Source organism: Lathyrus oleraceus, chromosome 5, assembly GCF_024323335.1.
Source record: "Lathyrus oleraceus cultivar Zhongwan6 chromosome 5, CAAS_Psat_ZW6_1.0, whole genome shotgun sequence".
NCBI lineage: Eukaryota > Viridiplantae > Streptophyta > Magnoliopsida > Fabales > Fabaceae > Lathyrus > Lathyrus oleraceus.
This window is the reverse complement of record NC_066583.1, coordinates 240,201,428-240,273,516: the sequence shown is the minus strand read 5'-3', so window position 1 is coordinate 240,273,516 and position 72,089 is coordinate 240,201,428. Positions and strand designations below refer to the sequence as shown.

At 35.8% G+C, this 72,089-nt stretch overlaps 3 protein-coding genes across 3 annotated transcripts; 2 read left to right on the top strand and 1 right to left on the bottom strand.

The window, feature by feature from the left end:
• The first annotated feature begins 39,677 nt into the window (after window positions 1–39,677).
• On the top strand, window positions 39,678–41,604 carry LOC127083396 (probable glycosyltransferase At3g07620). Its single transcript, XM_051023708.1, has 4 exons — window positions 39,678–39,907; window positions 40,007–40,236; window positions 40,490–40,838; window positions 40,927–41,604. Exons 1-4 carry the CDS (start codon window positions 39,749–39,751, stop codon window positions 41,581–41,583), a joined length of 1,395 nt encoding a protein of 464 aa, XP_050879665.1. The 5' UTR covers window positions 39,678–39,748; the 3' UTR covers window positions 41,584–41,604.
• On the bottom strand, window positions 41,570–43,708 carry LOC127083394 (membrane-associated progesterone-binding protein 4). Its single transcript, XM_051023707.1, has 8 exons — window positions 43,458–43,708; window positions 43,293–43,369; window positions 43,150–43,221; window positions 43,008–43,045; window positions 42,874–42,917; window positions 42,724–42,770; window positions 42,035–42,209; window positions 41,570–41,947 (listed from the first exon to the last, which is right to left on the bottom strand). The coding sequence occupies exons 1-8, from the start codon at window positions 43,566–43,568 to the stop codon at window positions 41,780–41,782; spliced, it is 732 nt and encodes a 243-aa protein (XP_050879664.1). The 5' UTR covers window positions 43,569–43,708; the 3' UTR covers window positions 41,570–41,779.
• A 13,133-nt stretch (window positions 43,709–56,841) lies between these two features.
• LOC127083393 (pentatricopeptide repeat-containing protein At3g02650, mitochondrial) lies at window positions 56,842–58,896 on the top strand. The gene has a single exon (XM_051023706.1). The coding sequence runs from the start codon at window positions 56,995–56,997 to the stop codon at window positions 58,705–58,707; it is 1,713 nt and encodes a 570-aa protein (XP_050879663.1). The 5' UTR covers window positions 56,842–56,994; the 3' UTR covers window positions 58,708–58,896.
• The last annotated feature ends 13,193 nt before the right edge of the window (window positions 58,897–72,089 follow it).

The following is a 72,089-nucleotide window of genomic DNA, read 5'->3' as shown; positions in this document are numbered from 1 at the left end:
GATTAAGGCACTATTAGTGTTAAATGAATTAAAGAGGAAAGTTGTTATGATTTTAACTCTGTTAATTTCTGTTGTTAGTGTGAATTTTCAGTTAGTGAGTGATGTTAGTTAAATGGTTAGTTATGTTAGTTTCGATGAGGAACAAATAAGTAGGAATAGTTAGGTTAATAAATTGGTAGTTAGTAGTTAGTTTGAACTAGTAGGATATGATGAAGCTAACACCTCAAACAATAAAAAAAATGAGGGTATAAGTACTGAGAGCGCCAGGTTTTATTTTTAAAAAAAAATAAACAACCATTTACCTCGGTTTTTAAGAAAAATGAGGGAATAAAGCTATAAGGGAGTTTTCTTCGACACCCGGTTATTGCGTTTTATGTTTTTTTTTCCAGTTGTTTAGTTAGTATTTCTCACTTTGCGCCTTTCCAAGTTCCATTTTTATTATTATTTATCTCGGCTACATGGTCCAACTGAGAGGTAATATATTTTGCATTAATCAATTTCAAAATACTATTTTCAAAATCTTATTTTAATTTTTTATTTGATATGTTCAAATCCCTCAATTATACAAAAAAAACCGACGTTGTATATATTTTAATTGAATTTCCAAAATATGCCGCTATTGTGTTCTTTATATTTTATTTTTTAATTACTATTGTCACGTCGGATTTTATATAAAACCAACGTGACACATATGTTGCATGAAATACTTTAGACTATAATCTAGCTAGTTTCTAACTTTTCATTTACCTATCAACGCTCAAACGTCATTTTTTCACTCTCATTTCGCAAAAAAAAACCTTAGCGATTTTCAAGTTGATATTCATCAAAAATCTTTCAACAGATATTCATCAAACGTCATTTTCATAACATGTTCGTTCTTCACTAAAATGAGTTATATATCACTTTGTTTTTCACTGATCATTTTGTCTAGGCCACGAAACTGGTGTTCGCTACACAGTTACAGTTGATGCTGCAACCGACATGGCTTATGGTGAAAACACTGACGATTTTATGTGTTACATTGTGTTACAAGGTAGAAGTAAAGTGAGTATTTTGATAGATAGTTGGCATGATGTTGAAGAGGACTTGAAAGACACCATATGGGAAGATGTTTAGGTATTTTATGATTTGTTTGCACGAAGTTGATAGATAGTTGGCACAATGTTGAACGGCTGACATATTCTCTTGTATATATGATTTTTTTTGTTTAATATTAATAACATATCTATGCGTAAATATAAGAAGTGTTCATTGTTAGATCATATGATAATAATGTGAAAAAGAAGATGCTTATATATTGTGGTGAGTGTTGGAAGGGCTTTAAGACATAACACACCTATGATTATATTAAACATGGATAAGATGTAGAAAAGGCTCCATATGATGTGTATTCATATATTTATCAATATGTTTGGGAGAAATTTATAGAGTCTCACAACACTCATGCCTTCTTGGCAAAGATCCAAAAAGGAAAGGAAAATCGAGCTAGAAATATCTATCCACATAGATTGTCTCGTGGAGGATATCGAAAAATTGAAAAGAATATGATGGAAATAAAAATAAAACAAAGGGATTAAGAGTTTGGAGGTTCTATAAGTCTTGACCGCACTTCATCTCCATCATCACGCCACGAGAAATGGAAGCGGGCGCGTAAAAGAAAATACGACAGTTCACATCAAATGTTACGCGCGAAGTGGCTCAAAGGATTGTAAGTAGATACTTTTTTCAACAATGTTTATTTTAGTTAAATCAATTTGTTAGATATGAAATTTCATATGTGTTGTAAGATCATTTGGTTAAACAAACCAAAGTCGGACTCTTCACTTCACAAGATCATCATGACATCTTGGTAGAAGCGATTGAAACTGAAGAGCATCTTGGGTGTGTATGTGGTCTTGGAAAAGGAATTGGCTTCAAGGTATATTTTGGACCATCTAAATCATCTAGAGAGAAAACTCGTAAGAGAGATATTAAAGAGATTGTTGTTGTTGAACTGGAGAAGGAAAGGGAGAAGTAGGATAGGATGTTGGAGGAGGAGCGAGAGAGGTGGAAGGAGGAGCATGATAAGAAGTTTGAGGAGGATAGGAAGAAGTTTGAGGATAAAAAGAAGAGGTGGAGGGAAGAGCGGGAGAGGAAGTTGGAGGAAGAGAGGGAGAGGTTGTTGCAGAAAGTGCGGGAGAGTGTCCAGAAGGAGCGGGAGGAGCGAGAGAGGATGACTGAGGAGAAGGTGTCCAAGAAGTGTACCTGTGATGTGCTTGAGGTATAATTCTATGTTTTAGTTATTATTGTTTGCACATTTTAATTTTGGATTGTATTTTATGTTGTTTTTATGATGCAGAAATTGAATTCGTTGGGTCTATTAAGCTACACAAATTCAAATCAATTGGAAATTTGAGAGAATGAAGTTCAGAAAGTTACGGGTGGTACAAGCGCGAAAGAAAGTTTTTCTTCCAACCAGGGCAGTATTGAACCCACACCGTCAAAAGTAGATAACATTGAGAGACTAAGAATAACCATTGACAGTATTCGAGACTCATGCATGGGTATTACATTAAGTCATGATCCAACTCAATTATTTGTACTTTCTAGGATTTTTGTCCATGATTTTTTGTCGGGAAATGTGTACCTAGACAATTTCGTATTACAAATTTAGCCTCGTAAGTATAGTTTTTATGTTGATCTATATTTATATTCATACGTTCTTCTAATTTAACATAAAGATTTGCTATTGTAGGTACTGAAGGAGAATTGTCATCCAAGGCGCAGCGGAATTTAAAAATTTCTCCATTTAGTGATCCTTACGAATGGGCATGATCAGTGATAGAATCGTTACCTCTTGTGGCGATCACGAATGTTGAACGATGACAACGTCTCTACTCAGTCCACACGAACGGATTCCTTCAATCTCAGTGCTAGCTGGTACGAATGAAGGCTTTGAGTGAGAGAGAGAGAGAGAGAGAGAGAGAGAGAGAGAGAGGGAAACGAAACTCCAAGTCTTCACTTGAGTGTTAGTCTGAGTGACAATGCTTCTACCCAAGGGTTCTATTTATAGAACCACTTGTGTGGGCTTCAAGCTAAAAAGCCCACTTAAGTGCATTTTGGCCCATATCTCATAATATGCCAAAATCACTTAAGTATTTGGTACCTTACCATATTTCGTCTTCCACTTAAGTGCGCCGTACCTTACGGTGTTCCTTAGTTACTCTATTTCTCATCAATCCGTCCTTTGTGTGTGACCCTGTAGGTTTTCGTGACGTTGGCAATTATATTAAATCACGCATTTAACATAATAAACAGTGAGCGGTATCTAGAAACAGAACACTTCTACCCAAGACACGAAAATGTCATGTGATCTGACAAAACCTCCTGTGATAATAATTATGTGTATAATTACCCCATTGCCCTTATGTCTATATTGAACACAAGGTATATACCGTGTCATCCTTGTCCAGTTCAATATTGGGCCCATAGACATTTATCCTGTTACGCAGGATGGGCAAATTCCATCTAGGACACTCATGTCCCTCAGCATGCTTTGTGGAGTACCCATCAACTGTCTTTATGGTTATCCAGTTACGGACAACGTTGGATCAGCAATAAAGCACTCGACTCTACATCTAGGATCCATAGTGGTTTCAGGTCGAAGAGTGGTATACACCATTATCACCATGAGAATAACTTATGACACTTTGCATAACTTTCTATATAGTATTCTCATAGCGGGTCAATCCGGTATAAATATTACTCTTAATATTCATACCTATGTTTAAGACTTGATAACTCTTTATCCATGATCCATGAGATGTGATTATCAGCCTACAAACATAATAGTCTTAATGCTTTAATGTTATCCCACTTCACAATAAATCTCGACTACGGATACTTTAAGAATAGTGTCCTTATGTTTAATATGGTCTCATGATCAAGTCACACTTGATGCATTAAACGGACTAGCTATTCTAGGCACTTTATTAAACAACCGTAATAAAGAAAAAGCCTTTTATTATTAATAAATAATTCGATACAAGTACCAAAAGTATTGGCCTCTAGGGCTTACACCAACAATCTCCCACTAGCACTAGAGCCAATCAGGCATTCCCCTAATGCCCATTGATCTAGTATGGCCATCATGCTTCTGCTGCGCAAGAGGCTTTGTTAGTGGGTCAACAATATTGTCAAGTGTAGGTACTCTACATATTTTCACATCTCCTCTATCTATTATCTCTCGAATGAGATGATAATGCCTGAGTATGTGTTTGGATCGTTGGTGAGATCTAGGCTCCTTAGCTTGTGCGATAACACCATTGTTATCATAATAGAGACCAATGGGATCCACAATGCTAGGGACTATACCAAGTTCACTAATGAACTTATTGATCCAAACAGCTTCCTTTGCTGCACTTAAGGCAGCTATATACTCGACCTCGGTTGTAGAATCAGCAACTGTATCTTGCTTTGAACTTTTCTAGCTCACAGTGCCACCATTTAAGCAAAACACATAACCATTGGAATCATGCATATTAAAACGTCTCAGCATTTTGTCTATGTACTCTGACTTAGGCCAAGCATTTTGTGATCTATCTCTATAGATTCTGATTCCTAATCTATAGGCTGCTTCACCTAGGTCCTTCATAGAAAAGCATTTCCCCAACCAAGTCTTTACTTGTTGCAGGGTAGGGATATCGTTTCCAATGAGTAATATGTCATCTACATATAATACCAGGAACACGATCATGCTCCCACTAACCTTCTTGTAGACACAAGGCTCATCTTTGTATTTGATGAATCCATGAGTAATACATCACCTTGATCATATATCCATATATCTCAGGTAGGTGACGTATCCTGCTTGACCTACGCTGGTCTTGTTCTACTTGAGCAGGTTGCTCTTCCACAACTACTTGTGTTTCCTGCTCTAATTCCTCCATATGTGTATAAATGCTTTGTGACTCTTGAATTTCTTCAAGTTCTACTTTCCTCCCACTGATTCCTTTGGAAATAAAATCCTTTTCTAGGAAAACTCCAGTTCGAGCGACAAACACTTTGCCCTCAGAAGGATTGTAGAAGTGATACCCTCTTGTTTCTATAGGATACCTCACAAATAAGCATTTGTCATATTTGGGCTCAAGCTTAGTTGAAAATTGTCGTTTCACATGAACTTCGCAACCCCAAATCTTCATGTAAGACATATGTGGCCTCTTACCACTCCATATCTCATATGGTGTCTTATCAACCTTTTTGGATGGAACACGGTTAAGTGTGTAAGCTGCTGTCAATAGCGCATGTCCCCAAAAGGAGTTTGGAAGATCGGCGTGACTCATCATGGATCGGACCATGTCCAACAGGGTTCGATTTCTTCTCTCAGATACACCATTCCATTGGGGTGTTCCTGGAGGAGTGAGTTGGGATAGGATCCCACACTCTTTCAGATGGTCATCAAACTCTAGGCTTAAATATTCACCACCTCGATCTGATCGAAGAGTTTTAATATTCTTACCTAGTTGGTTTTTGTACTTCATTCTTGAATTCCTTGAACTTTTCAAAGGACTCTGATTTGTGTTTCATTAAATACACATAACCATATCTACTGAAATCATTAGTGAATGTGATGAAGTACTGAAAACCTCCTTTGGCTGGTATGTTCAGTGGTCCACATACATCAGTATGTATGAGGGCCAAAAGATCATTAGCTCTTTCACCTTTTCCTGTGAATGGAGACTTTGTCATCTTTCCAATTAAACAAGATCTGCATGTCTCATATGATTCATAATCAAAAGAGTCCAAGAGTCCATCTTTATGGAGTTTGGAAATGCGTTTCTCATTTATGTGGCATAATCGACAATGCCAAAGGTAAGTTGGATTTAACTCATTAGGTTTCATCCTTTTAGTATTAATGTTATAAATAGGCATTTCAAGATCAAGGACATATAGTCCATTGTTCATTTGTGCAGTAGCATAGAATATATCATTCAAATAAATTGAGCAACAATTATTCTTTATTATGAATGAAAAAACCGAACTTGTCCAAACAAGAAACGGAAATAATATTCCTGCTAATTGTAGGTACATAATAACAGTTCTCTAACTGAATTATTAAACCACTAGGTAAAGTCAATTCATAAGTTCCTAAGGCAACAACCTTTGCTCCATTTCCAACTCGTAGGTCGACTTCACCTTTTGCCAATTCTCTACTCATTTTTAGTCCCTGCACATTTGTACAAATGTGAGAACCGCATCCAGTATCTAATACCCATGATGCAGAAGTAGATAAATTAATAACAAAAATACCTGAAGTTGAAGTCTCTACTCCATTCTTCTTATCTTCCAGGTACTTTGGGCAGTTCCTCTTCCAGTGTCCGGTCTTACCGGAATGGAAGTAGGTGCCTTCTTTTCCTATGCCTCCACTAGGCTTTAAAGCAGCAATGTTGGGTTTGGGTTTGGCAACTTCCTTGCCTTTCCCTTTATCACCCTGCTTAGTGGGCCTTTTGTTCTGTCTCTTTCCATTTCCGATCATCAGAATGGACTTCCCTTTTGACTTCAGATTCTGCTCGGCAGTTCTTAACATGGCGAGCAGTTCAGGAAGCGATTTGTCCATATCATTCATATTGAAATTTAGGACAAATTGACTGAACCCATCTGGCAACGATTGCAAGATCAAATCAGTCGCAAGTTCCTTTCCGAGGGGAAAACCCAATCTCTCAAGATTTTCCACATACCCAATCATTTTGAGTACATGGGGACCTACAGGGGCTCCCTCAGCTAACTTGCCTTGAAAAAGGGCTTTTGAAACTTCAAACCTCTCATGCCTTGCTTGCTCTTGATAGAGCATCTTCAGGTGTTCTATCATATCGAACGCTGACATGTTCTCATGTTGCTTTTGCAATTCTGAGTTCATGGTAGCTAGCATGAGACAAGCAGTTTCATTGGCATCATCGACATGCTTCTTATAAGCATCTCTTTCTGCCTTAGGTGCAGAACTAGGAGGTTCCTCTTCAAGAACAGGTGTCTCCAAGACATACAGCTTTTTATCATGTTTGAGGACAATCCTCAAGTTTCGGTGCCAATCCAGAAAATTTGTCCCAGACAATTTTTCTTTATCAAGGATTGATCGCAGGATGTTGTTAGAGGTGTTTGTTGTCATGGTAATCTACATAAGGATTAATAAAAATATAAGTATCATTGACATATTTAATTAGGCCTTTAATTAAATATGCTCCCACTATTTTTACTCAAAACAAATGACCCTCATCACTTGATTCGGAAAATCCCGTTGGAAGATTTTCTAGTGGATCGAGATCCATATTTCACTTCGTTATAAGTCCGCGTAGGCGGATTACACAAAACTATGTTATTTAGGTAGGAACTCCTTCCAATTGTATCTCATACAACTCTCGAAAATTTCAGTTGGGTGAATAACTCCTTATTCCAATCCATCATATGGATCATTCCCAACTCTTGCTTCTAAACATATATATAATCTTATTATAATTTGTTTAGTTAAGTTTGACCCATTGTTTTAACAGTTGGATATTACAATTATCCCATCGCACCTTACTAATATATAGATCATGCACCTCGCGTAGGCGATACCTACATTATCCATTACTAGTCTTGATGAGTGTTAAAACTTGGAAAGCATAAACTTAATATTTAATTTGAGGGAATTGCAATTTTTCTGATCTCACCGGCTTGTTTATCATATAAACCGTCTCTCACATGCATCAACATACATTCACATGCATCAACATACATACATACATACATAATGAAACAGTTATGGCCCATAGCGCAATTGTTCTCCCAAGCCAATGAGAGAACCTAAGCTAACCTAATAACGATCTAAGCTTCTCCAAGCAAGATCTTCAAGGTTGTCCTCCTTTGGCACTGACTTCTTTGCTTTCTTCATATCATTACATTACATGAAAGAAATTCTTTTTACATACGAGGGAGTGAGATGAGAAAAGAAATTACATTTGGGAGATTAAGAGAGAGGCACGATACGCAGGTCGTATTTTAAAACCCAAAGCAGAATAAAGGAAAACTAAGGCCATAACCGATCACCACAAGACAATAATAAACACTTTATTATTATTAAATCCTTTAATTAATTAAAATCAAATTAAATCTCGACGACCGATCACCATATTTTAATGAATAATTCATTTAAAATCGATGTCGCTTTTCGTATCAACACTTGATACTTTTAAAGCACTGAGTTAGCCGAACGGGTGAATTTTTCCTTGCGTTAACCGGTTAACCATATGCGTTAACCGGTTAACACTGTTTGAAATCTGTTCAAAAATTGTTTTCTGCCTCGCGTTAATCGGTTAACCAAATGCGTTAACCGGTTAACACTGTTTAAAAATGTCTTGGAAAACTGTTTTCCGTCTTGCGTTAACCGGTTAACCAAAAGCGTTAACCGGTTAACACTGTTTGAAAACCAAAAAAAAAATTATTTTGTGTTGCGTTAACCGGTTAACCATACACGTTAACCGGTTAACACTGTTCCGAAAAGTGTTCAGAAAGCACAACTCTTGTGCAATCATAACCCCAACCGCATAACTCTCTGACAACACAACCCTTGTGTCGTCACTAACCCTGATGCACCAATTTCAGACCGTCAAACATATCTCGATTGTTGATTCAGTATGATTGATCAACACGTCATTGCTTCACCATACTAATGTCGGATCAAGAAGCAAATGACCATTGATCGCTCAAAGGAAAACAATCATTAAGTGTTTGAATGAACGAAATGAGAACACTATATCATATATAATGTATTTTGCATCAGGATTACATATATCACTACGCCAAAAACTGGAATAGACAGCGCACCTTAGATGGCGCTTTATTACAAAAGCGCCCTCTAAAGTGAAGCGAAAAATAAGGAGCAATAGACAGCGCACTTTAGAGGGCGCTTTTGTAACAAAGCGCCCTCTAAGGTGAAGCGAAAAAATAAGGAGGAGATAGAGGGACAACAATACATGGCGCTTTTTAGAAAGCGCCCTCTAAGGTTACCCTTAGAGGGCGCTTTTAATAAAGCGCTGTTATAAGTCCATGTGCATTTCCAACTTATAAAGCGCTTCTGGAAAGCCTTAGAGAGCGCTTTCATAAGCGCCCTCTTAGGCCCCCTTTAGAGGGCGCTTTGTTTCCACAAGCGCCATCTAAGGTGAAACGAAAAAATAAGGAAGAGATAGAGGGACAACAATACATGGCGCTTTTTAGAAAGCACCCTCTAAGGTTACCCTTAGAGGGCGCTTTTAATAAAGCGCTGTTATAAGTCCACGTGCATTTCCAGCTTATAAAGCGCTTCTGGAAAGCCTTAGAGAGCGCTTTCATAAGCGCCCTCTTAGGCCCCCTTTAGAGGGCGCTTTTTTTCCACAAGCGCCCTCTAATGTCCCCTTTAGTAAATATTAAAATTATAACATACTGCGCGTTTTGTTATTTCACTATCTGTTATTAGCGTTCTTTTTCACGTTAGGGTTCTGAGGCGTTTTCCTTCCACCTCTGTTAGATCTACATGCGCGTTTCCTCCTTCTACCAATCAAAGGTACACGCTTTTCCCAATTTCTGTTTTACCTTATTACTGCGCATTTCCTCCTTCTTTTTCATGTTATTGCTTTGTTTTAGCTTTGCCCAATTTCTGTTTTACCTTATTACTGCGCGTTTCCTCCTTCTACGTTTGTTTCGACCATGATAGCGGATGCAATAGGAAATTGACGGTTGGTTTTTAGTGACCATGATAGCGCATGCAATGGGTTATACGACCTAGGTCCGAATGTGTTTGAACTCTTCTGAAATTGTTTTTTGTTTATTCTAATTAGTAATGGATAATACATGGATGTCTTCCAATCGATTGTCGAGAGAGTACGAGAATGGGGTATCAGAATTCGTTAAGTTTGCCGTTGCGTACGCCGAAGACCCCAGTAGAATGATATGTCCTTGCTTGGGTTGTTGTTATGGAAAACGGGTTGACGCAGTTCAGTTGACATCGCATCTAATGAGGCATGGAATTGATCGAAGTTATACATGTTGGAATTTGCATGGTGAGAAAAGTAACGATAATGTTGAACCGGGGGATAGTACGACCTATGCCTCAAACTATAGTGGCGCAGATACATACGATTGTGATCGAGTTGAAGAGATTGCAGAAGCACTTGAAGGAGATCTTAAGGATTGTCCCGAAATGTTTGAGAGGTTGGTAAGTGATGCAGAGAAACCTTTGTATGATGGTTGCACTAAATTCACAAGATTGTCTGCGGTATTAAAGTTGTACAACTTAAAGGCGGGCAATGGGTGGTCGGATAAAAGTTTCACAGAGTTATTAGCCCTTTTGAAAAATATGCTTCCTGAGGATAATGTTCTTCCCAATCGAACATATGAGACCAAAAAGATGTTGTGCTCTATTGGCATGAGCTATGATAAGATACATACATGTCCAAACGATTGCGTTTTGTTTCGAAATGAGTATGCATCGTTAAATGAGTGTCCTAAATGCGGTGTCTCGCGATATAAGAACAAGTTGTCTCCAGCAAAAGTCTTGTGGTATTTTCCTGTTATTCCGAGATTTAGACGCATGTTTCGTAGTGAAACCGATTCAAGACACTTGACCTGGCATGCAAATGAAAGAATTATAGATGGAAAGTATCGACATCCGGCAGATTCACCACAGTGGTTGAAAATTGATAATGATTATCCTGAATTTGGAGAAGAATCAAGAAACCTTCGCTTGGCATTATCTACTGATGGAATGAACCCACACGGTATCCAGAGTATCTCACACAGTACATGGCCTGTGATTATTATGATTTATAACCTACCTCCATGGCTATGTATGAAGCGTAAGTACATGATGTTGTCTATGTTGATTTCTGGACCTAAACAACCAGGGAATGACATAGACGTGTACTTGAAGCCCTTAATCGAAGATTTAAAGATTTTGTGGGAGACCGGTGTGAAGGTTTATGATGGATATAGGAAAGAAAGTTTCAACTTGAGGGCGATGTTGTTTGGCACAATTAATGATTTTCCAGCATACGGAAATCTATCAGGGTATAGCATAAAAGGTCAATGTGCGTGTCCTATTTGTGAAGATAAAACAGATTGGAAGCGCTTGGAGTTTGGTCAGAAGAATGTCTTTCTCGGTCATCGTAGATTCTTAAATTCAAATCATCACTACCGTGGATGGAGAAAGGCGTTCAATGGAGAGACAGAACAAGGCAAAGCTCCACCTATATTGACGGGTGATCAAATTTTTGAAAAGGTGAAAGATTTGGATACTCAGTTTGGCAAGCCTTTTGCCCACACACTTGTCAAAAGTGGGTGGAAGAAGAGGTCAGTTTTTTTTGAATTGCCGTATTGGAAGTCCTTGTATGTGAGACATTTTCTTGATGTTATGCATATTGAAAAAAATGTATTTGAAAGTGTTATTGGCACGTTACTCAATATACAAGGAAAGTCTAAGGATGGCCTTAAGGCAAGAAAGGACTTGATATCAATGGGAATAAGAACTGAATTAGGACCCTTGAAGAAAGGAAAACGAACATATCTACCTCCTGCTGCTTATACTCTATCTAGAAAGGAGAAAAAAACATTGTGTAAGTTTCTAAGTGAAGTTAAAGTTCCAGAAGGGTACTCTTCAGATATTAGAAGACTTGTGTCTATGAAAGACCTCAAGTTAAAGAGTTTAAAGACCCATGATTGCCATGTTATAATGGAACATTTTCTCCCAATAGGTATACGTTCTATTCTTCCAGAAAAAGTAAGAAGCTCTATAACTAAGTTGTGTTCTTTCTTCAAGTCAATTTGCAGTAAGGTGATCAATCCTGCGATCTTACCAATGTTGCAAAAAGAAATCGTTATTACTTTGTGTGAGCTTGAAATGTTTTTTCCTCCATCATTTTTTGACATAATGGTACATCTAGTTGTTCATCTTGTGAAAGAGACACAATTGTGTGGACCAACTTATATGAGATGGATGTACCCTGTTGAACGTTATATGAAAATATTAAAAGGGTACGTGAAGAACCGAAGTCGACCAGAAGGTTGTATGGTTGAAAGATACATTGTTGAAGAAGCGATTGAGTTTTGTACTGAATATTTGTCTAATGTTCAGTCAATCGGACTCCCAAAGTCTCAGCTTGTCGAAAAGAAAGAAGGAAAAAATCTAATTGGAAATAAAATCGTGGCAGTATCAAGGGTCGAACGGGATCAAGTGCATTTGTATGTTCTGCACAATGAGAATGAGGTTGAGCCGTATGTTGAAATTCACAAGGATGTTCTCCGAGGTTTAAATCCCAATAGAAATGAAAATTGGATAGTACGAGAGCACAATCGATGTTTTATACCTTGGTTTAAGGATCATATTTATTCAAAGTATTATTCAGATCCCGCTTCAATAACAGAAAGGTTGAGATGCTTAGCATATGGTCCAAGTTTCCATGTTTTTTCTTATAGCGCATACGCGATTAATGGATACACATTTTATACCAAAGAACAAGATGATAAAAGTACTATGCAGAATAGTGGTGTCACCGTGGTAGCTGAAGCAATGCACATATCAAGTGTGAAGGATTTAAACCCCAAATTTGCAAATCTGTCGTATTTTGGTGTTATCGAGCGCATTTGGGTGTTTGATTATGAGAAGTTTCAGATTCCTATATTTGGTTGCAAGTGGGTTGAAAATAATAACGGCATTCGAATGGATAAGTCAGGATTTTTGCAAGTGGATCTTAATAGGGTGGGATACAAAGATGAGTCTTTTATTCTAGCCTCTCAAGCTAGACAAGTGTTCTATGTCAATGATCCGAAAAGTACGAAATGGTCTATAGTTCTTTTTTCCAACAAAGTAATTGATGAAAACATTGGAGATCAAGGTGATATTGATGTTGAGATTGAATCGTTTACCATAAATGATCAAGATGAGAATATTATATCAAATGATTCATATATTATAAATGATCATAATGAGGGTATTTGGATCAATCCAACCGTCCGTGTTGTTAAGAGACATGTAGAACATATTCCAACCAAGAAAAGAAAGAGAACTTAGTGAAAAAGGTACAGGTCAAATGATTTTAATTGTTTTCTTTATTACAGGTAAAATGACTTTTATGATTTTAATTGTTTTTACATTTGTCATCTGATTTTAATTGTTTTCTTTATTACAGGTAAAATGGCTATTATGAAGTCAATTGATATTTGTTTAGGTGGAGATGTTCTATTGTCGTCAAGCCTCATTCGCGTAGATGATGATGCTGGATATTTGAAAGTATCCCTCTACGACAATGGAACATCTCCATCTAAACAAATATCAATTCTATCTTCAAAAGATAAGGGTGTAAAATTTGAAGTACATTGGAGTGCTGAAGACCAACTAATTGAGCCTAACGGTTCAATGTTGGCGAGTTACATTGGTTTCCTTGTTCGACAACATATTCCGATTACATGTGATAATTGGAGAAGTCCGGACTTGAAGGTTGGCAAAGAAAAAATATGGTCGGAGATACAGGTACTTACCATATATTGTTATATGTTTTTTGTTGCATCAACTTTGCAGCCCTGTATTGTAGGCAGAATTTAGGACTTCTCAAAGTTGATTTCTTGTTGCTTTGTCGTTCATAAAATACACCACTAAATTCTCTGCGTTTAATTTTTAATTTTTTTTCATCAGGCTTGTGTCTCAATAGAGGATGGGTATCTACCTAAAGTTACTTTTGTAGTGGTCCAAAAGAGACATCACACCCGTCTCTATCCTGTCAACCCCAAAGAGACCGATAGAAGTGGAAATATTATGCCAGGTTTTTTCAATATATTTCTCAACGCAGCTGGTATATATTATCATTTGAATTTATCACTTTTTGCTGATTTTGTTGTTCTAAATTCTCAAAGGAACCGTGGTAGACACCAGCATTTGTCACCCTAGGGAATTTGATTTTTACCTTAACAGCCATGCAGGAATTCAGGTAATATTAGCTATGTCATTTAACTTTATGCCATTATTTACTATTTGTTACTCAATCGCCTTTTGACAGTTCTGTGTTATTTGCATTTGGACGTGTTCTTTTTGCAGGGGACTAGTCGACCAACGCATTATCATGTGCTGTATGATGAAAATAAATTCACTGCAGACCAGCTACAGAGTTTGACCAATAACTTGTGCTACACGTAATGGATGTGCGATAGAACTACTAGACAGCTTTTGGATATACAGAACATGTTTGCCACCATGGGTGGATGGGCGTTATTTTGTTTAGTATTGGTTAGAACTACTATACAGCTTTTGGATACAGTGGTCACTGTTGGTTGCTATGTTTTATTCTCTTAAATGTATATTGTTGATCAAAGAATCATATATTAATGTTGTATATATGGAGGATTAATGTTGTATATAAATGGATTCATGTTGTATATATCAATGGATTAATGGTGTATAACATTGGATTAAAGGATGAAATCAATATGAATTTTACACTTTTGCAGCATGCGAACAGGTTACCAATTAAATATATATCCACTGTTTTTCAAACAAATTTTTTTAAAATAACTAACACTTTAGAGGGCGCTTTGTCCAGAAAGCGCCCTCTAAACACTTTACATTGACAACTTTAGAGGGCACTTTTTCCTGAAAGCGCCCTCTAAACACTTTACATTGACAACTTTAGAGGGCGCTTTTTCCTGAAAGCGCCCTCTAAACACTTTACATTGACAACTTTAGAGGGAGCTTTTTCCTGAAAGCGCCCTCTAAACACTTTACATTGACAACTTTAGAGGGCGCTTTTTCCAGAAAGTGCCCTCTAAGGTGTCCCTTTATGGACCACTCCAGAGGGCGTTTTTTTCTAAAAGCGCACTATAATGTGGCCACTTTAGACAGCGCTTTCTCCAGGAAAACAAAGCGCTGTCTTTACCTATGCCAGCGCCAGATTAGAGGGCGCTTAAAAGCGCTGTTATAGGCCAAAATAAGCGCCCTCTTTTCCCTTATTTGGCGTAGTGTATCACGTATATGACTTGATCGATCTCAATTTAATCTTTGATTCATTCTGTCTTTAATCATATTAATACAGAACAAAAATAGTTATCAGATTTATGGTTTCGTAAGTGGCTCTGATACCACTGAAGGAGAATTTCCATCCAAGGCGCAGCGGAATTTAAAATTTTCTCCATTTAGTGATCCTTAGGAATGGGCATGATCAGTGATAGAATCGTTACCTCTTGTGGCGATCACGAACGTTGAACGATGACAACGTCTCTACTCAGTCCACACGAACGGATTCCTTCAATCTCAGTGCTAGCTGGTACGAATGAAGGCTTTGAGTGAGAGAGAGAGGGAAACGAAACTCTAAGTCTTTACTTGAGTGTTAGTCTGAGTGACAATGCTTCTACCCAAGGATTCTATTTATAGAACCACTTGTGAGGGCTTCAAGCTAAAAAGCCCACTTAAGTGCATTTTGGCTCATATCTCATAATATGCCAAAATCACTTAAGTATTTGGTACCTTACCATATTTCGTCTTCCACTTAAGTGCACCGTACCTTACGGTGTTCCTTAGTTACTCTATTTCTCATCAATCCGTCCTTTGTGTGTGACCCTGTAGGTTTTCGTGACGTTGGCAATTATATTAAATCACGCATTTAACATAATAAACAGTGAGTGGTATTTAGCAACACATCACTGCTACCCAAGACACGAAAATGTCATGTGATCTGACAAAACCTCCTGTGATAATAATTATGTGTATAATTACCCCTTTGCCCTTATGTCTATATTGAACACAAGGTATATACCGTGCCATCCTTGTCCAGTTCAATATTGAGCCCATAGACATTTATCCTGTTACGCAGGATGGACAAATTCCATCTAGGATACTCATGTCCCTCAACATGCTTTGTGGAGTACCCATCAACTATCTTTATGGTTATCCAGTTACGGACAATGTTGGATCAACAATAAAGCACTCGACTCTACATCTAGGATCCATAGTGGTTTCAGGTCGAAGAGTGATATACACCATTATCACCATGAGAATAACTTATGACACTTTGCATAACTTTCTATATAGTATTCTCATAGCGGGTCAATCCGGTATAAATATTACTTTTAATATTCATACCTATGTTTAAGACTTGATAACTCTTTATCCATGATCCATGAGATGTGATCATCAGCCTACAAACATAATAGTCTTAATGCTTTAATGTTATCCCACTTCACAATAAAGCTCGATTACGGATACTTTAAGAATAGTGTCCTTATGTTTAATGTGGTCGCATGATCAAGTCACACTTGATGCATTAAACGGACTAGCTATTCTAGGGACTTTATTAAACAACCGTAATAAAGAAAAAGCCTTTTATTATTAATAAATAATTCGATACAAGTACCAAAAGTATTGGCCTCTAGGGCTTACACCAACAGGTACATGGAAACTTCAAAACAAGTACTGCATCTTAGATCCGACGCACATTGGTCTTACTCGCAATTTGACATGAAACAATATCCTTATTTACTTAAAAGATAAGTTGAAAGGGAACACCAAAGATTGTTATTTGACCTTGTTTTATCGCAAGTAAATATATATCAATTTGTATTTTCATTCATAAATCAATTTTATACATATTAATTATTATGAATGTTTATGCAGCCCGCATTGACAACTAATTGTTATATATCCCAAGAAAAATACTAAAGTTGTGTTTTGCTCGTTGTACTCTGAACTACTCGAATAATTGGTTAACGCTTTGAATGGGCAAGTGGTATTATTTTTAACTTCAGAGTTGAATAGTTTTTATTCATGTTTAATTTTAAGCGACATGTGTAGAGCGATGAAGAAGTATAATGCACTCGAATATAACGTACTTGGTAAAAAAACCAATCTATGTTTCCCCAAAAGTAAGTATATTATTTGTGCTTTTTGACATTATATTATTTGTGTGTATTAGTGTGATATAAATATATGAAAATTATTTGTAGTAGCGAAAACAACCCGATAATCATTCATGTGGATGCTATGTTATGAGATATATGATATATATTGTCTCCACGAGCATTACAAATGAATGGATGAAGCATGAGGTATTAACTTAATCCATATCTTCTTAAGTTCATGTTATTGTTGTTAACTTATCATAATTTAATTTTTGTTCTAATTATAGGAGTTTAACAACAAAACACCATACTCAAAAAAAGATATGTATAACATTCGATCACGTTGGGCCAGAGTCTTTTTATCTTGTTATGATTCTCTAAAACAATATTTTTTTCTTGGTTGTAAATGTGTAATTTCCTTAATTTGTTTTGTGCAAATATGTAAATATGTGTATTCTGTCTAGATAGTCAGAACAATGTAAATTTTTAATCTTGATTTAAATGATATGATATATTCCAATTCTATCGCATATTTTGTAGTTTATGTGTAAAAAATGATACATGTAGGTGAAACTAAGATTTAAAACAATGTAAATCTGGTATTCATTGGTTAATAGATTTATAATGATAGATACAAGTAAGTGAAAATGATTACTTAAAACTGAGGTAAATGAATAACTTATGACCTCGATCTTTAAATACAACCGAGAGGTATATATTGCATGCGCAACAAAATTTAGAAAATAAAAAAATATGCAATTTGTTGAGAATCGAACTCATGACCTTTTAATTTCTAACCTCAGTTTTAGAAACACTGAGGTGACAAGTGATTGCTTTTCATATCGTTATTTGTTACCTCGTCTATGTAGTCGAGGTTAAAGTTCTCAAAACTGACGGTGGAGATGAGTATAACTCTACAGATTTCAAAAAAAATTGTGAGGAGAATGGAATTGAGTATGAGGTGACTGCTTCATACACTCCTCAACACAATGGTCTTATTGAAAGAAGAAATCGAACTTTGCTTAATATCATAATTAGCATGCTGAAGGAGAAGAAGTTACCTTATACCTTGTGGGGAGAAGCTGTTTTCACTGCATATGTGCTCAACAGGTGTCCAACCAAGAAGCTGAAGGAAATTGTTCCTTTAGAGAAGTGGACTGGAGATAAGAAAAGTGTGATCCATCTGAAGATTTTTGGTTATGTTTGTTACAAACATGTTCCATATGCTAAGAGAATGAAGTTGGATGACAGAAGTAGAGTTATGTTGCTTGTAGGGTACCACAGTACATGTGCTTATAAGCTCTATTGTTCAGTCACTAACAAGGTTGAATTCAGTAGAGATGTCATTGTAAAGGAATCAAAAGCATGGGATTTGAGTAAATCTCAATCCAACTCTAGTGAGTTAACTTTTGAAGATACTTCAGAATCCGAAGGTTCTGAAGATGAGTCAGAATCAGAAGATGATTCAGAAGGTGAGTCTGATTCTAAAGATGAGTCTGACTCTGAAGGTGAATCTGATTCTGATCCAAATTCTAATGGTGATTGAGACTCTAGTGGAGATTCAAATTCTGAAAATATTCCATACTCTGAAGGTGGTCATGCTTGTAAAGGTGGTACTTATGGGGTTCCATCATCTCATATTGTTCCAGCATTTGAAGAAGATTTTGACCAAGTTTAGAGGCCACAAAGAATCAGAAACATTCCAAGAAGGTTTGCAGAGTTTGACATGATGCAAAATAATGAAATAGACTCTAAAGGAGAAGTCATTCAGTGTACCATGTTAATAGACTCTGAACCAGTTAGTACTGAAGAAGCGCTCAAGAAGAAAGTATGGTTGAAAGACCATGAAAGAAGAACTTGAGGCTATAGAAAGAAACAAGACTTGGGAGTTGAATGAGCTTCCAAAGAACAAGGAAGTCATCAGTGTCAGATGGGTTTTCAAGGTGAAACTGAAGCCAGATGGATCAATTGGAAAACACAAAGCAAGGTTGGTGGCAAGAGGTTTTCTACAGAAAACTGGGTTAGACTACTTTGAAGTTTTTTCTCCTGTAGTGAGACATGAGACAATCAGATTGGTGATTGCGATAGCTGCTAAAAGGAATTTGCATCTAATGCATCTGGATGTGAAATTTGTATTTCTGAACGATCAATTGCAAGAAGAGGTATATGTGTCACAACCTCCTGGATTTGTGAAAAATAATCAGGAAGAGATGGTGTACATGTTACATAAAGCGTTGTATGGACTGAAATAAGCTCATAGAGTTTGGAATCTGAAAATTGATTCATTTTTCAAGCTTCAAGAATTTAAAAAGTTTGAGATGGAGTATGGTGTCTATGTTCAAAAAACTTCAAGAAGGTGCTGATGAATGAGTTTGAGATAAGTGATCTAGAAAATATGATATATTTTATAGGGCTGGAGATTATGTAGTTTGAGAAGGGTATCATTTTGCATCAACTGAAGTATGAACTTGAACTTCTGAAGAGATTTGAGCTGCTAAATTGTAAGACTGCAGTCACACCTTCAAAAACAAATCACAAATTTGATTATGATCCTGAAGGTGATGACGCAAATGCTACAACTTTCAAGCAGTTGATTGGATCTATAAGATATTTGTGTAATACCAGACCTGATATTTGTCATGCAGTTGGAATGGTTAGTAGGTTCATAAGTAAATCGAAGTGGTCTCATTACCAAGCTGCTGTCAGGATTTTGAGGTATATTAAGGGGACTCTGAAGTATGGAGTGTTGTTCCCTTATGGAAAAAAATACTATTTCATAGATGATGTGTTACTCAGACTCTGATTGGTGTGGAGAGTGAGTTGACAAAAGAAGTATTTTTGGATATTTGTTTAAGTATCTGGGAGGTCTTATATCTTGGTGTTCCAAGAAGCAACTAGTTGTTTTGTCAACTTGTGAAGCTGAATATATTGCAGGTATTATGGTTGCATATCAAGTTATTTGACTTCTGAATTTACTACAGGATATGAAGATCAAGGTAAACAAGTCTATGAAGTTGATGATTGATAACAAGTCTGCAATCAATCTTGCCAAGAACCCAATGTTGCATGGGAGAAGCAAGCATATTGAGACTACGTATCATTTTCTGAGAAGTCGGGTTCAGAATGGAGTGCTAGAAGTTATGAACGGTAGCACGCAAAAGCAGCTGACAGATGTTTTGAAGAAAACGATCAAGACTGATCAATTTCTCCACTTGAGGAATGAAATTGATATTGTTAGTTTTGATTAACTGAATATGAATTAAGGGATGATGTTAGAAGTAATTCATATTCAGTAGTAATAGTATTACTTTTTGTTAAACTTAACATAACTAGTGTAGGTTAGAACCTTTGCCTACGTGACATTATTGTTTGTATATATAAATAGTGTAGTTGTCAACAGCTGATAGTGCAGTGTATTAGCAGGTGCGTATAACCATTTGATGTAGTCGTTTTGTAAGAATAATGGAAGTTTGTTATTCTCTCTCTTCTTCCATCTTCATCTTCTTCAACTTCTACACCAACAATGGTTGTGGTTGTGAAAATGGGAAAGTTGTTATGTGGTTACATGAAGGTGATGAACAAGAAAAAGTAAATGGGAGTATATGTTTTCTTCTTTTTGAAAACTCTCATTCTTTTTCTTATTTAATTGGTGAGATATGAAGGGGAAATGTTATGAGGTGATGAATTTATGAGAAGGAATTTGTGTGTTGCCATGTTTTTTGTTTGCTGCAACATGAGTTTGTTAGCTGTGAAAAGTAGGAATTTGTGTGTTGCCATGTTTTTTGTTTGCTGCAACATGAGTTTGTTAGCTGTGAAAAGGAGAATCACCTAAAACTCTCTTTATCTCTTACCTTTTTTTATCTTTTTAGAAATTGATAGTGGTGATTGAATTTAATGGGGCGGCGTGTCTATTAGTTTTTGTACCTCAATTACAAAGATATATATATATATATATATATATATATATATATATATATATATATATATATATATATATATATATATATATATATATATATATATATATATATATATATATATATATATATATATATATATATATATATATATTTGATTTATTCTTATATATTTTGGATGATCAAATGAGTTCCCAAAAATTAAATTGAAATAAAATTCAATATTATTTTTGAGTAAAAGTCTGATCATTATTTATTTGTCTCTTTATCTTCTCTCTCAATATACTGATTAAAAACAAAAATTAAAGAAATTAAAATGAACAAAAAATCAAATTTTAAAAATGCGTGAAAAAATAAAATGAACGTATTAAAATAATATATGCGAAATAAAATTTTGGAAAACAGATAGTCACAGATCAAATCTTGGAGTAAAAGATACTATGATGAAAATGCTTAGGCAGATCAAAATGCAAACGTAAATGGATGCAAAAAAATAAAATAAATACACCATAATGGATTGCTTAGATCAATAAAGAAGTAGTTGTATGTCCGATTTTGAAATTTTTCATCCGTTAATTTTACGCACAATTGAAAATTGATTCAACGAGTCATAATGAATGAATTGATTTATTGATTAGAGAAAAATTAAGAAATAACACATCATCATATCATATGTTGACGAGTTTATCGAAGTTACAATGAGCTATTGTGATTCTTGCAAGCCACTGATTTCAAATGGAACCATCTAACGGTTACAAATACTATAATTTAAAGTGTAATGCGTGTTTAGATTTGTGGTAAGTTTTATTAAATTTCAACTAAATAAGCCAATGTATTTCCTTAAACTTATTCCAATTACAAGCATAAAACATGTACTGAATTTATGATTGAACTATTTAATTATTAGTATTATATGAGTTGTTTTAATACGTTGAAATGACATGCAGGTTTCAAGCCGCAACAATGGAGGCCGAATTGGATATGTCTGTAAAAGACTACCGCCTGATTCAGACCAACAACGAGTTTCTGTTACAACCATCCAAAACTTTGATGGATACAACATGGGGTAAGTTTGTAAGTAGCAGAGTGATGGACATTTCAGAAATTCGTAAACAGTTGTGTTTATTTATTGAAGTACTCATGTTTGGTGATTTTGGTTTTCTTTTTAATCCTGTTGTGGTTTTCCCTGCTGCTGCAAGTGCATCATCATCTACTTTCATTGTAGTGGAGTGATAATTTTTATAGTAATATGTACAAATAGAAGGGATGTTGATCTCCCTAATGCCGGTAGTGTTTAGGTACCCTCTAAAATTTCCATGTATTCTCGCTTTGACTGTAAGCCGATTTCTATAGACAAATTATTTAAATTGTCGGGAAGTGTGTTTGGCTTGGCTAAGACTAGATATTGTTTATATATCACCTTAAGATTTTAGATAAATATGTGGTGTCTCTTTCACTTGTGTGTTGTTCTTGACTCAATGTGGATACTTCTCATGATGACCAAACAGTGGTATCAGAGCCGATGGTTAAATTAAGGGACCGGCTCCTTGTATCGAAAGTCTTCCTGGAAATGTGGTGGTAAGGCGGCGTGTTCCGTTGTAGTGTCCATAACGGCGGTACAAGTGTGTGTGGATGAAAGAGCTTCCACTTGAGGAAGAGCATAGTGGATTGCCTCATACTTGAGGGGGGGATTGTTTTGTACAAGTTTGAGTTAGAAGTCTTGCATTGCTTAGAAAAGTGGAGATTAAACACTTTATAAGCGATATGAATCATACACCTATTACCTTAAATTTTTTTGTTAATATGTTGTGTCTCTCTCACTTGTGTATTGCTTTTGACCCAATATGGATGTTCTTCGTGATGACCAAACAAATATTCCATTTTTAGATGTTTGGATAGAGTTATATTACTTAAATATACAATGAATGCTTAAACATAAGCATGTTTAATGATCAATGTTAACTTAAAAATTAAAATTCATTATTATTTGAATGCTTCAATATTTGACACCCTATTTGATTCCAAGTATTTGAGTACTTTGCATCAAATCAATCCCCAAGTGGCGAGGTTTTTATGACAACTATAGATTTGATGTGTGCCCTTGTGTTTCCTCCTTCTGAGTTAGAAGTCCTGCATTGTTTAGAAAAGTGGGGGTTGAACACTTTATAAGTGAGATGACTCATACATCTATCAACTTAAGATTTTGGGTGAATATATGGTGTCTCTCTCACTTGTATGTTGCTCTTGACCCAATATGAATGTTTCTCATGATGACCAAACAGATATGCCATTTTTAGATGTTTGGATAGAGTTATATTACTTAAATATACAATGAATTCTTAAACATAAGCATGTTTAATGATCAATGTTAACTTAAAAACTAAAATTCATTATTATTTGAATGCTTCAATATTTGACACCCTATTTGATTCCAATTATTTAAGTACTTAGTATTAAATCAATCCCCAAGTGGCGAGGTTTTTATGACAACTACATATTTATTTTATGTGTGCCCTTGTGTTTCCTCCTTCTGAGTGAAGTAGTGTTATTGAGGGCATTTTAAAGAGGTGTTGGTTCCAAACCGTTACAATGTGATCCTTCTTATGTGGATCCAACTTTGTCCCAAATATTGTAAGTTGAATTTATTCAATTTTCATATTTTTACAACAATTATCATATTTTTCTCAAGGTAGATGAAAATAGAAGTATAGGTTTTATTAGTGCAACAAGCTTTTATTGATATCGATAACATACATTGTAAGAATATGAGAGTATTTGTTATTCATAATATAGAGATTTTCAGTACTTCAATACAACCTGTTTCAGTTGCTTTATAGCAAGCAACCTCACAAATGAGTAACTACTTCATAACTAACTTCTAGTTAGTTATTCTAATGGCATAACAACTTCTAACTGAAGGAGAAGAGCGATCCATAACGCATCGGAATTTAAAATTTCTCCTTTAGTGATCCTTATGTATGGACATGATCAATGATAGAATCGTTACCTCTTATGGCGATTGTAACCTTTGATGCAGATCTACGGAGCGATCACGAACGTTGAACGATGACAATGCCTCTACTCAGTCCACACTAACGGATTCCTTCAATCTCAGTGCTAGCTGCTACGAATGAAGGCTTTGAGTGAGTGAGAGAGAGAGAGAGAGAGAGAGAGAGAGAAACGAAATTGCAACTGCACAAATGCTTCTGCACAAGGGTTTTATTTATAGAACCACTTGTGTGGGCTATAAGCTAAAAACCCCACTTAAGTGTATGTGGCCCATATCTTATAATATGCCAAAATCACTTAAGCGTGTGGTACCTTACCATATTTCGTATTCTACTTAAGTACATCGTACCTTACGATGTTCTACAATTCACTTAAGTGCACCGTACCTTACGATGTTCCTTAGTTACTCTATCTCTCATCAATCCGCCCTTTTGTGTGTCACCCTGTAGGTTTTCGCGGTATTGGCAATTATAAATCACGTATTTAACATAATAAACAATGAGCGGTATCTAGCAACACATCACTGCTACCGAAGACACGAAAATGTTATGTGATCTGACAAATCCTTTTGTGATAATACTTATGTGTACAATTACCCTTTTGCCCTTATCCATATATTGAACACAAGGCATAGACCGTGTCATCCTTGTCTAGTTCAATATTGGGCCCATAGACATTTATCCTGTTACGCGGGATGGGCAAATTCCATCTAGGTTACTCATGTCCCTTAGCATGCTTCGTGGAGTACCCATCAACTGTCTTTATGGTCATCCAGTTACGGACAATGTTTGATCAGCAATAAGGCACTTGACTCTACATCTAGGGTCCATAGTGGTTTCAGGTCGAAGGGTGGTATACACCATTATCACCATGAGAATAACTTATGACATTTTGCATAACATTCTATATAGTATTCTCATAGCGGGTCAATCCAGTATAAATATTACTCTTAATATTCATACCTATGTTTAAGACTTGATAACTCCTTATCCATGATCCATGAGATGTGATCATCAGTCTATATACATAATAGTTTTAATGCTTTAATGTTATCCCACTTCACAATAAAGCTCGATTACGGATACTTTAAGAATAATGTCCTTATGTTTAATGTGATCTCATGATTAAGTCACACTTGATACATTAAACGGACTAGTTATTCTAGGGACTTTATTAAACAAACATAATAAAGAAAAAGCATTTTATTATTAATAAATAATTCGATACAAGTACCAAAAGTATTGACCTCTAGGCCTTACACCAACAATCTCCCACTAGCACTAGAGTCAATCAGGCATACCCCTAATGCCCAGAGATCTAGTATGGCCATCATGCTTCTACTGCGCAATAGGCTTTGTCAGTGGGTCAGCAATATTGTCAAGTGTAGGTACTCTGCATATATTCACATCTCCTCTATCTATTATCTCTCGAATGAGGTGATAACGCCTAAGTATGTGTTTGGATCGTTGGTGAGATCTGGGCTCCTTAGCTTGTGCAATAGCACCATTGTTATCACAATAGAGACCAATGGGATCCACAATGCTAGGAACTATGCCAAGTTCACTAATGAACTTTTTGATCCAAACAGCTTCCTTTGCTGCACTTGAGGCAGCAAGATACTCGCCCTCGGTTGTAGAATCAGCAACTGTATCTTACTTTGAACTTTTCCAGCTCACAGCGCCACCGTTTAAGCAAAATACATAACCAAATTGCGATCTAAAGTCATCCTTATCTGTCTGGAAGCTAGCATCGGTGTATCCAATTACAGCCAGCTCTTCCTGACCTCCATATATCAAGAATGAGTCCTTAGTCCTTCTCAAATACTTAAGGATATTCTTGACAACTACCCAATGAGCATCACCAGGATCAGATTGGTACCTACTCGTTGCACTTAAAGCATACGAGACATCTGGTCGAGTACATAACATGGCATACATGATAGATCCTATTGCAGATGCATATGGAATCTTATTCATGCGATCCCTTTCTTCCTTAGTTGAAGGGGATTGTGTTTTTGATAGACACAGGCCATGTTGCATAGGTATGAATCCTTTCTTGGAATCATGCATATTAAAGCGTCTCAGCACTTTGTCTATGTATGTACTCTGACTTAGGCCAAGCATTTTTTATGATCTATCTCTATAGATTCTGATTCCTAATATATAGGCTGCTTCACCTAGGTCCTTCATAGAAAAGCATTTCCCCAACCAAGACTTTACTTGTTGTAGGGTAGGGACATCATTTCCAATGAGTAATATGTCATCTACATATAATACCAGGAAAACGATCATGCTCCCACTAACCTTCTTGTAGACACAAGGCTCATCTTCGTTCTTGATGAATCCATATTATTTTACTGTTTCATTAAAACGAAGATTCCAGCTTCTGAAAGCTTGCTTCAATCCATAGATTGATCTTTGTAACTTACATATCTTTTGGGCTTCTTCTGGTATGTCAAATCCTTCAGGTTGTGTCATGTACATATCCTCAAGAAGATTCCCATTAAGGAAAGCAGTTTTGACATCCAACTGCCATATTTCATAATCATGATATGCAGCGATAGCAAGTAAAATCCGAACAGATTTAAGCATTGCAACTAGTGAAAATGTTTCATCATAGTCAACCCCATGAATTTGTTTATATCCTTTTGCAACCAGTCTTGCCTTATAGGTATATACCTTACCATCCATGTCAGTCTTCTTTTTGAAGACCCACTTGCATCCTATAGGGTTAACTCCTACAAGAGGCTCTACCAAGGTCCAAACTTGGTTTGTATACATGGAATCCATTTCAGATTTCATGGCTTCTAGCCACTTCTCAGACTCGGGACCAGTTATGGCCTCTTGGTAGGTCACAGACTCGTCTTGATCCATGAGTAATACATCAACTTGATTAGTTATGAGATATCCATATCTCTCAGGTAGGTGACATATTCTGCTTGACCTACGTTGGTCTTGTTCTACTTGATCAGGTTCCTCTTCCACAACTACTTGTGTTTCCTGCTCTAATTCCTCCATAGGTGTATCAATGCTTTGTGATTCTTGAATTTCTTCAAGCTCTACTTTCCTCCCACTGATTCCTTTGGAAATAAAATCCTTTTCTAGGAAAACTCCAGTTCGAGCGACAAACACTTTGCCCTCAGAAGGATTGTAGAAGTAATACTCTTTTGTTTCTTTAGGATACCCCACATATAAGCATTTGTCAGATTTGGGCTCAAGCTTAGTTTAAATTTGTCGTTTCACATAAACTTCGCAACCCCCAATCTTCATGTACATATGTGGTTTCTTACCACTCCATATCTTATATGGTGTCTTCTCAACCTTTTTGGATGGAACGCGGTTAAGTGTGTAAGCTGTTGTCAATAGTGCATGTCCCCAAAAGGAGTTTGGAAGATCGGCGTGACTCATCATGGATCGGACCATGTCTAACAGGGTTTGATTTCTTCTCTCAGATACACCATTCCATTGGGGTGTTCCAGGAGGAGTAAGTTGGGATAGGATCCCACACTCTTTCAGATGGTCATCAAATGCTAGGCTTAAATACTCACCACCTCGATCTGATCGAAGAGTTTTAATATTCTTACCTAGTTAGTTTTGTACTTCATTCTTGAATTTCTTGAACTTTTCAAAGGACTCTGATTTATGTTTCATTAAATACACATAACCATATCTACTGAAATCATCAGTAAATGTGATGAAGTACTGAAAACCTCCTCTGGCTGGTATGTTCAGTGGTCCACATACATCAGTATGTATGAGGGTCAAAAGATCATTAGCTCTTTCACCTTTTCCTGTGAATGGAGACTTTGTCATCTTTCCAATTAAACAAGATCTGCATGTATCATATGATTCATAATCAAAAGAGTCCAAGAGTCCATCTTTATGGAGTTTGGAAATGTGTTTCCCATTTATGTGGCCTAATCGACAATGCCAAAGGTAAGTTGAATTTAACTCATTAGATTTCATCCTTTTAGTATTAATGTTATAAATAGGCATTTCAAGGTCAAGGACATATAGTCCATTGTTCATTTGTGTAGTAGCATAGAATATATCATTCAAATAAATTGAGCAACATTGTTCTTTATTATAAATGAAAAACCAAACTTGTCCAAACAAGAAACGGAAATAATATTCCTACTAATTTCAGGTACATAATAACAGTTCTCTAACTGAATTATTAAACCACTAGGTAAAGTCAATACATAAGTTCCTACGGCTAAAGCAGCAACCTTTGCTCCATTGCCAACTCGTAGTTCAACTTCACCTTTTGCCAAATCTCTACTCCTTTTTAGCCCCTGCACGTTGGTACAAATGTGAGAACCGCATCCAGTATTTAATACCCATGCTGCAGAAGTAGATAAATTAATTTCAATAACAAAAGTACCTGAAGTTGAAGTCTCTACTCCATCTTTCTTATCTTCCAGGTACTTTGGGCAGTTTCTCTTCCAGTGTCTGGTCTTACCGCAATGGAAGCAGGTGTCTTCCTTTGCTACGCCTCCACTAGGCTTCAAAGCAGCAATAGTGGGTTTGAGTTTGGCAACTTCCTTGCCTTTCCCTTTATCATCCTGCTTGGTGGGTCTTTTGTTCTGTCTCTTTCCATTTCCGATCATCAGAATGGACTTCCCTTTTGACTTCAGATTCTGCTCAGCAGTTCTTAACATGGCTAGCAGTTCAGGAAGAGATTTGTCCATATCATTCATATTGAAATTTAGGAAAAATTGACTGAATCTATTTGGAAACGATTGCAAGATCAAATCAGTCGCAAGTTCCTTTCCGAGGGGAAAACCCAACCTCTCAAGGTTTTCCACATACCCAATCATCTTGAGCACATGGGGACCTACAGGGGTTCCCTCAGCTAACTTGCCTTGAAAAAGGGCTTTTGAAACTTCAAACCTTTCATGCCTTGCTTGCTCTTGATAGAGCATCTTCAGGTGTTCGATCATATCGAACGCTGCCATGTTCTCATGTTGCTTTTGCAACTCTGAGTTCATGGTAGCTAGCATGAGACAAGCAGTTTCATTGGCATCATCGACATGCTTCTTATAAGCATATATTTCTGCCTTAGGTGTAGAACTAGGAGGTTCCTCTTCAGGAACAGGTTTCTCCAAGACATACAGCTTTCTATCATGTTTGAGGACAATCCTCAGATTTCGGTGCCAATCCAGAAAATTTGTCCCAAACAATTTTTCCTTGTCAAGGATTGATCGCAAAATGTTGTTAGAGGTGTTTCTTGTCATGATAATCTACATGAAAATAATGAAAATATAAGTATCAATAACATATTTAATTAGGCCTTTAATTAAATATTCTCCCACTATTTTACTCAAAACAAATGACCCTCACCATTTGATTTGGAAAATCCTGTTGGAAGATTTTCTAGTGGGTCGAGATCCACATTTCATTTTGTTTTAAGTCCGCGTAGGAGGATTACACAAAACTAGGTTATTTATGTAGGAACTCCTTCCAATTGTATCTAATACAACTCTTGAATATTTTAGTTGGGTGAATAACTCCTTATTCCAATCCATCACATGGATCATTTCCAACTCTTGCTTCTAAACATATATAATCTTATTATAATTTGTTTAGTTAAGTTTGACCATTGTTTTAGCAATTGGATATTACAATTATCCCATCGCACCTTACTAATATAGAACATGCACCTTGCGTAGGTGAAACCTACATTATCTGATAGTAGTCTTGATGAGTGCTAAAACTTGGAAAGCATAAACTTAATATTTAATTTGAGGGAATTTGCAATTATTCTGATCTCACCGGCTTATTTATCACATAATTCGTCTCTCACATGCATCAACATACATAATGAAACAGTTATGTCCCATAGCGCAATTGTTCTCCCAAGCCAATGAGAGAACCTAAGCTAACCTAATAACGATCTAAGCTTCTCCAAGCAAGATCTTCAAGGTTGTCCTCCTTTGATATTGAATTCTTCTCTTTCTTCATAACATTACATTACATAAAAGAAATTTGTTTTACATACGAGGGAGTGAGATTAGAAAAGAAGTTACATTAAGAGATTAAAAGAGAGGCACGACACGCATGTCGTATTTTAAAAACCCAAAACAAAATAAAGGAAAATTAAGGCCATAGCCGATCACCACAAAACAATAATAATAAACACGTTATTATTATTAATTTTAATTCTTTTAATTAATTAAAATCAAATTAAATTTCGGCGACCGATCACACTACGCAAAGTTACAACTCTTGATACTAGATACTTTAAAGCACAACTCTTTCGGCGACCGACCAAATTTTTTAATGAACAATTCATTTGAAATCGACGTCGTTTTTCGCATCAACACTTGATACTTTAAAGCACAACTCTTGCGCAGTCACAACCCTAATCGCATAACTCTTTGACAACACAACCCTTGTGCCGTCATTAACCCTAATGCACCAATTTTAGACCGTCAAACACACTTCGATTGTTGATTCAGTATGATTGATGAACACGACATTGCTTCACCATACTAATGTCGAATCAAGAAGCAAATGACCATTGATCGCTCAAAGGAAAACAACCATTAAGTGTTTGAATGAACGAAACAGAAACAGTATATCATATATACCGTATTTTGCATAAGGATTACGTATATCATATATATAACTTGATCGATCCCAATTGCATAACCTATGGACGATCGATGTATCGCTGCTTCACCATACTAATGTCGGATTCTGAAGCATAATCAACATCAATCATCCAAATCATACACACATGATGCCAAATTTAATTACTCGTTTATTCTTTGATTCATTCTTTCTTTTAATCGTATTAATACAGAAAATACATAAAATAAACAGCTATCAGATGCATGGTTTCGTAAGTGGCTCTGATACCACTGAAGGAGAAGAGCGATCCATAACGCAGCGGAATTTAAAATTTCTCCTTTAGTGATCCTTACGAATGGGCATGATCAGTGATAGAATCGTTACCTCTTATGACGATTGTAACCTTTGATGCAGATCTACGAAGTGATCACGAACGTTGAACGGTGACAACGCCTCTACTCAGTCCACACGAACGGATTCCTTCAATCTTAGTGCTAGCTGCTACGAATGAAGGCTTTGAATGAGAGAGAGAGAGAGAGAGAGAGAGAGAGAGAGAGAGAGAGAAACGAAATTGCAACTGCACAAATGCTTCTGCACAAGGGTTCTATTTATAGAACCACTTGTGTGGGCTATAAGCTAAAAAGTCCACTTAAGTGTATGTGACCCATATCTTATAATATGTCAAAATCACTTAAGCGCGTGGTACCTTACCATATTTCGTATTCTACTTAAGTACACGGTACCTTACGATGTTCTACAATTCACTTAAGTGCACCGTACCTTATGGTGTTCCTTAGTTACTCTATCTCTCATCAATTTGTCCTTTTGTGTGTGACCCTATAGGTTTTCGCGGCATTGACAATTATATTAAATCACATATTTAACATAATAAACAATGAACGGTATCTAGCAACACATCACTGCTACCCGAGACACGAAAATGTGTTGTGATCTGACAAATCCTTTTGTGATAATACTTATGTGTACAATTACCCTTTTGCCCTTATGTCTATATTGAACACAAGGCATAGACCGTGCCATCCTTGTCCAGTTTAATATTGGGCCCATAGACATTTATCATGTTACGCAGGATGGGCAAATTCCATCTAGGTCATTCATGTCCCTTAGCATGCTTCGTGGAGTATCCATCAACTGTCTTTATGGTCATCCAGTTACTGACAATGTTTGATCAGCAATAAGGCACTTGACTCTACATCTAGGGTTCATAGTGGTTTCAGGTCGAAGGGTGGTATACACCATTATCACCATGAGAATAACTTATGACACTTTGCATAACATTCTATATAGTATTCTCATAGCGGGTCAATCCAGTATAAATATTACTCTTAATATTCATACCTATGTTTAAGACTTGATAACTCCTTATCCATGACCCATGAGATGTGATCATCAGTTTATATACATAATAGTCTTAATGCTTTAATGTTATCCCACTTCACAATAAAGCTCGAATGCGGATACTTAAAGAATAGTGTCCTTATGTTTAATGTGATCTCATGATTAAGTCACACTTGATACATTAAACGGACTAGCTATTCTAGGGACTTTATTAAACAAACATAATAAAGAAAAAACCTTTTATTATTAATAAATAATTCGATACAAGTACCAAAAGTATTGGCCTCTAGGGCTTACACCAACACTAACACACTCCCCTAATCTGAAATTTAACAAAAAAAATAGATTACAACATGATACAAATACTCGATTCACACAAGCAAGCAACAAGACTCAAATAACACACATTCCAAGCCTTGCTCTAATGTAGTTGAAGGTCTTAAGCTTCACTAGCTTTGTTAGAACATATGAAATTTGCTCTCTTGTGCTGCAATGGTTCATCTCTACTGTGCCATCCTTGGTCAAGTCTCTAATAAAATGAAATCTCACATCTATATGCTTGCATCTTCCATGCATTACAGGGTTCTTTAACAACTTGATTGTGTAACTGTTATCACATATGATGATTGTGCCTTGATTATGAGTCTCACCAAGCTTGTGCAAAATGATTTAAAGCCACATTGCCTGACAAGCACATGATGATGATGATTCAATAAACTCAGCTTCGGTGCTTGACAGAGTCATAATAGGCTGCTTCTTCGAAGACCATGACTTGATCCAAGCTTGAACAGATACCCTGGAGCGTTTTTCCTGTCATCATTGTCCCCAGCATAATCTGAATCTGACCACCCTTGCAATACAAGCTCATCATCAATCTTGTACAGAATTCCCAAGTTTACAGTTCGCCTCAAGTACCTTAATATTCTTTTTTCACCTGCCAAGTGTATTTTAGTTGGTCTCTCCATGTATCTAGCTACCAAGCACACTGAATAGGCAAGATCAGGCCTGGTAGCAAGCAAATAAATCAGGCTTCCCACCATCTTCTTGTAGCTCGTGGCATCAACTTGCTGCCATTTTCATCCTTAATCAACCTGCAACCTGGCACAATGGGATTACAAAATTTATTGCATCGGTCCATGCCAAACCTTGTGAGTATTTCATTAGCATGTTTCTGTTGGGAGATAAAGATTCCTTCCCTTCCTTGCTTTACTTCCACCCTAAGAAAGTATCTCATCTTTCCCATATCTGTCATGGAAAACATATTCCTCGTTGACTTCTTGAATCCTTCAAACATTTGTTGATTATTTCCTGTATATATCAGATCATCTACATACAAGCTGACAATCAATATTTTGTCTTCATTATGCTTCACAAACAATATATGCTCATGAGGGTATTTTTCAAAATTCTCTTAATTTAAGTATGCCTCAATTTTGATGTACCAGGCCCTTGGAGCCTGCCTAAGACCATGAAGAGCCTTTCTCAACTTGTAAACCTTGTATTTTCATCCCTTTTCATAGCCAAGAGGTTGATCTATATACACATCTTCCATCAACTCACCATGAAGGAGTGCACTCTTGAAATCAAGCTGGTATACCTGCCACTTTTTGCATGATGTGAGAGCCAAAACAATTTTGCTGGTGTCCTATCTTGTAAAAGGAGCAAAGACTTCATTGTAATCTTTTCCATGTTGTTGCGAGCACCCTTTAGTCACAAGTCTTGCTTTGTATTTCTCTATTTCACCATTCTCATTCAGTTTTGTTTTGTATATCCATTTGACACCAACTTTCTTGGCAACTGATGGTAGACTTACTAGGCTCTAAGTATTATTCTTCTCAATACTCTCAATTTTCAAGTCCATGGCTTTCCTCCTCTTTTCCTCCTTGACTGCTTCATCATAGTTAAGGGGATCATTGTTACTGCAAAAGACTGCTAAGTTGTATAGATGCTCATCTTCCTTTCCTTCTAATTTTGTAACACAATCATTCAAGTATCTAGACCTTCTCCTTTGTCTCATTATTGGTCCTGGCTAAACTTGGTATTGAGCATTTCTTTCTTCTTCAGTTTCACTATCCACACTTGCACTTTCTACATTATTTCCCCCATGCTGAGGGTCATCATCTTTTATATGCACTTCATCATTGATTACTTCAACTTCTTCATTCTCCATGTGTACTTCTTCTTTATCAATACTGTTGATTGATTGAGTTTTATCTTCTTTGTCATGCTTGTTCCATTCCCACCCTTTTGATTCTTCAAAAACCATATCCTTGTTGATCAGTATCTTGTTGTCCACAGGGTCATAGAACTTGTAGGATTTTGATTCTTCACTAACTCCAAACCATACACACTTTGTACTTTTAACATCTAGTTTTTTTCATGTGCATATCAAGAATGTGAACATAAGTTATGCACCCAAACACCTTGAAGTGATGCACTGAGGACTTTACACCACTTCATGCCTCTTCAGGAGTCATGTCTTTCACAGTTAATGTTGTATTTCTATAAATCCCATATGCGACCCATTTGGCTGCTTCAGGCCAAAAAAAAATTGGAACATTTTGGCTTATCATCATGCTTCTGATTACATTCATTAGTGTTTTATTATTTCTTTCTGATACTCTATTTTGTTGTGGAGTATAGGCGGTTGTATGTTGCCTTTCGATGCCATGGAAGCTACAGAAATCAATAAAGGCATTTGATGTAAACCTTCATCCTCTATCTATCCTAAGACATTTGATGTAGAGGCCTGGCTCCTTTTCTACTAAGGCTTTGAATTGTTTGAAGACATTAAAGGCACTAACTTTCTCATGCAAAAATGAAATCCATGTCTTTCTACTAAAATAATTTATGAATGTGACGAAATACCTACTCCCACCATTTCATACGGGCCTAATGGGTCCACACACATCTGAGTGAGTCAACTCAAGCCTCTCATTTACTCTCCATGTGGATTGCTTTGGTATGGCCTCTCTATGTTTCTTTCCCATCAAGCAATATGAACAAGTCTCCTCCAGATCCTTCAAGTTAGGCATTCCTTTCACCACATCCTTCTTTATGAGTGTGTTAAGGCCTTTGAAGCTTAGGTGCCCATATATGCAATGCCACAGGTGTGTGACATTTTCTGATTCAATTTTCATACACATGGGAATAACAGCAGGTGTAGACACAACAAACATCTTGTTGGATGAGATTTTTGTGCTCATGATCAATCCTTTATTAGCATGATTAACTTTGCAACCTCTATATTCAAACACTATTGTAGATTCTTTTGCATTAGTTTCCCAACACTTAGAAGATTATTCTTCAATCCTGGAAAGTAATATACATCAGTGATCACTTGAATGATGTCATTCATGTGAAGCTTCAAGTTACCCTTTCCTATCACTTGTATTTTAGAGTTATCCCTCAATTTGATAGATTCACGAAACCTTTCATCAAAATTGAATAGCCATTCATTTGTTCCAACCATATGGATGATGCATCCTGAGTCAAGAAACCAAATTTGACTATCGCTCTTTGTATTTTCCCTTTGAGCCATGAGTATCAGCTCCTCACTTTCATCAAATTCAACAAAGTTGGCATCATTTTCTTGCCAACTTGGACATTCACTTTTATAGTGCCCTAACTTGTGGCACTTGTAACATTAAATCTGATCACTGATCAATCTTCCTCTTCCACGACTTCGAAAGCCACCACACCATCTACCTCGATTATTGGCACCACCTCGACCATAACTTGTCATTTTTAACACTTGTTCATCCTCCTTTTCTTGATTGATTTTCATTCTTTGCTCATACACCAAGAGACTGCTATGTAACTCATCAATGAAAAGTGTTGAAACATTGTCTGATTCTTCTATGGAGCACACCATATAATTGAATTTTGTGGTCATAGACCTTAACACCTTCTCAAAAATTGTGGTTTGCTTCATCTTTTCACCATGAGCGGTTATCTTGTTTGCAATGGCCAAAGTTCTTGCAAAGTATTCATATACAGTTTCGTTATCCTTAATACAAAGAAATTCAAATTCTCGACACAAAGCCTGCAATTGAGCTCTCTTCACCTTCGTGGATCATTGATACTTCATGCGCATGGACTCCCATATATCTTTGGTTGTGTATCGATTTATAATCGTTTCGAGAATTGTTCGATCAATTGACAGATAGTTCTTACCCTTCAGATCCTTGAGCTTTCTCTTATCTATAAGTTTTCTTTGTTCTGGATTTTCTTCAGGTGGTGCAATTGTGACTCCATTCTCTATAAATTCCCAATATTCTTTGTATCGGAGAAGATTCTACATAAGCATGGCATAATGGTCATAGAATGCATCGAATTTTGGGATTGTTGGTCTCAAGAATTTTGATGAATCAACCATGAAAATGATTTAGATAAGGAAACTGGTATATGAGGAGGAAAGAGTGTAACAAGAATAGTAACTTTCTCATCACGAAAACGAAACTATGTTTCTTGAAAGAAGGTTCAATTGTGGATCATGAACCATTTTCTAGATACCACTTGTAAGAATATGAGAGTAGTTATTATTCAATAATGCAGAGATTTTCAACACTTCAATACAACCTATTTCAGTTGCTTATATAGCAAGCAACCTTACAAATGAGTAACTACTTCATAACTAACTTCTAGTTAGTTATTCTAATGGCATAACAACTTCTAACATGCATGATGCCATGCTCATTTGCCCTTTAAGAATCACTTGTAGCTTACGTATAATTTATTAACTTTAAAGGATAAATTGATGAGGTTTTGAAGAATGAATTCACTGTATAATCATGTCAAAAGTTGATTACTTTGAATGTATCTTTTGATAATTACCGTGTTAATTCCAAAAGTAACATTATTTGTTTTAAAAGAAATAATATATTTAGTGGGGTTACAGACCTCCGTAATTTGATTTAAAAATTGTTGTCAAGTATAGATTTATTAGAAAATGTACATCATATTTAACGGCAGTTACAAGCGTCGTAAATTAACCAACGACGATTTGCACTACAGTTTTTAAAACCGTCGCAAACAATACTCGCGACACCAAGTTTTACGATTGTTGGAAAATAGCCATACTTTTAGTATTGCGGCGGTTTTACAATGCTCACTTGTCATTTGAAAGGCCGCCTTCAGCTGATAGACTTGCCCCAAACTGAGGGACTCGTCTTCCATTTAAAAGCTCGTCTTCAACTGATGGACTCGCCCTAAACTGAGGGACTCGCCTTCCATTTAAAATGTCGCATTCAGTTGAGGGACTCTCCCTAAATTAAGGGACTCACCTCCCATTTAAAAGTTCTCCTTAAATTAAGAGACTTACCCCTAAACTAGGGGGATCACCTTCCATTTAAAAGGTCGTCTTTAGTTGAGAGACTCGCCTATGTTGAGGGACTCGCGTCCCATTTAAAAAGTCGTCTTAAATTGAGAGACTTACCCTCAAATTGAGGGACTCACCTCCCATTAAAAAGAGTCACACCCCAAACAATGAAGCCTTAAAACACTTAGCCCTTTACAAAACCCTCGTGCTTGAGGGACTGTGTAGTGTTATATTTATGAGTCTCAAATAGTGGCAACACATGGGTCCCCGCCTCGTGAGGTGTCTCCTAGGCGCTGCCTTTGCGTAGCATGGATGATCTCTCTTAGAATAAGGCACATATATAATATTATTATCTCTCCACGAGTCATCCCATGACTTTCTAAAAAAATAGGTAGTTAACAGTCTCTCTCGGTCAATGGAGAGTGGTTACCACTTCTTAGGGTTTCCTAAATCTTAGGTCCAAGAGTCTTTATAAATATCTAACTCTTTGAAGATAGAAGATTGATCATAACTTAACCAACATTACTCATATCACAAGATCACTCATCTCTCGTGAGTTTGCCTCTCATACCACCATAAACATCATAAACATCACCATAGAGGGTCTATCGTCGCCGCGGACAGACCCTAACTATTATAAACCTATTAAGACCTCTGAGTATCCTCTATCGATGTAGGAACACCACACACACATGTACGTTTTGATCAATACAAATCAATATATTTCTTTTAATGTTATCACATCACACCTTATGACTCTGTTTAAGATGAATTGTAACATGTTAGCTTTAACAATTAGATCTTCTATGATTGAATTTTTCATCATTAAAACTTTTAATGTTAGTATCCATCCTCCCAGAGCTCCAATAACCAAAGAGGTGATATGATGTCCCCATTACTTTCTTGAATAAAATGAAATGTGGATGAAGCTTTTGTTTCTAATCCTTTTTCTACGGGTGGTGACATATTTAAATATTGCAACGGTACTTTTCTATTTGCTTTTGTTAAATTGTTTATGTTGAATAACTTTTTATGGTCGAATTTTGTGGAGTTATTAGATTAATTTAGATTGTCAAAAATAAAGGTTGGACGAAACGTTCGATGGAGTCTATTATTTTATGATGGTCAAGACTTTTGTTAATGTCATATGGGTTTAGTGTCTTGACAACTAAGAAACAAATGACATTCTTATATTGCATTTATAGCTCATATGTCATTTTTTTAATATATGAACTTGTCATGGCAACAGGGCGGGTCGGGAACGGTTTTTACATCCTCGAACCCAAACAATCTTCGTTCCCTCCCCAAACCCAAACGGGGATGGAGAATCAAAACTCAAACCCGTTCCAAACGGGTTCGGGTTGGGTTCAGATATCCCCGTCCCACCACCATTCATTTAATGAAATCAATTTTTTAATAAAAATATTTATTTTTCCAAAATAAAGTTACATTACAAATAATAAAATAGAACAATCTAAAAAAATCCCATACATATATTTCAAATAATTTAAATAATAAATTAAAATTAAAATATCAAAACATTGACCACGTATTTAATATTCTAAATTATCATAAATAAATAATAACATACATAATGAAATAAACGGGGCGGGCTCGGGGACGGATTCGTGGTGTGTACTAGTGTCTCCATTACCCGACTCGTCCCCATATTTTAAAATCGGAGAAAATTCAAACCCAAACCAAACCCAGTAAAAATGGATTTTCCCCGTCAACTTCGAGACGAGTTCGGATGAATACCCGCAGGTACGAATTATGTTGTCATGCCTATATATGACACCTATCTACTTCCTTTGTTTTCTTTTGAATTGGTATTGACTTGATTTCCGACTCCTTTTTGTGCATTTCTCTTCTTTTTTAATATATTGATGCTTATTTAGTAGGGGGAAAAACTAAGATTTTGAAAAACTATTAATTTATTTTAAAAGATATAATTATTAATATTAAAAATGTTGAAGTGGAAATTCATATATATATATATATATATATATATATATATATATATATATATATATATATATATATATATATATATATATATATATATATATATATATATATATATATATATATATATATATATATATATATATATATATATATATATATATATATATATATAGTTTATTAAGATATTTACATAAAAGACGAATATTATCTTTTATTTAAGAAAAAACTATTATTATTATTATTATTATTATTATTATTATTATTATTATTATCAACATGAATTAATAAATAAAAGCAAATTCTCTTTTTTCTTATGAAAAATTAAATTAATGCAAATTTATTGAGAAGATACTAGCTATGTTTCCTCAAAACATTTTTCTTAAATGCTAAAAAAAAAAGTTAACTAATAAAAGCTTAAATGAATTGAATTCCATGATTGACTAAAAGGATTAAGTTCGACTTCAATTATTTACAGAGTTGGTTTCAGATTATCAATGCAAACTTCCCTAATCTTAATTCACCAAACTTTACTTCTTTTGGTTACAACTCAAAATCAAATTTAGTATATCTCTTGTATTTTGTAAATAAATGAGTTTATTAGACTATATATTATGCTCTAGCCACATGGAAAAAATTAGGAGAATCTACATTATACATTATCTTTCCACAAAAAAGACTTCGTCAAAGAATGAGACGAGAGATATGGCAATGAATCCACATTGAGTTCTGAGAAAATGTGGCATTTCAACAAAATAAAATTGACTCTAGTTGCATTTTCTATCTTTTTGGTGTTATTTAGCATTGATTCATTAAAGGGTTTTAAATGGGTGTCAAAATTGAATTATCAAAGGCTTCAAAAGAAACATTTAAGATCTTACATTTCATTATACAAGGTATCAACAATAATCTTATGCATGCAATTTTGGTTTTGTGCACCCATAGTTTAAGGTTGATTAAGGTTGGATTGATAGTTTTTGTTTTGTACCATGTAGGATGAGGGAAGACACAAGACAATGTCCTATGATAGAGAATTGCACAAATTGTCTACAAGAATTGCAATACAAAGTGATGAAAATTTGGAGAAAGTTGAAGCAAGTCTTGCAAAAGCAAGAGCTTTGATAAAACAAGCATTGTTGAGAACCAATGACATTGTTCCTATTGAGGATTCTCATGATTATGTTCCACAAGGAGACATTTACAAAAATGCCTTTGCTTTTCATAGGTATGATTTTATCTATTGAGGATTCTCATGATTATGTTCCACAAGGAGACATTTACAAAAATGCCTTTGCTTTTCATAGGTATGATTTTATCAACAGAGTTGTCTCAAAATTTTGAAGGCCTGTATAAATTAGTCGCAATTTAATCGTGACAAATTTTAGGTCATTCAAAGACGGTCTTTTTATCAACAATATCAAAGGCTTTAACTTTGATTTTTTCAAACTTATAAATTTCATTCTTTTGAATTGTTATAGGAGTTACCATTTAATGGAGAAGCTATTTAGAATCTATGTGTATGAAGAAGGAGAGCCTCCTCTTTTTCATTATGGTCCTTGCAAGAATATATATTCAACGGAAGGAATATTTATCAGCTTATTGGAAAGCAATACTATGTTTAAAACTCAGAATCCAAATGAAGCTCATGTCTATTTTCTACCGTTTAGCGTTGCTATGATCATTCAGCATCTGTTTCATCCGGTTATTCGCGACAAAGCTGTTCTAGGGAGAACTATTGGTGATTATGTTGATATCATATCACACAAATATGCATTTTGGAATAGAAGTTATGGAGCTGATCATTTCATGCTTTCTTGTCACGATTGGGTAATTTCGATTCGGTTACCAATTACACAGAATCACGTTTTCAGCACGTCCGTGTTTGTTAGACTGATATTTACATTGTTGTGCGCAGGGACCAAGGGCGACGTGGTATGTTAAGGAATTGTATTTCATTGCAATACGGGTACTATGCAATGCGAATATCTCGGAGCATTTCAATCCGAAGAAAGACGCATCGTTTCCTGAAATCAACTTATCAGGAGAAACAAAAGGTTTACTTGGCGGCTATCCGTTGGGAAACAGAACGGTTTTGGCTTTCTTTGCAGGAGGAATGCATGGCAAAATCAGACCAATGATTTTCCAACATTGGGAGAACAAAGACAAAGATGTTTTAGTTTATGAAAAACTTCCTGAGAATGTTTCATATCATGAAACAATGAAGAAGAGTAAATATTGTATTTGTCCAAGTGGCTATGAAGTGGCTAGTCCAAGAATTGTTGAGGCAATTTATGCAGAATGTGTACCTGTTATAATATCGCAGCAATATGTTCTTCCTTTTAGTGATGTTCTTAATTGGGATTCTTTCTCTCTTCAGATTGAAGTTAGTGAAATTCCTAAGCTTAAGGAGATTTTGTTGGGTATATCTGATGAGAAATATAGGAGATTGTATGAAGGTGTTAAGAAAGTGCAAAGACATTTTGTAGTGAATAATCCTCCGAAGCGATACGATGTATTCCATATGATTATTCATTCCATATGGCTTAGGAGATTGAATGTACTTTTGAAATAAATAATATTCGCTATTGGCATTTCAAAATTCGGTTTCACAATTCAAGATCTGAGTTGATATTTGATAACCCAATTACAAAAGTAGAAGACTTTGTTCGTGCAAGTATACGCTTCATTAAATTAAGCTTTAAAATACATATTCAAAAACGCGTGTTTACCTGACGAAAAGTATTCTCCTATTGGTGTTACATTTCTGACTAAGCTTTGCACCTGTTGGCATGGTAGTCGCATCCTTCGTATACTTCTAAACCAGATTGGCCTAACTGAGACTCTTCAAAGCAAGCGCAGCGCTTACTCACCTTCCCGGTCAAAGCCATTTCTATCGGTCTCTGAATCAACCTCGGGTAGCCAACATCACACCATACCTGACCAAAACATGCAAACCTGTGTCAAAATTTGCATTTATGCAGATAGCTTGAATTGATCATTATTTTAGTTTCAACGGCGTATACCTGACCACCCTCGTCTTGACTCCATCTCGAACTGCATGAAGGTTGTTTAGCCTCTTCAATCTTCTGTTTTTCTAGAAGCTGAGCACCTCTCGCAGCCTTTGCTTCAACGCCTTTCAAATATTTTGTAGGATTCCCTTGGCTATCGTAATATCGACCAACTAACTTACCAACATACCTGTATAATCCACTAAACTAATTCAATCCAAGATCAGATTATCAAATTGAAATACATTCCATAGTTAATCACTGCATATCTACCACAATGAGATATAAATCTGAATATTAGAAAAGGGAACTGATTCAGTGAACATCAAATTAATCTTCATTTCTGCAAAAACTACACTTATCAAAATGCATCAACTCAATTATAGAATAAAATGATTAAAAGTTAACACACCAGAAGAGTCCATATTTCAGACTATCCTATCGGACTGGCAGACATCTAAGGACAACGGCAACACTTCCCGGGGTGCCAAAAATTTAATACGTAGAGACATAAGTAACAGTGCAAAGCAGATGCGGAACAGACACATAAGTAGTGATGATATATATTATCCTATCCTTGAGAAAGCGATCATGATTAATGTAACATTAACATCAGACGGTACACTATTATCCTATCCGTCCAAAGCAAGCACAAGAAATCAAAACTTGAAACGAAGTAACAAATTGAAGGAAATATGACTCACGTGTAAGATCTTATGTAGAAATCCCTCCAGTCAACAACACTCTTGACCTGCACGCAGTTTAATTTGGGGTAAGGTTTACAACTATGTTTCAGATTAATTTAGGTAAGACTAATTCAAGAAACCGACACTTCTATACAAATACTCTATTACCTCGGTGCTAGATAGATTGCGCAATGAGTCGGTGAGGCCATCTCCTACATGATCAGCCAAAAAAGAATATTAAGATTAAAACACATACATTCTGATTTCATTTACTTATATAGTATTTCTTAAAACTAATTCACCTGTGAAATTTCCGGAGACAAAAGCGCGAGAAGCATCCCTAAAATGATGATTAAAAAAAAACAAAAAAAAAACATGAGTTGAAAATATGATATTTGATAGGAATGAAAAGAGAAGAAAACATGAAAGGATGTGAGAAGATGCCTTCCAGCAAAGTGATTGTATCCTCCTCCAGAACCATAATGTGATTTTCCCTTTGTAACATCAAAAACAGATCTATAAAGAGATATTAGAGTTAACAAAAATTGAAACAATACCAATTTACAAATTAGATATCAGAGATATACCCAAGAATTCCTAAAAGGATTGGCAACCCTTGATCAGTTCCATTGAACAATGAAAGCTCTTCCGAACTGAACAATCTCTAAACACAAAATATAAAGTCAAAATCATTGACTTACTTAACCTATAACTGTAATTTAGAATTAAAAAAAAGAAAGAATCGTAGTTACCTTTGAGTGTGAAGTGGGAAAGTTGATTGAGAATCTGAGAAGAAGGGCGATGAAGAGGACGAAAAGAGCGATTCCGGAAATAGGAGAGGTTGCTATTGTCTTTAACCACATCGCAAATATTCAGAAACAGACACAGTCACTCAAACTATCTCTCTCCAACGGCTTTAACTTATGATTTGGTTCAGGTTTATTCTTTGTTTCGAACACCTTTTACTTTCTTTTTTTTTTGTTTGTTAATATGTTTTAGGTTTTTTTTTCTTCAATTTCTTGTACATGTGTTAGTATTTATTTAGTATAAATTAAAAAAATATTAATTTATATTTTTTTTATGTATTGAAAAAGTCTTCTCAAATAAAATTAGAAGCATATTAATGGCAGTGCAATTGCTCCATCTATCTCAAAACCGCCGAGAAATAATATTCTGATTTTTGAAAGCTTGAATAGTCCAGATATATCATCAACCATTACCTTGTAAAACTCAACAACTATGATATTTGCGCTGAGCTTCGCAAACAACACATTTTTTGCGTACCAAAATTACTAAAAAAAACTCCTAAAAAGTGGCGTTAGAGTCACCAAATAAACCACCACAACCACAAGTTATGAGATATACATGATTCATCGACCTATATGTATTAACTTTAATTAAGGGGAATGAAGGAGCTTTCTAGGAATAATTTTATGCGATGTAGGCAAATTTACCTCTATCTGAAAACAATGTAACAGTTCCAAAGAACTAAAGTTACCACTTAAAGAAACAACCGATATAATTTTCATTCTGACCACATGAAGGGAATGTACAATATTATCAAACCTGGAATTACTTCGGAAAAACAAAATGATGTGGACAGTGCTAAATCTAGCTAGAACAATAATTTTGAACAAGCTTATTTCTAAAGGACATGACGAATCAGGGCTACCTATTTTAATCAACTTCAAAGATTCATGGTGAAATGAGGGGTGTATGCGGGTTGGGTTGGATCAGGTTTTGCCTAACTCATTATCCAACTCATTCAAATTTCAATAGGTTGGATCCGTCGTCCAACCCGTAATATCATTGTCAAAATCGATCTGAAGCGACTAGTTCATTAATGGGTTGAGTTCGTGGGTTGTGTTTCAAATAAAAAATACATTTTTTATGATTCTTTTTGTCGATTTTAAAAAAAATGTAACACAACTCGTTACAATCATACTCATTTATAACACTCAAATTCAATGAAACACATCATATAATATCTAATAAAATTCATCAACACGACATAACATTTTATAATAGTATAAATTCAACCAGACACGTTATTTTCATAAAATACATAAGTTGGAAATGATACAAAAGAAAATAAGAAACAACCTTCTTAGAATTACGTAAACTCATTGGTCTAGTAGTAATATCGGTGAAGAATAAAGTTTTTTGAAAAAATTATGATTATTAGTGAGATATTAATTTTATATTTTTATTTAAAATAATAATAAAAATAATAAGAAATTACTAAAGTCACATCAATGAGTTGGGTCAATGGATCTGCGGGTTGTAAAACTCAAACCCGTTACCCAAACCAAAATTATACGGGTTGGGTTGGTATACCCATAAATGAATGGGTTCGGATAATTTATGGGTTGGATTGGATCAGCGGGTTCGTGGGTCTATCTCCACCATCAACACCCCTAGAAATGACACTTTAAGAACAAACGTTTAGTTATTTCAAAACTTTTAATGAAAATTATTAGTAAAATAAATTATATATGAAACTCTGAAAGAAAAAAGATAACACCAAAATTTATATATATATATATATATATATATATATATATATATATATATATATATATATATATATATATATATATATATATATATATATATATATATATATATATATATATATATATATATATATATATATATATTATATCAGTAAAATTTATAAATAAATTTTCGTACTGGAATTAGAAATGAAGTAACGATCAGAGATAATGGTGCGTATGCGTTTCCGATGCGACAAAGAAAGGGTTGACCTGCAAGGTTAACACTCTAACGCTCAAGTCAATATGTCAAAGAAAAAAATGAATTAAAATTGAATTTGAAACTGAATTCTTGAATTGGTGCTCTATATATATAATGGAGAGGAAATAATGAATGGTTATTTGTTAGGCATAGATTGCGGAGAGTCATTGGATGCATATGAAGTTTGGATCCTATATATTCATCAGTAGGATAGTTCTCATGCACTATGAAAATTCTGGGAGGATTGCAGCTCCTGCATAGTGGTAGGTCAGAACGAATATGGCCGGTCCAGAACAGTTGCTCTCCAAGTCCTTGCTTATGTGTGGTAAGGCAAAGATTTTTCGTATTAGTCTCGGTTGTCGACCGCTCTCTCATTTATCTTGGAAGAGCAAAAGTGAATGTTTCAGTTTTTTAGGGATTCAAGCCTTTAATGCTTCATACTTCAAACATTTTTCGGAGGAACCCTTATTATGACCCTTGAGAACTGAAACACTTGAGTGTTGCGTTTGAGTTATTTGAAACGTTTAATATAGTATACTTCTTTTGCATGCTAGCATACGATTCTTGAAGAGTCAGCTTCGCATTTATTTTAGTTGTTTTTTCCTGTTTGTTGTTATCTCCATTCCTTTTGATATTATGCTTTCTTGTATCTAAAAAAATTAGTGTATCATGAGTAAAAAATCATAGAGAAGTGCTAAAAAAATCCGAGAAGAATGCTCAATCTTCATGGGTGGAATCTGTTTATTCTTCAATTATTTATGTATTTGCCAGAGAGGATAATCTTGATGGAGTCTTTCTTGAGGTTGATCTATCTTTGGATTGGGGTGTCTTGACCCCTAGCAAAAATGACAGAATATGCAGTGAGTATGATGATTGCACCATTCCTTTTTGTGAACGCACCTTCTCGGTCACGAGTCTTCGCCTACCATTCAATGCTTTTGAGATAGAAGTTCTTAAGCATCCGGACGTGGATCCGTCGCAACTTATTTTAATAAATTGGGTATATGTGTAAGTCTTCTAGTAATGGTGTGAATATTTGAAGGGGACGCCTTCTTTGACCCTTTTTTAGCATCTTTTCTGATCTCATTGTGGCCCTACGACTCAAACGCAGGGTAGATGATCAGTTTCTCTGGTGCCAAATCCTCAAGGCTTCATGGCTTTTTCTGAGAGCTTGCAATAGTTTAAAGATCAATTATTTCTAGTTACCCTTATCCAGCTATAAGCTCATGGAATAATCCGTGTTGTTAGAGACGGAGCAAGGGGTCAATGTGATGAGTTATTTCCCAAGTACTAGGCCGAGAGTCATTTCCTCATGTGAACTACGTTATATGTATACAAAGAGGATGACATTTTCCAGGAAGAGTTGTATCATAAGAAGTGTCTGATGAGTTTCATCAATGATCTGAGTTATTTCAACGGTGGTGTTCATCTGGAGGAGACTGACCAGAAACACTTGAAACGCCTTATTGATAGCCTTTTGATGATGAAGCCCTATACTAGGGAAGAAAGAAAAATCATTTTTGGTAAGTCCTGAAAGCTCTTGGCTTCTTTGCTTTATTTGCTTACTCTTGGTGTGTTTACCTTGGTAATTATTGCGTGAAGACTCAATGAAGAATGAAGTAGTGCTTCAACTTTTAAGGTGGGAATATGGCCAGGAGGAACTATAGCTGACCCATCCACTACTTTGGAGCCTTATTGAAGTGTTTCTACTCTGAATACTCTTCAGAAGCCGTATAGTGTTTTGAATCTTCTGGCCCTTCTATTGTTGATAAGGTCGGGCCCATAATCCTTTAAAGAACGTCGGCTTCATCCTTCACAAGAGGATTGCTTGTATTTTGACAATATGTCCGAGTGTGCCCTATAGGAAGAACTGGAAACACTAGCGCAGTAGACTCGGTACGCCTCTGGTGTTTTGGCCTTCAGTGGAACCGATCATTGAGACGATATTTGGTTCGACCATAACTTGAGGAAAAGTATCGAATGAAAGAAAGTGTGTGTAATCAGGCACCTCGGCAGGAGACGTACCAATAGGAAATACATATATCTTTCACCTCTCTTATTGGGATAAAAGACGTTTTGCTCCCCCGTAATCTCCCTAGTTCTCTTGTTGACCAGATGAATCTTCTGGTAAGGAGAATAGCAACGATAAACAAGTCTCTAGCTTCTACCCGAGACACTTTAAAGTCCACTCAAGCATTTCTTTCCGTAGATCAGGAAGAGCTAGAGTCTTTGCGGCTTGAGAATGCTTTTTCGACTCCACACTTAGCCGATTGTACGACTGCCAACCTTGGGGCAGTTTCTCAATCTTTTGAGAATGCCTTATAGCAAATGGATCATTTTCACCATCCTCTACGTGTTTCAAGGGAAGAGGTTCAACCAGATTAAATGCTCACAAATCATCGCCCATTCCTAGTAGAGATTTGTGATAATTAAGTTCCCAAAAATTTCAAACCATGATTATTAGTGTTGTTCTATGGTAAGAGCAATCTCTAAAAGCATGTAATCTTCATCAACACCCAGATGGTTATACTTGGAGTAGACAAATCCCTAAAATGAAAGTTGATGGTTGGAACATTCAAAGCGGCAACCCTCGAGCAACCAGGATCTAACAAGAAATATGGTTCACCACTTTTCGTCTAACAAACACATATTGGTTTCCACTCCAAGCCTATATAATGTTCGACGAGGTCATTTCAAGTCCTTACGCAAATATTTGTCTAGATTTAATAAGGAGATCGTCAAGGTCGCCAATGCAAACCAAGAGATATTCCTTGGAACTTTCCATAACGACCTCAAGGTTGGGCACTTCAAAGAATCCTCGGTCCAAAAGTCGACAACTTCATGGATGAGATTATGGAAAAGTATAATTCAATATCAAAGGAGAAGAAAACAACTCTGAAAAAAGAACCCGATATGGAAGAGAGATGTGGCGAAAAGTATGAAGTGTGGGGCCATCAGAGGAATCAAAATTGAATACCATTTCAATAAAAGTTTTCATTCAAGCCTTCCATAAATCTTCGAGAGCATTTCACCATGTTGAATGCCAGGAGAGAATGGTTCCTCGAAGAAGTTTATCACACCAAGGCGTTTCCGAACCTCTTTCCCCAGGGGAGACATAATGGGGAACGGGCTTGAAAGATGGTACAAGTATCATAGGATAAATGGCTACCACATACATGATTGCCACCACCTGAAACGGCAAATAAAGAAGTTAATCCAAGAGGGCCTCCTACATAGATATGTGTTAGGTAAATCCCAGAACCGAGAAAAAAAAGGCACCGCCTATGAGGACTTATCTCCAAAATACATCCCCATCTAGGAGAAGTCAAAGTTAGGCATAAAGGCATGAGCTCGGCCTTGCGACCTTGATTTGAATATGATAACAAAAGCTTTTACATGAAGAGGAGTGACTAGCTTGTCATGGAAGAGATATGCATGTCAGATAATTCACACTGTCGATATCTCGCCTACTAGAAAAACTGTCTCTTCACCAGAAATCATCTTTTTCGGCATAGATGCAATGTGGATCTTACCCCCCAAGAATCACCTCATGGTGATAAGCATTCAAATTCAAAGTTGGAAAGTCGAAAGAAAGATAGATCTCGGCAGTTTGGATGTGACCTTTACTAGGATATGTTCAAAGGTTTGAAAATATATCTTGAATACCTTCAACCTTTTAAGGGTTCGCTAGTCAGTTTTTCGAGATAACAAATGCATATTCGAGATATGTCTTGATGTTGAAAATGTTTGGAAGAGGAAAAAATGTCAATGCCATAAAGTTAAGATATTTTATGGTGAATGCCTCTTCATCATATAATATCATCCTCATAGATCACACACTTAACGCCTTAGGGGTTATCTTATCCACTTTATTCCTATAAATGAAATAATCCTTGGACAATGGGCGTGTCATCATGAATAAAGGCAATAAGAAAATTGCAAGAAAATTTACCATGATAACTTAAGGCTCAAGAGAAGGAGGATGAGACGTCTTCATACGTCGCCCACTGGGTCAACTACGTTGATTTAGAGGCCATGGCCAATTTACTAGAAGACTTGTTAATGCCAATGAAATATTTAAAGATAACACATATAGGTCCTCAGAGTCACTAAACCACTCAGATTGGGATATCATTAACCAAAAACGAAGAGTTCAATGTTATCCAGTTACTGTAAAATGAACATAAATTTATTCGCATTGACGCCCTTTGGTATGCCCATAATAGACTCGGGCATAGTGTGTCTACATCTCAGTATTATAATTGGGTTCAAGAAAGTTGCCTAGAAGAAGTGCAATGAATGTGAAGACAATATACTAATTATCTTAGAAGAGGTAAACAAGTTGAAAGATGTAAGATTTATAAAGGAGATTAGATACTCGACCTGGTTGGCAAACACAATGATGGTGAATAAGACAGTAGATAAGTGAAGTATGTGTGTGGATTTCATTGACCTCAATAAAGCATGTCCCAAGGACCCATATCAGTTGTCAAGTATCGATGGTTTAATTTATAGGGCCTCGGGTTTTTGTATCTTGAGCTTCACGAATGGCTACTCGGATTTAACAAAATAAGGATCTGCTTGATGCCCTAAAAACCAAATTTATGACCAATCGCAACAACTATTATTAGGAAGCCATGCCATTTAGTTTGAAGAATGTCGAGGGAGACTTATCATAGGTTTATGGATGTTGTTTTCTTCAAACATATAAGTAAGAACCTATAAGTCTATATTGATGACAAGATGATCAAGACCCCTGGTGAAGGGAAACATGTTGATGACCTAAGAGAAAACCTGGAATTCGTGAAAAGGTATAATATTCCCGTAAACCTCAAGAAATTCTATTTTTGAGTGCAAGCCGGAAGGTTCATAGTTTTCATGCTAACCATGGGAGGAATTGAAGCAAATCCAAGCAAGTATTAGGTGATCATTTACATGAGAAGTCTGACCTCCATAAAAGATGTTCAATAGTTAAGTGGCAAGATAACAACATTATCCTATTCCTTGTCATGCTCGAGTGCCGATCTATTAATTTCTTTGCAACCATGAGGAAAATAGAGAAATTTCAATGGATAAAAGAGTGTGAGAAAGGTGTTTCAAGAGATGCAGAACTTTATGGCAGCCCTTATGGTGCTTATCTTCCCTAATAGAGGAAATCTTTTATATTTGTACATGTCACCCGTCGATGGTCCAATACCCCAAGAATTTGGCCTTGGTACAAGAGGAATATAAAGAGGAGAAATCAATATATTTCGTGAGTAAGGTCTTTAAGGGGGCAAATTGCACTACAAGAAGACAATTCGACATGCCTTAACAATAACTGTTATGATAAGGAAATTACGACCTTATTTAAAAAAAACATATTATGTAGAAATTTCCAAGATCGTGTGACTATATAAGTCTGTCGAATTACTATCTGTAAGAACATAGTCTATCGTGTAGTTTTAAAAGATATCGAATCCACATGGACTAGTAATCAAACTAATGTTATCTATCGATGCTATGTAAAGCTAAGGCGAATGATTTCTTTGATTAAACGAATAAAAACTGAAACTAGAGTTAACTTAGAAAATAAGATAATAAAGAGAGATAAATCGAAATATGGATTCCGTGCACCTCAGGGACTCTACAACAGATTGACTCAGACTTACGGTTAAATCGTGTTCAGTAGAAAATATAAGTTTAAAGACTAAACCTCACACTCTCGCGCTATTGAATAAAGCCATGATTCCTAACCATGAGATTTTGATCTCTCTCGCCCATTTTAATTAAGAAAAGTATTTTGAAAACTGAATAAGTCATAATCGATGCCTAAAACACTCCCGCCCTCTTTAGGATTGATGCCCCGTTCCTACTATGTGGTTCGACCCCCACGCTCTCGCAGTGCAGGCTCGAACCTTAATTGATTCTCACTCTCATGACAAATCGTATTAATTTTAAATTGGAAACAAATACCAAAATAGAATTTAATAAAGTTCTTAAACCAATTTCATTACCGAGTCCCGTCGGAAACGACGGTCCTCACAAACCGGACTCAAAACGTTTTAGTTAGACATGAACTTAATTGAAAACAACTTAAACATAGTAATTGCAATTGAAAACATCATGCTTAAACACTTATAGAATGTGATAACAGTAAAAATAAAGAAATATAATAAAGAACCTATAAATGCGGGAAAATAAATGCGAGACTGAAAGTAAAAACGAAACTAGAATAACTTCAATTAAAACGGCAAGATTGTTAATCCAAGAGTACAAACAAACCCTAAAACTAGTTTGTGGTAATCTCTCAATTGAGTGATTATCACTTGAAAATATAATTTATGTTCAAACTAAACCGACAGTGTTTCGCCTCTATCTCCGAATGTCGAAAACTAGGTACAAGAGTGTCTTATATATAACTATATCACTGTGAAACATCTTCATTCACGTTCCAAGGTAGTTGAGGAAAAGTAGGGAAGTGGGAAGGAGTGAGTCCAACCCACTTCCACGCATTATATTACTGCGGGCAGGTGGCGGTCGCCACAAGGCTCATGGCGGTCTCCATGAGCTTTAATGAATGGGATGACGTGTTCTGGTGCCATGGCGGACGCCATAAGGCCATGGCGAACTCCATGCACCAGAATGCTGCATTTCTGCACTTTTTTTCACCATTTCGCTCCCTTTTCCGCTTCATACACGCATATGCTCTGTAATCAACAAGTATCTGAAACACAGACAGAACAAGATGTAGCAGTGACAAAACATAGTAAAATAATGGTAAATAACATGTGAAACGAGTCTAAAAACATGATGTGTTTTCACGCTATCACCCAACAATTTTGGCCTTGGTACAAGAGGAATACAAAGAGGAAAAGTCAATATATTTCGTCAGTAAGGTCTTTAAGGGGGCAAATTACACTACCAGAAGACAATTTGACATGCCTTAACAATAATTGTTATGATAAGGAAATTACGACCTTATTTCCAAGAAAGCATATTATGTAGAAATTTCATTAGTGTTTGGATATCTCCCTAAAGCATAAGCATATATCGCACCCCAGAATGGCAAATAACTCGATAAGATCACCCACATTTCTCCCTGTTTTGCTCAACTAGGTTAGATCATAACCCATTATAATAAGGGCCTCGCCTGTCCAGTACAAAGGGAACCTATAAGTTCAATCATCTTCATACATAACCTCTAGATACCAGGAATTACCCCTGACTCATACAAACTTATCTTTCTAGTGTTTGTAGTTAGATGTATAAGGAAAGAGAAAAGCTCTCCTGAGGATGCTCATTGAGACTTATCTGCCTCTGCTAACTACCTTGGTCTTATAGAAAGAAATAAAATACCCTCTTTAGGAGTAATGTTGAGACCCCAATAAAGGATCTTGTAATCCTGAATAAACACTTATGTGTTCATATGTAGTGAGGAAGGGGTGACATTAATAATCTTCAAGATCTCAAATTAAAGAATGGAGAAAGGGATACCGACCCCGAAGTCCATGATCATCCTAGTGTAGAAATAAAAATATTTTTCCTCCACCCCCTAAGGCCGTTGCATGAAAATCTTTTCTCATGGAAAACAAGGTTCCAAAATCACATCAACCTCGTTCTTGGTGTTGGATACCTCTAGGTCTACCCGAAAATCTTGAATCCAATTTTCTTAGAGGAATATCGAGTATATGTTTATGGTCTATTCACAAAAAGAGCATGGGTTAGAAACTCCAAGCGCAATGGGAGATTTAGTTAAACATGAGGAATAATATATTGAGTCAATATCATTATCATTAGGCAATCCACTCCATGAACTATCATTGGACGAGCTCTCAGAATTACCAAATTTCTATGTCTCAAAAAACTAAGATCTATTGTCCTCGTACCCATTTTGATATTCGTAACATTTACTCCATAACTCACACAACACGCCTTCATTATGAGACTCAACGAGCCTCCTAAATTAGTGAAACTCTTGAATAAACACCATAAAAGAGGAAAGGAAATACGTTGAGGAAATATGGTATTACATAACTTCGTGAGATTTTGTTAAAGATTTGAAACTTGGAGGATAGAATGAAGTAGAAAATCTTGCTGAAAGCCTGGGAGGTGAAGAGAAAAAACGAGAGAAATGTGAGACGTTGGAACCTACTTAAAGGATTTGAATGGCAGACAAAGTGGCATTTGCAGTTAATGTTATCTAATTAGGGTTGTAGAAAATAAAGGTAGGTTATGAGTGACTCATATATCTATGAAGTTTAGCCATCATCAAAATTAGAGGAAGGGAAACAACCAAACGACCAACAAACGTTGGCCGACCGCAATCCAAGGTTACCACATCATGAGAAATTAGAGTAAACTCGCTTGAAAAATGAATTCCATCAAGACACACCGGTTAATGGTTGACTAGTCTCGGGAAAATAATTCGCCCTTATACGACTTATGCTTAAGGGATTGTGTATATGCCCGGATTTTTAATTGGCCTTCGGAAATCACTTTTCCCTTACACGACTCATGCTACAGAGACTATGTGCATCTCTAGGTTTTCGGCAGGCCTTAGAAAAACACTTATCTCTTACGCGATTTATGCTTGAGGGGATGTGTTCATGTCTGATCTCTTAGGTCGGGTTCATGAACATATCATATTCAACCTGGAACCAGTGAAGTTTGCCCAATTTAAGTTATATATATATATATATATATATATATATATATATATATATATATATATATATATATATATATATATATATATATATATATATATATATATATATATATATATATATATATATATATAAGGTGTGACTGGATTAAAACAACTAATGGGTTAGATTGGCTATATCGTCCCAAGTCTAGTGCATACAATATCGGACTAAGATATACTCCCTCCGTTCTTTTTTAAGTGTCATTTTTTGACTTTTGACTCATTTAAAAATTATTGTTACTTTTCAAACAATAATTCTTTTTTACCTATAATACCCTTAATAAACATTCATTCACGATGCACTAGATTATTTGATTATGGCTTTAGTAGTCTTCATTAATAGAGTTATGATTGGTCTAATTTTACAAACACAGATATTTATGAACATGCAAATTAGACTATTGGAAAAAAAAACTTTCATGATTCAATTATTATTAATAATGAAAATTTATATATGAAAAGTTTTAAATAAAAGGAATAAATTTAAAAGAAAAAATAGGTTATACTAAAATTGTTTTTGTCTTCGTATATCAATACAATGTAATATCAGGGAGATTCAAAGTAGGGTGAGAGTGTGGTTCAACTAATTTAAATTAGTTGAACTAAAGGTTAAAACTAGTTGGAGGTACAATGTTTAAGTGTTAATTGAGGTGTAAATATATATTAGTGATCAACAACTAATACCCTCTCATGAAATAATAATAATAATAATAATAATAATAAAATAATATAAAAAACGATTAATGTCAATCGATACATAATTAAAATTTGATTCTAACAATGATTATATTGACTCAAACATAATCCTAAATTAGATAAAACACAAGATGTAATAAAGATGATATATAATATAAATAATACCGATTTGATCCAAAAACAAATAACATATACATAAATTTTTATTATTTTAAAAAAAGAATTAATTAATAATATTTTTTTAGTTATAAGACAAAAATAACATAACTCTCAAGATCTACAAATCACATACATCTTACAAAAAAAACTAATTACCTTAAAAATATAAACATTGTAAATGTCCGGTATCTTACAAATTAATCTAACAAATAATTCACTAAATAAAAACATTTTCTTACCAATTAAATATGAGTATGATGAACACGATATTCCCTATATAATATAAGTATGCATTTTTAGTTTACAAAAATAAAAACTAATAATCAAAATATATATTTGGCCTCAAATTCATTTGGAACACCAGGAGGGAATTAATAGTTAACTTGAACTCGTTGTATTTTTTTGGTGTTCTTGTCTTGTCTCTTAATTTTGTTCATGATTTTTTTTTTAGACCATGTCAAACTCTACCAATTGCATGAAGGCAATGATGAATTATTAGATTGTGACAGGATAATTAGGACAAAGTGTCTTGTATTTTTTTTTTCAAAATAATTATCATTTTACGATATCAATATAATATTTATTATTATTTTTTCACTATCATATTCATATTTATTAACTTTCATTTTATTCAATCCTTCGTTTAATTATAATTAATAAAAATATTTTAATAAATAATATTAATTTTATAATCAAAATCAACATATATAATCATTTTTTAAATAATTCAAATATAATATTTTTTATGAGACTGTGGGAGGAAAAATATTCTTGCACAGAACCTTGATTTTTAAAAAATATGATTGTCTTGATAAAGCTCATTTATTTGTCTCTTAGTAATTAAGTTATATATATATATATATATATATATATATATATATATATATATATATATATATATATATATATATATATATATATATATATATATATATATATACATATATATATATATATATATATATATATATGAGATTAATTACTATACACTGTCAGTGTAAAAAATTTTACATCGTCGGTTCATCACCATCACCCGTTTGTATTACTTTATAGATTTTTAAAATAAAAGTCAAACTTCTTTTAATATCCAACGTCTATAATTAAGTGATGGTGTAAAACTCTTTTACACTGACAATGTATTTCAATTAATATATATATATATATATATATATATATATATATATATATATATATATATATATATATATATATATATATATATATATATATATATATATATATATATTTTTTTTTTAAATCTAACTCAAAGTCTATTTAAGGTCATGTATTCAATTGAGTGCCACTAAAACTTCAACAATACAAATGACCCATTTGGTTTTATTAAATACAAAATGATTATTCTTATCTTTGACATATAAACACTATTTCCTACTTTTTTTTTTTTGATAATTATTCCATTTAGCACAAAAAGAATCAGGGTTAGAATGAAGAGTTGTTAGTTTGTAATTCTTACATGGTTTGTCAAAATTGAAATAGCTTAATTACTCTATATAGAATTCTTCTCTTCTACTTGATAAAATTGTCTCAAATTTTATTGTTGATATTTTTTAAATAACTTAAATATTAATTACTCCCGCTGTTTTTTAAATTATAAATCACTTTGTGGAAATAAATTTATATTAAATTATAAATTATTTTTATAATATTAATAGTGATTAAAAATACTTCAATTCTATTGATGATATAAAATAATTTTATATTATAATTTAATAAAATTTTATTTATTCAATTATATTATATTAATATTTTAAAAATAAAAATATGATTGAATAGAATATACAATATAAAAAAAAAATTGTAGAAAAGTACTCATGAATAAAAATATGAGCATAACCTTAGTGAAGTTTCAATATCCCAATTCAGTCCCTTACCACACCTAGCGTTCTCTTCTTCTTCAGTCACCGTAGCTCACTGAACCCTACCGGAGGAGGAGGCAGCGCCGCCGTAGTTTGAGATCGAAAGAGAAAATGTGGAGGTCAATACTCGCAAGACAAAGATGCGCTATTCTTCGCAACTACAACGCTGCATACGTCTCACCAATTCAGGTTCCTCTCTCTAATTTCGCAATAAACCCCACACAATCAACTGTTTCTTCTTCCTTAGGTTCTCCTCAAATTTCACATTTTCCCAACGTTATTAGCAATCCTAGGTTCTTCTCTCAACAAATCGCCGCTGAAAATGAGGTTCCCGGCGATTCTCATTCTTCACAAAACGAAGATGGTACTCTTCATCTCGTGAATGATGATGTCAGTGTTCAGAATGATGAAAACAGTTCTGTAGAAGTAGATGAAGAAGAGGAAACGGAAGCTTTCCAGATTGATGACGAAAAATTGGAGAAAGTTGTTTCTCTTCTGCAGAGTAGTGCTGATGGGTCGTTTGAGTCTTCTCTTGATAACATGAATTTGACTATACGTCAAGATTTTGTTATCAAAGCAATTGAATCAATCGAAACTGTTGTGGGTGAGAATCTTGTGAGGTTTTTCAAATGGGCTTGGAGTGAGAATTCGCTTGTGCTAACCACACAAGTTCTAGAATCTTTTGTTATCACAATTTGCAACAGTGGTAGTTCATTAAGGGATAGAGACATATACTCTCTGTGGGATTTAGTGAAGGAAATTGGGGAGAAAGAAAATGGGGTTGTCAATGTAACCATTCTTAATGAGTTAGTGAGTTCATTCTCAAAATTGGGGAAAGGGAAAGCTGCACTAGGGGCATTTGAAAAATTTGAGGGGTTTCAGTGTGTACCGGATGCAGACACTTATTATTTTACAATTGAAGCTCTTTCTAGGAGATCGGACTTTGATTTGGCTTGGTCTGTGTGTCAGAAGATGCTTGATGCACAGAGGATTCCCAACGGTGAAAAAATAGGTAGAATATTGTCTTGGTTGTGTAAGGGTGAAAAGGCTAAAGAAGCTCATACAGTGTATATGGCAGCAATAGAGAACAAGAGGTATCCACCTTTGTCTTCTGTTAACTTTTTGGCTTCTCGTCTATGTCATAAAAATGAAACTGTACCACTGGCTTTGGAGGTGTTGAATGATATCCCTGTTGAGAGGAGGAAACGGGCAATCAAGCCGTTTTCGGCTGTTGTTCGAGCCTTGTGTAGGGTTAAAGATGTTGATGCGGCCAAGCAGTTGGTTTTGAAAATGATTGCCGATGGTCCACTTCCTGGAAATGCTGTTTTCAATTATGTCATTACTGGTTACTCTAAAGCTGGGGAAATCGGCCAAGCTGTGGAGATTTTGAGGCTACTTGAAAGTAGGGGTTTGAAACCAGATGTGTACTCATACTCTGTTATTGCTAGTGCTTATTCGAATGGAGGCGAGATGGAACAGGCTAGGAAGATCTTGGAAGAAGCTAAAAAGAATCATTTAAAATTGAGCCCTGTAATGTATCACACTCTAATCCGTGGATATTGCAAATTGGAACAATTTGATGAGGCTTTGAAGTTGTTGTCCGAGATGAAGGATTTTGGTGTACGTGCTTCTGTCGATGAATACGAAAAGCTGATCCAGTCTCTCTGCTTGAAGGCTTTGGATTGGGAAAGAGCAGAAAAGCTGCAAGAAGAAATGAAAGAAAAAGGTTTATATCTCAAGGGCATCACTAGAGCCCTAGTTCGAGCTGTCAAGGAAACGGAAAAGGAGGCTGTGGAGGCTCAAAGCGGTAGTTTAGTGGCCTAAACATTATGCGGTGCAACGTTAACGTGAGAATCCTGGTATTTGTAATTCTTTTGTTGTTAGGTTACGTTACACAGTTTCCATGCCAAAAACTATTGTAAGAGAAATTTTCTTAAGTGATTGTTGATGAGTTTGACATCTCCTACTGGCCTTTTTTGTTATAATAAAACTTATTTAATTCCTCTTCTTCCAGTTTAATGTTGAGACTAGTATACCCAGGTTTCTTTATTTTCGCTAATTAATCTTGGATAATAACAATACATAGCACTTATATTGGCCACTTCAGTGGATTTCCTTTGAAACATATGCTCATAGATAGTGTTGCATGTAATGTAATAAAAACTTCAATCTTCTTAAAAGGACTTTTCCCCTTTTTTTTTCCCTGTCCTCTATATATTTTGTTATGACTAGTATTGCATGTTCCATTTTCAGCTTCATGTGTATTCTATGAATAGCTATTAGGATGTAGCTTAGAGTGTAACATAGTAATTTAATTGCGAAAAAGCTGCATAAATGTATCTGCAGGAAGTATACTCTAGCACACAGTTAAAGAGGAATGCATTCTTTTTTGCTCTTTTTAGGTCTTCTAATGAATTTCTCTTCATACTTTTGGTCGTACCTGTATATATGGTCATAGCCTGTATTGTTTGGAGGGAAGCACAGAATCTGTATCACTATGGCAAAATGGAGTTGTTTGGATTGGCACTATGGCACACGGATTCAACTCTCGCTCTCTCCGTGCTGCAACTCTCGCTCTCTTAGCTCTGCAATCGCGAACCCTAGCACCCGTCTTCTCACTCTTTACTGACTCAAGTTTTCATCAATGTTCCTTGTGTTTTGAGTAGTTTATCTGGATCCTCCATTTGTTTCTTCATGTATGTGGTTTTTGCTAGTTCATTCACATTCCTTGTATTCACTTATGATTTCTCCAGGTATTCATCTGCATTCTGTGTATTTTTGCTTGTTCTTGTGTTCAATCTGCTTGTTTACTTGTTACTGATTTTTTGTTGTGATTTTGCTTGTTACTGGGACTTGTTCCTGATTTTCTTGCTTATCCTTGTTAAATGTAAGACATTTCACATTTGCAGCTGAAGTAATATTTCTTCTCAAATGAAGCAATTACTTCCTTCTAAACATTAGCATTAGAATTCAGTTCTTTGATTAGGAATAAACCACAAATTTATGGTCAATGGTTTGTGTCAACCACCAATTTCTCATCTTCATGAGTATGAATCAAAGAGTCAATTAGAGAAACATAGTTGCATATGAAAGATACAGATTCAGTTACTTGGTCTGCTTTCACATGCAATAAGGTTCCCAAGAATACTTCCATTTGAGTAATGGTAAGCAACTGTCATGATGCCAATAGAGAAAAGCCAAGTCATTAAAGTGGAGTATTCAAGTTAGTTAGAAAGAAAGGGACACATGTCACTTGATCCAATAGTTTAAGGGATATTACTAATAAGAAGTTGTTATAAAGAGAAAGGAGGAATGATGTGAAAGGCATGAAAGAAATTATGGAAACTCTATATTCTCTCCTTCCAGAATTCTCCCTTCCTTCCTTTCCAGAACTTCTGTACTAGTTATCTTTTCTATTTCTTCAATTGGATGGATTCCATAATATGTTTAATTTGATACAGTTTCATTAAATCAAATTGTACAAGATCCTTTCACTCATATTGAAGTCGATTTATTTTCTGCAATTAATCGCAACCCTTACATTGGTGCTTTCATCCATCACCATGGTGAATGATACTTGTATGAACGGTTTGGAGGCAGCCATCCAAAGACTAAACGCAACATTGAAGAAATTTATGGAAGATGAAGTAGCACGCTACACTGAGTATACGCGGTCACGCTCAGCTGATGTCTTGCGTATGGATCATGTTGAGATGCAATTGGCCACACTTAAAGTAAGTTCCGCTTCTAACGGCGGTTTGAACTCATCTATGCAACCTCCGCCGAATCAACCATTTCAGTTCTAACATGAATGATTGGAATATTGCATTAGGAGATTGATGCTCCAGAATTGGTTGGATGAATCCTGATTTGTTATCCACTATCTTTGTAAATATGTGGTTCAACTCACTTTTGAAAGCCCACTTAGACACTGTCAATTCTTCTCCCATTATCAAATCTTTTGCCAATTCTTGTTTGTGTTTTTGTTATTGCCCCAATCGTGTGTGCTCTTTTATCTGATTACAAATTCAAGGCAATGTTTTAATAGGGGATCATCAACACATTGGTTGAGAATTTCTTTCTAGTAGTGGTAATCATAAGTGAATTTGTCCAAATTATATTGGCATCTGTGGATTGCCAAGTACAATTTTATTGCTAGTTCATTGGCTTTGCATTTTAACTGTGTTTGTTCTTGCTTGGACAAGCTTTTTGATAACGGTGATGGTCGTTGTTGGAGGCAAAATGAAAATTTGATGTTAGCTTTTAGGCATAGGCCTGTTGTGCACAGATTCCAATGCATAAGCTTTGGTTATATGAGTCATGAGTGTCACATGAGTTGAAGAGGATGTTTCAGTTTGTTGAGCTTAGAACCGGTTACGGGCTAGCAACCAAATTTTTGGTTGGAAATGACCATTGGTAATCGAACCCAAAGTCTAGTGTCACAATTCCATAAGCCATATATTACCTACACTCTAAGAATTATGGTCTCAGAAAATGAAAGCAGTGTTATCATGTAATGCTTTGGAGGGCAAAGTTCATCTAGGGGGTAAATGTATTATTTTGACTAGCCTTCAAAACAGACTTCAGAGAAGGTCCGACCTTGCCAAGGAGATTATTTCAAAATGCCATAAAATTCACTTAGAGATTTCAGTTTCTGACTGGAGGGGTGTTTGGAAGTTTCTTCACAAATAAAGTTCAACTATATACATTTGTTGAGGTTTTTTTGTCTAATGAGATATGGACATGTAACCTTCAAGAATTTGCCTTATATTGTTGAATGTGTTGCACAATCACAGGCTAGCTTACTGTGTCATGGTAGTAGAGGGACACACGCAAATTTTGGGGTGGAAGGTTACCCTATCTCATTGGTTGCCTATGGTGATAGTGATGCACAAAATTGTGTTGCATTTTTGTAGGAATGTTCTTTATTGCCTTATTTGTCCTGTTCAAGTTGTTCTCGCAAGGCGGTTTCAAGTTGATTACATTAAAGTTAGTGATATTTTCTGGAAGGCCATATTTTGACCTCTGGAAATTCTCCCATCCTTTCTTTCTAGAACTTCTGTCCTAGTTGTCTTTTCTATTTCTTCAATTGGAGAGATTCCGTAATGTGTATTTGATACAGTTTCATTAAATGAAATTAGTACAAGATCTTTTCACTCATTGTAGTCACAACTTATTTTCTGCATTTAATCACAACCTTTACAGCAACCTAAGCACAAAACTCACTTGAGATTTGGGGTTTATTATATATGTATAATGTAAAACTGCACATTTTCTTTGAGTCCTGTGAGTAGCAGTAGGTTTATTGATAAATAAGAAGCCACTACAGTGTTACATTGATTCTTATAAACTTAATATGAAGGTAGTTTTCCTTGTTGCTACCATTATCTCCTAATAGACCCTTTACATGTTACTCCTCTAATACAAACATATGAAGGTAGTTTTCAAGCAGCAGCGTACCCCTCTGGATGATCTTGTAGATCCAGACTAATACACTCATGATGTGTACTGTGATTTTTTTTCTTATTAGAACAATTAAAGCTTGTAAACAAAATTAGTCAGAACATCATAGAGGAAGAAATTCAGTTAGATCAAAAGGTTGATTGTGTAATGTGTAGTGACACCACTGCTGGTTTATTCTATCTGTATGTTTAAAACTCCATCTTTAATGTCTGTTCTGTGACAATTGCTGCACAGCCTTCTGTGTTTTTCATATATCTAAATGGTTTTGTTCTGATTAATGCTGCTATAAGATTTATTAGTTTATCTATCATTGATGAAATCCAAGTCTATCTTGACACGAGAGAAAGAGTGTGCTGATGCTTTATCAAATTGTCATGATCCTTCAACATTGTACTCGAAGTTCCAGAAATTACCATAGGCTTGACAAAGTAGTTGAGCAGTGTTTTTTGGGGTGTTGAATTGATAGCAAGAAGGAAGTTTGCTGCTAGTTTTCTGGTTTTTATGCTACTTGATTGCAGTGTCTTCAATTCAAGTTTGCGCTGATCAATATTGTAATTCAGGTTTAAGTTACAAGAAATTGATTATTCAAACCATTCAAGTTAGTACAATAGATTGTAGGTTTAATTTGAAACATAAAGTTCACCCGGTTAACGCAAAGAAGACTCTTGCACACTATTCGTATTTTTTGTTATACTCCTACTTCTTTTAATCTTGCTCATTGCTATAAACCTTGCAATACTATTTCAATTGATATTTCATGTCTCGCATCTACTGTTTTGACAGAATGTTAGGTACAATTTAGAAACACATTTGCCTAAAAAAAGTTTGACAGATCAATGAGAAAACTTAATTCTTTAACTGTAAATTTTCCTGACTGAAAACTATGGTTATTTTCTCTGGAAAGCTTTCCACAAAAAAGAAATAGTTGTTGAAAGTGACCAAAACATGAGACAAGATTCCCGTTTGGACGCAGTATGAAACAACGTTGCGTGAAAAAGCACTTACCGGTTTGGCTATTCTAGGTGCTGGTGGTGCTATTAAACCATTAGGATTGAATGGTTACATATGATTAAGAGTTCAAACCATTGATAAATGAATATATACCAATGCACAACCACTGGGCAACAAATTGGTATATTCATTTATCTTCTAAAATTGAATAGAAAGTTGTTCATTACATTCTATATGTTTCTTTCAAATTCTGAATTTCAAAAAATTACCTCTTTCGTCTCGTTCGAATAGTAAAATCCGAGTGTATCTTATATGTTTGTTTGCATAATACTTGAATTGTAATAACTTTGCATGGGCTTCAATCAGGCTGACCCATCATGTTCTAACCTAAGAATGATATAAGAAGAGATTGTATGCGAAAGGGTGGCATCATGCAGCGAGTACGTGATGTCATCCAGCCTGACCCAATACACCTAGTTTAGCACAACACACTTAAACCCCGAGCCATATAAGGGCATGGCAAGTCACATATCGGGATAAGTGCAATGACCACTTATCTAGGAAGGTGACCACTCTTCATATTAAAGGGGGACTCATTCCTCCTATCCCCACGATATGGGTGGGGTTAGGTATTTAAACGGGGACTCATTCCTTATATCCCCACGATATGGGTGGGCGGTTAGGTATTGAAATCGACGCCTTAACAACAATTTGGTCAAAGTCCAGGTCTATAAATATCCCTATCGCATGGTTGAAAAAGATCAATCACTTTTTTCACAAATTAGAACCTAAAAAGGTCATATTGCACATCTCATCACAAGCAGGGTATTCTCTATTATACTTAATACAAGTATAGTTGGCGTCCACTGCAGGGTCTGGTCAAACTGACATGAATAACACTTTCATCTAAAATTTCAGTTTCCATAATCATCCTTCCGTGATGCTGAGACGGGGAAATGCCAACAACAATAACAGTGATGATGAATGCATAGAGGAGATGTAAACCAATATAGAAGAATTGTGTCGCACCAACGAAGCTCTGTAGACCAACATTATGCACTTTCAACAACAACGATATTACAATAACCCACTAGAGGGTGACGAAGTCCAAGATCCCTAACCTCTCTTAGACGAAATCTAGGACGCTCTAGTACTAGAAAAATTTAAGCATTCGCATGTGATACCCTTCGACGGGAATAACGATCTGCAAAAGCACATAACTTCCATAAACACTCAGATGACAATAATAAACTCCACCAAATCCTTGAAATGCAAGATCCTATATGGTAAGTTTAAGGAGGCATCACACAGGTGGCACATGAAACTCCCTACATTGTCAGTTACTAGCTACCAAGACCTTTCGAGAAAGCTAATTAATCAATTCTTGACAAGTAAACATTGAAAGCTCTCGACCACCCGTCTGTTCAATGTCCGTCAAAGGCATACTGAATCCTAGAGGAATCATGTTCAATGAGATAACCATGTAGGTGGTCAACCGTCAAGAAATGTTCGCGGGGACATTTCAAAATGGCTTTAAAGTCGGGCATTTAAACGTATCTCTCGCCCCAAAGCCCGTTACTTCCATGGATGAGATAATGGCACGATCTGAGTGCTATATAAAGCGAGGAGAAAGCAATGTAGAGAAGAAGGCTAAAGACACAAAACATCGCGTTGTTGGCAGTTTTGAGCCCTCCCAACAACGATATAGAAACCATTAGACATCGCTCGTTCGAGACAGGGCGACCTTCAAACGCATCGGGAATCCCTCTGACAACTACATATCACTTAACACCAGACGAGAACAAATTTTGCACGAGTTACTCCATACTCACAACATCTCGTCTCCTCTAACCCCAAAGTGGAAAGTCACGGAGAACAAGCCTAACAAGCGGTGCAAATACCACAAGGTTAAGGGTTATCATACCGATGATTGCCAATTGAATTGGAAAATAGAGCCCCTTATCCAAGAACATCATTTGAGAAAATATGTCTAGGGAAACTCTTAGCATGCGGGGATTAGATCTCTTCCCATGTGCGGGACCAACCCAAAATCCCCAATATAAAAAACAAAAAGAGTCTAAGAAGGAATGGATAATAGGTCAATCCTCCATACACTCAACATCATCATTAGAGGATTTGTTGGAGGGTAGAGTTCAACTTCTCCCAAAGAAGATATGGCCGCCATGTAATGACCACAGGGGATTCACATACAAAGCCGAGGTCAACTCCCGAGTCCAAAATCATGTTCTCCCGAAAAGATGTTGCAAGAGTTCTATCCCTAAGAAGACGATCCCATGGTGATAGAGGTATATTCGTTAAACTAGGAAATAAAGCAAGTTGTGATAAATCCTAGAAGCTTAACTAGTGTCTTGTACTAGGACACTTTCGAGAGACTACAATTGGGTCCCGAGAATCTGCAATTGTTCAAAGGCTCATGGTTGAACTTTTGGGCGAGGAAGTCCAAGTTAAATGGTACATTACCCTCAAAATTGTGTTTGGGGTGAAGGAATGCCAAGATGATATAGGTGAGATATATTGTCTTCGACTCCCGTTCATCGTATAACACCATCATAGAGCGACCCGCCTTAAACCTTCTAGACACCACCTTATCAACTCCTTACCTCACCATGAAGTATCCATTGGAGAATGAGAGAATAGGAATTTAAAAAGGAGACCAAGATACTTCCCAAAAAGAGACTGTTTGAAAATGCTATCAAAACAGATTGAGAATAAAGAGGGCGACAATGACCACATGCACCGCACCAAATGCAAAAGTCCACAGTAAATTTCGTCGACCTAGACCCTAGAGAAGAGTATATAAAGGAAATAATTATGCCCATAAAATATTTGAAAGAGGTCTGAATAATGCCACTTGACTTCCAATCAACAAAGTTAGTCACTTCCTTGGAAAAAATCGAAGAAAGGAATATGGTTGCCTTACTCTAGAAAAACATTGATTTGTTCGCTCAGGCTTCCTTTAAAATGCCAACAATTGATGTTAGGGTCGTATGTCATCGCATCTCCCTCTGCACCTAAATGAAACCAGTAATACGGAGGAAGCATAAGGTGGGCGAGGAAAAGAGGATTGTCATCGATGAAGAGGTCAGGAAGTTAAAAAAAATAGGGTTCATAACATAGATCATATATCCCACTTGGCTTACAAATATGGCGCTAGTGAGAAAAAGCATCAAGAAAGTAGGGGATGTGCATATACTTCACGGACCTAAACTTGATGTGCCCCAAGTACCCCTATTTGTTGCCCAACATCGATAAGTTAATTGGAAGATTTCCAGGGTATAATACTTTGAGCATCATGGATGCCTACTCCGGGTACAACCATATTAAGATGGACCCTTAAATGCACCCCAAAACTGCCTTTATGGCCAACGATTGTAGTTACTACAATGAGGTTATACCTTTCAGACTCAAAAATGCATGTCCTACTTACCAGAGGTTGATGAATGTTATCTTTTTAGATCATATATGCAAAAACCTCGAGTTCTATATAGACGACATGTTTGTTAAGACCTAGGAAGAGGGAAACCATTGCACCTACCTAAAAGACATCTTAAATTCAATTAGGAAGTACAATATGCACATGAACCCACTAAGTGTTCATTTTCCATCCAAGAAGGAAAATTCTCGGGATTTATGCTAACTAGGAGAAGAATAAAAGTCAATCTGGATAAATGCCATATCATAATTGATATGAAAAGTCCCACCATAATGAAATAGGTTCAATAATTGATAGGACACATAATCGTCCGCTCTCGATTCCTTTCCTATGCGGGGGATAACACTTTCCATTTCTTCAACCCTTAAAAGAAAATAGAGAAGTTTGAGTAGAATAGGAAATATGATGATGCCTTCTCAAAGCTAAGGAATATCGTGGCGACTTCCCTAGTCTTGACACGAGCAATGAGTTATGTGCTCGTCCAAGAAAATAAGAGCAGTGAACAATTGGTCTACTTTGTTATCAACATATTCAAAGGCACAAAAGTAAGATATCATAAGATAAAGAGATTGGCATTGGCGTTGGTGATGATGACGAGGAAGCTCGGGTCCTATATCCAAAGGCATAAGGGGACGGTAAAAATGAACTACTCCATTTGCTAGATATTGAAGAAATCAAACTTTGCTTAAATAATGATATCATGGTTTTTTGAGTTATCATAATACGACATTCACTTCCTCCCAAGAGGAAGGATAAAGTTTTAGGTATTGGCAGACTTTCTAGTGAATTTCAGCTCAACGGTGGGCGGGGAAGCTACTCACGTATGGACTTCATTAGTGGATGATGCATCAAACCTAAAAAGAAAGAAGAGCATGAGTGGTGTTGGAAGGCCCGAGAAATATTCTCATAAAACAGTCTTAGAGGTTCGAATTCAAAGCCAACAATAATCAGGCCGAATATGAAGCCTTGATCGTGAAAATGACTTTGGCTAGATAAATAGGTGCTTTCAATCTCAGAAGATTACTAGAGAAAGAAAAGGCGGTCAAATACATCTAGAGAGTACAAGACTTGTCCAAACATTTCAAATTCTTCGAAGTGGTATATGTATCCAGGGAGGAAAATGGTTGGGGTAGTATTTTATCCAAGCTCGCCAACACCAAGAAGTCCTAATGCAACAGAACAATCATTCAAGAGACCCTTGCCATTCCTAGCACCTAGAAATAAGTGATAAACACAATTGATACCATTGACACCACATGATAGATGACTCCAATAGTGTAATATTTAACAAATGATGAACTTTCCTCAAATGAGGGAAAGACGAAGAAAATCAAGAGAATGGCAACAAAATACACCATAGAGACAGGAAAATTGTACAAGATGGGAAAAACCTCCCCAATGCAAATGTGTCTGGGCGAAAATGAGACATTTATGGTACTAATGGAAGTTCATGAAGGAGTATGTGGAACCCACACTTGAGGGAGGGTCTTGGCCTATAAATTGATGAAAGTCGATTACTACTTGCTAGCCATGATGAAATGCATCGCAAAATTGGTCAACAAATGTGAAAAATTTCAGAGACATTCAAACTTACACGACGCCCCAATCGAAGTATTTCACTCTATGAGTTCTCCCTAACCATTTTAGCACTGACACATGGACATCTTGGATCCTTTTTCTCTGGAACCATGGTAGCGAAAGTTCTTATACATGGGTGTTGATGACAATTTAATTGCGAGTGTACTGGCGTGTTAATCAAAGTAATAAAATAAATTCATCTCTGTAGGGATTGCAAATTTAGAACAAGGAATGTTGTGCAATGTAAGTAAAAAAAATAAACGTAGGGTTTTCCAAAATTGTTTGGTCGAAAACACAAGAAATAGTTTTTATAACAATGATGATAAAGGAGACCAAGTCTTATTATCAAATCCTCTATTTTTACTTGATTGATGAAATACATGTTAACAGACATGCAATGACTATAAAGTTACATGACAAATTAACTTTATCATTACACCTAATCCCTTGGCGTGTATCTCACTAGTCTAAACCTCAATTCCCCGATCCCTCAAGCCAATTATACCGTCAAACTAGGCAATATAGTGTGTTAGTTCCTAAGTCAAAATCCCTAATTATCCTATCCCTAGTCAATTAACTAATTCAATAGTTATATTAGTTTGGAAAATAGCCCTAGGGTCAGTAGTCATTACTTATCAAAATCAAATCAAATCCCGTAACAAATAATAGCCAATGAGCACAATCTATAACTGAATAAAAACATATAGCCAAGACAATTACATTAACATCATCCGATCATATGTCCCAATCAAATAGAAATAGGTTCATCATCAAATAAGACCTAACCTAAGATAAATCTAGCTACTCATGTTGAAATTAATCAATACCATAAGTGTAGACTCGAAGATCATAAAGAATCACTGAATAATAAGCTCTCCAATGGCTCCAATGGCTCTAATAGCCTCCACAAGATACAAAATCACCCAAATATGTCACTTTCTCTCTAGGAAATCGAACCCCCCTTTAGTTTTACACTTTTTCCTTTTAAAGCCCAAAAAATTGTGTCAGAAAAAGCGTTCTAACACGACCGCGTTGAGGAGCGACACAGGTGTGTTGCATAATGATGGCGAAACCGTGAGCGCATTATGAAGTAGCGTGGGCGCGTTTTGAAGTAGCTTGGGCGCGTCGGTTCCAGTGGCTTCAACGTGTTTTTGCTTGTTTTTTCACCCATTTTCACACTAAGTCCTTTTCTTGACCCTTTGTCACTTTCCCATTCTTTTTCCTCACTTTTTCTTCTAAGTTTCTCATTTGTAGTCCGATTTGTCCGATTTTTGTTGCTAAATGATGTGCAATGACAACATGTCATATAGTGTAAACTATTTTATCAAATGGATCGAGGCTGGAGCGGTGTCCAATATCACAAAAAAAGAGTTTGAAACTTCTACTATAAGTGAATAACCATAAGGTTTAGGCTACCCTTGTAGATCGTATCAAATAATGGAACCCGAAGAAGACTCCTGCACACTATTCGTATTTTTTTTTATACTTTTGCTTTTTTTAATCTTTCTCATTGCTATAAGCCTTGCAATACTATTTCAATTGATATTTAATGTCTCACATCTACGTTTTTGACAGAACGTTAGGCACAAGTTAGAAACAGATTTGGCTAAAAAAAAGTCTGACAGATCAATGAGAAAACTTGATTCTTACACTGTAAATTTTCCTGACTAAAAACTATGATTATTTTCTCTGGAAAGCTTTCCACACAAAAAATAGTTGTTGAAAGTGACCAAAACATGAGACAAGATTCCCGTTTGGACGCAACATGAAAAAACGTTGTGTGAAAAAGCACTTACCGGTTTGGCTATTCTAGGTTCTGGGGGTGTTATTAAACCATTAGGATTGAATTGTTACATATGATTAAGAGTTCAAACCATTGATAAATGAATATATACCAATGCATAACCATTGGGCAACATATTGGTATATTCATTTATCTTCTAAAATTGAATAGAAAGTTGTTCATTATATTCTATATGTTTCTTTCAAATTCTGAATTTCAAAAAATCACCTCTTTTGTCTCGTTCGAATAGTAAAATCCGAGTGTATCTTATATGTTTGTTTGCATAATACTTGAATTGTAATAACTTTGCATGGGCTTCAAATGGACTGACCCATCACGTTCTAACCTAAGAATGATATAAGAAGATGTTGGACACAAAAGGGCGACATCATGCGGCGAGTACGTGATGTTATCCAGCCCGACCCAATACACATAGTTTAACACAACACACTCTAACCCCGAGCCATATAAGGACATGGCAAGTCACATATTGGGATAAGTGCAATGCCACATATCTAGGAAGGTGACCACTCTTCCTATTGAAGGGGGACTCATTCCTCATATCCCTACGATATGGGCGGACAATTAGGCATTGGAACCGACTCTTTAGCAACAATTTGGCCAAAAGGTCAGGTCTATAAATATCCCTATCGCATGGTTGAAAAAGATCAACCATTTTTCAAAAATTAGAACCTAGAAAGGCCATATTGCACATCTTATCCCATGCAAGGTATTTTCTATTGCACTTAACACAATTACAGTTGTCGCCCACTGTAGGGTCCGGTCAAACTGACATGAATAACACTTTCATCTAAAATTTCAGTTGCCATAATCATCCTTCTGCGATGTTGAGACGAGGAAATATCAGCAACAATAGCAGTGATGATGAATGCATAATGGAGATGCAAACCAATATGGAAGAATTGTGTCACGCCAACGAAGCTCTGTAGATCAACATTATGCCCTTTCAACAACAACAACATGACAACGACCCACTAGAGGGCGAAGAAGTCCTAGATCCCCAACCTCTCTCAGACGAAATCTGGGATGCTATAGTACCAGAAAAATTTAAGCATCCGCCCATGATAGCCTTTGACGGAAGGAGCGATCTGCAAGAGCACATCACTTCCATAAACACTCAAATGGAAATAATAAACTCCATTAACTCCTTGAAATGCAAGATCATATCTGGTAAGTCCAAGGAGGAAACACCGAAGTGGTACATGCTACATTGTTAGTGACTAGCTACCAAGACCTTTCGAGAAAGATAATTCATCAATTCTTGACGAGTAAACATTGAAAGATCTCAACCACCAGCATGCTTAATGTTCGTCAATGGCATACTGAATCCTAGAGGAATCATGTTCAATGAGATAACCATGAAGGTGGTCAACCCTGTTCAAGAAATGTTCGTGGGAACATTTCAAAATGGCTTTAAAGCCGGGCACTAACGTATCTCTCGCCCAAAAGCCCGTTACTTCCATGGATGAGATGATGGCACGATCTGAGTGCTATATAAAGCGAGGAGAAAATAATGAAGAGAAGAAGGCTAAAGACACAAAGCATCGCGTTATTGGTAGTTATGAGCCCTCCCAACAACGATGTAGAAGCCATTACACATTGCTCATTCGAGATATGGTGACCTTCAAATGCATTGGGAATCCCTCTGACAACTACATATCACTCAACACCAGACGAGAATTTTTTTTGCACGAGTTACTCCATACTCACAACACCCTGTTTCCTCTAACCCCAAAGTGGAAAGTCATAGGAACAAGCCTAACAAGTGGTGAAAATACCACAAGGTTAAAGGTTATCATACCGATGATTTCTAGCTGAATTGAGAAATAGAGTGCCTTATCCAACAACACCATTTGAGAAAATATGTCTAGGGAAACTCTTAGCATACGGGGATTAGACCTCTTCCCATGGGCGGGACCAACCCAAAACCCCAAATATAAAAAACAAAAAAAAAGT

Excerpts from the sequence above, each read along its gene's own strand:
- LOC127083396 (XM_051023708.1), top strand. The coding sequence starts at position 39,749 with ATGTGGCATTTCAACAAAATAAAATTGACTCTAGTTGCATTTTCTATC. Across the intron at positions 39,908-40,006 it reads CTTACATTTCATTATACAAG|GATGAGGGAAGACACAAGAC; the intron begins GTATCAACAATA and ends TGTACCATGTAG. Across the intron at positions 40,237-40,489 it reads AATGCCTTTGCTTTTCATAG|GAGTTACCATTTAATGGAGA; the intron begins GTATGATTTTAT and ends GAATTGTTATAG.
- LOC127083394 (XM_051023707.1), bottom strand. The coding sequence starts at position 43,568 with ATGTGGTTAAAGACAATAGCAACCTCTCCTATTTCCGGAATCGCTCTT. Across the intron at positions 43,370-43,457 it reads TTCCCACTTCACACTCAAAG|AGATTGTTCAGTTCGGAAGA; the intron begins GTAACTACGATT and ends TTTTGTGTTTAG. Across the intron at positions 41,948-42,034 it reads GTCAAGACGAGGGTGGTCAG|GTATGGTGTGATGTTGGCTA; the intron begins GTATACGCCGTT and ends TGTTTTGGTCAG.
- LOC127083393 (XM_051023706.1), top strand. The coding sequence starts at position 56,995 with ATGTGGAGGTCAATACTCGCAAGACAAAGATGCGCTATTCTTCGCAAC.